This window comes from Poecilia mexicana, unplaced genomic scaffold (genome assembly GCF_051168715.1).
Source record: "Poecilia mexicana isolate PSO_F unplaced genomic scaffold, ASM5116871v1 scaffold_3, whole genome shotgun sequence".
NCBI lineage: Eukaryota > Metazoa > Chordata > Actinopteri > Cyprinodontiformes > Poeciliidae > Poecilia > Poecilia mexicana.
The window spans coordinates 569,974-642,062 of record NW_028263372.1 but is presented as its reverse complement, the minus strand read 5'-3'; the positions used below and the strand labels follow the sequence as shown (position 1 = coordinate 642,062).

The 72,089-nt window shown below is 38.8% G+C and overlaps 3 protein-coding genes across 3 annotated transcripts in view; all 3 read right to left on the bottom strand.

The window, feature by feature from the left end:
• The window catches only part of LOC148160066 (uncharacterized), a 7,733-nt gene extending 5,013 nt beyond the window's left edge, over positions 1–2,720 (bottom strand). The window contains exons 1-4 of the mRNA XM_088004008.1: positions 2,547–2,720; positions 2,193–2,329; positions 249–301; positions 1–160 (exon numbers count right to left, since the gene is read on the bottom strand). The exon at positions 1–160 is cut by the window's left edge and continues 224 nt beyond it. Of these exons, the coding sequence (XP_087860134.1) occupies positions 1–160; positions 249–288 (200 nt within the window). The 5' untranslated portion in view covers positions 289–301; positions 2,193–2,329; positions 2,547–2,720. The remainder of the gene's footprint in view (positions 161–248; positions 302–2,192; positions 2,330–2,546) is intronic.
• A 12,097-nt stretch (positions 2,721–14,817) lies between these two features.
• Positions 14,818–17,550, bottom strand: LOC106930666 (cytochrome b-c1 complex subunit Rieske, mitochondrial-like). Its single transcript, XM_015008350.2, has 2 exons — positions 17,286–17,550; positions 14,818–15,736 (listed from the first exon to the last, which is right to left on the bottom strand). The coding sequence occupies exons 1-2, from the start codon at positions 17,533–17,535 to the stop codon at positions 15,126–15,128; spliced, it is 861 nt and encodes a 286-aa protein (XP_014863836.1). The 5' UTR covers positions 17,536–17,550; the 3' UTR covers positions 14,818–15,125.
• Positions 17,551–41,180: 23,630 nt separating this feature from the next.
• On the bottom strand, positions 41,181–62,664 carry LOC106909536 (V-set and transmembrane domain-containing protein 2B). Its single transcript, XM_014975921.2, has 5 exons — positions 62,201–62,664; positions 61,738–61,910; positions 60,486–60,515; positions 59,661–60,096; positions 41,181–41,824 (listed from the first exon to the last, which is right to left on the bottom strand). The coding sequence occupies exons 1-5, from the start codon at positions 62,271–62,273 to the stop codon at positions 41,736–41,738; spliced, it is 801 nt and encodes a 266-aa protein (XP_014831407.1). The 5' UTR covers positions 62,274–62,664; the 3' UTR covers positions 41,181–41,735.
• Between the last annotated feature and the right edge of the window lie 9,425 nt (positions 62,665–72,089).

Genomic DNA, 72,089 nt, shown 5'->3' with positions numbered 1-72,089 from the left:
CTGGAGGATCCGACACACATCAGCATGCCCTGGTTGATCCAGAGCCACTGCTGAGCCTGAGAGTCCAGGTCACACTGTTTCAGGAGAACGTGACCTGTGCCAGCCGACTCCTCCAGACACAGGCCATACTGCGTGTTATGGATCATAAACATCCGCCCCCCTGCAGAGGTCAAAAGGTTGACTTTATTAAAAGCATAGATGCTAACTCAGTGTCAGTGTCTACTTAGTTTTACAAAGTGATCATTTACCTGGGACAAGGAGAAGCAGGAATACCCAAGAGTCAAGCATTTCTGATAAAGAACTGTAAGAACACACAGAAATGAAGGAACTTTTTCTACCATCTTTTACAGTTTTGGATTTATGTAGTCACATTTAAAGAATAGCCAAAGCAGCTGCAGTTCTAACAGAGATGGTAATCTGTATCTCCATCTCATCTAAGAATTTATGGTGGTATGATCTTTATCATAGTTGGTGGTCATATGACTTTTCACTGAATGAGGATCAATAAAGATACTGATCTACTCTCTCTGCATATTCAGCCTGCCTGGCAATGCTAAGGTCACTGTTTTCTTCCCTGTTTTATTGTGAAATAAAATATCTAAAAGAGAGTCAAATATTTACTAGATATGACATAGACCTTTGATTGTATAAACTGTAAAATCTTACGGATTCAACTTCTCATCAGGTGCCAAAAATTAATAGAAACTTATTTATCTAATTGATCATAATCTGTTAAAATCAGTAGCTGCACACATCCCCTTTATTTGTCCACAGGTGTCCCACTAGAATGTATTTTGGGACCATTACTCCTTTCCCTTTGCATAAATTATCTTTCACCTCAGTGTCCTAATAACTACTGCATATCCTAATAACAAAACATGTGCAGATGATAGAGTATTTTCCATACGTTTACAATAAGACACAAGTTGTGGAAAGACTAACATCACATAGAATTATTAGATTAAGGTTGTTAACGCTTCATGTAACAAAAACAGAAAATTTGTTTTTAAACCAGATCCAGCATAACTGGAATCAGTCAGAATATCTGCATGATTGGACTGAAATGACTATTTTCTCTAAGTCGATATTTTCTGAATTGGTGCAATATAAATAAACTGAACTGAATCCAATGTTGAGTGGGATGTTTCAGAATCATTGGGTTTAGATTGAATCTTAATGAATTTTTAAATCCCAGGTAAAAAGTCCACAGTCTAGTCAGACTGTGGACATTATATTATTTTCACAAAATAATTTGTGAAAATAATCACAAATTATTTTCACCTGGTCACATTTATCAATGCAGGCAGCCAAATTATGCAAGAATGGACAGTTCACATTTCAGTTACTTGGCAATAAAGTGTCTAGAAGTACCTGACAGTATCACCACTGCAACATTACGAAACTGTAACCTACTGAGCTATGAGACTGCCAGAATATACAATTACAAATTTGTTCATGGTGTGCCATCTCCTGCCCTTATTTTGTTAATATTAGCACTAACTCGTATTGAAAAAACAAAACTGTATTGTTTGTCATTGTTTGTAATCTATCACAGCAGGGAAAATTAGTGCTAACCTGACTGTTGTTTATGATGGATTTTCAAAAGAAATGCCATATCTTCTCATGGCTGCCAATTTTTATTGGACTTACAATTTTACCAAGTGGTTCAATTTAATTCAGTTTATTTAAATAATGCCGATTCACAGTAAATGACGTCTCAAGGCACTTCACAAAAAACAGAAACAGTGGAGAGGAAAAACTCCTCTTTAACAAGAAGAAACCTCCAGCAGAACCAGAACTGGGCTCAGTACAAGCGGCTATCTGCCATGACTGACTGGAGGTTTGAGAAGAAAGAGCAGAGACACAAGAAGAAACAGATGAACTGATGTAGGATGGTTTTCAATGTTCAATCCTTCCAACCATTTCCTCCTGCATTATGAAAAGCAAAACCCACTACACTGTTAGTGTAAATACCCTGTTAGTATAAACCAGAAATTATATTCACAGTTAATAAGCAGCAGTTTAAAACTGGAGCTGGATCAACTCTGCCTCTCTGGATGAATCCTACACTGAACAGATGGACAAAAACATCCCCTAATACACAGAAAGTAGCAAATATTTCCTTCCCCGGAGCTCTGATCTGCTTGAAATTTACATGTTTTTTTTTTTGTTTGTTTTTTTTTAGTACTCACTGTGGATTGACTTCTGCTGCGTCTGTGGCTGAGATGAGGAGGAGGGAACATGTAACTCAGCAGGTACTCAACAGAATTAACAACTTTGGAAGATTTTCCAAAGGTCACGGGGAGGAGTCTGCACTCTGCTTGTTTTCCTGATGAGGGAGTGAAGATTCAGAAACGCAGAAGGAAGCTACATTTATTTAGCTCCAAAAAGTCTTCTCTGTTAACTAAGCTACTCAAAGATGTTTACTGTCTCAACTTTTACATTTTTGTCTAACAAGCTCATAGATCACTACATGTTTGCTTTACCAATTCAGTTCTCCTTGTCATATTGAGAATATCTACACGTGATATGAAACATAAACTCACCCTAACAAATGTGTTCCTGCAGAGCCTGTAAAACAAAGTTCAGTGAGATCCTTCAGGTCTTTGACCTTGTTATATGGCTACTGCTTGCACAGCCTCATAGTAGCCTTGGTTCCTGTGTGTGTGAAGGTAAATGACTCATCGGTCAAATCCCTTCCTGCAGAGCACAAAACATACAATTAACTGCTAAGGGATTTGATTTTTATGCCATTGAGGTTGGGCTGCGGCTTTAGTCTGTGCTGTTAAAAATTAATCTGAAACCTTCATTTTAAATTAAACTAATAGTTGTATGAATGAAAAGATGTGAATATTATACTGTTATGTATTTTAACAGAAAGCAACAAAACATGTCTTACTGCTTATGCAGCATTTCTTTACCAACAGAAATGTTACAGAGTTAAAGTGGACCGTACGATTAGGGCTGTGATGTCACTGTTGCTCTGTTGAGCTGATTTTGTTTCTCAGGGTAATTATTGGTGTTCCACCCAAAAATGTTAATTTCTCACCTTTTCGAACCACCAAACAACATTTATAAATGAATGAATAACATGGTTATAATATGTTTTCTCTAAATAAACCAAAACAGCTGTTAACGTTACGAAAGGACCCAATATATGCAGAATCCAATGCAGAATGAAAGGAAAGGATTTATTCACAAATAACCAAGACTGTAGAAAGTGATGGTAGGTTCAGCTCTCTGGGTTCAGTGGGGAGAACTATCAAAGGGTGTGGATATGGAGGTGAAAGTTGGAAGGAAGTGAACTGAGGAGGCTTACTGCTTAGAGTGGAGATTCAGTATGGAGGAGGGAGTGTGATGGCTGCAGTTACAGCCACACAAATGTGGTAACATTCATTTTCACCACACGCAACAGGTTCACATTCACTTTTACTACAAACAGGTTCACCCCACTTATATTTGGGTTTCTTTATGTCTAGGATTTAATTTACAGAGTAATTGGTTTTGTTTAGAAGGCAACACATCACATTGTATTCTAGAACAAGTGCGCACATTTTAGTTTACATTGTTGTGTTTTGCTTGATGTAACCTTTGTTTGGTTTTTGAGTTTCCTCAGTGCTGGCTGCTCCAATCCTTCAGGAGAGCAGAGAGGTGGAGAAGGGGTGGAGCAAGCCAGCTGAGACTGCAAATTGGTTCATACCACTACTCATCATCCAGAGGGGGAGGGGGGATGGGATTTTTCTATGTTAGTTCAGTTAGGTTTTTGTGTATTTTCCCCTTGGTGTTTTGTATGTGGCCTGATCAGCCAGTATTTAAGTTTCCCCTTTTTTTGTTTGTTAGGTCTGTTTATTTGAGTTGGTCTGAGTTGATGTCTGTTACTTTGACCTCTTTTATGGGCCCATTTTTTGTCATTTTTTCTATTATTTACCCAAGTTTTGTTTTGGGTTAAATAAAAAACAACTATTTTTGACTTTAAACCGGTGCCTGGCTGTTCCTTAACTGCTCGGTCCATCACAGGGAGGATGATCCTGGTCAGATCAGAGTAGCTGCTGTGAGGTGTTGAAGTGTGAGGCCTGAACCAGAGGGGAGCTGCAGGGTGGCCAGGAAGTGGAAGTGGGGATTCAATCTGTTTCTTCTTGTGTTTCTGCTCTGTCTTCTCAAACCTCCAGTCAGTCATGGCAGATGGCCACTTGTACTGAACCAGGTTCTTGTTCTGCTTTAAGTTTCTTCCTGTTAGAGGTGAGTGTTTCCTCTCCACTGTCACTACATGCATGCTCTATATGAGGCATGGCTGTGCTGATTGTTGCTGTGTGTTGGTCCAGAAGGAGTAGATGCTGCAGGTTACTGACTCAATACAATTTTCTGGGTTTCCTTAAATAGAAACTTTTTAACTCATGTGAATAATAAACTGAACTTAATGTACTGTTAACTAGGATCAACTGGAATGTGTGGGTGATTGGATTACATCAGACACAGAGTTAGAATTATCTCAGCCTCCAGGGTGAGCAGCATCAGCTGTGTAGCATCATTACTTGAACCATCTGCCTTAACATACAGAACATAAACTACACCAAAAACATTTGCTAGACCCTTTTTGATTTTGATGGATGTAATTCTCCTTAAAAAATACTAACAATAATAAAAATCGCTGTTCTGTTGCTTCTTCTTCTTTTTTTTTTTCGCAAGGTGCTGTAACCTTCAATGGCCACAAGAAGGCGCTGCAGATATAACACGTGCACCCACAAAGACATGCCCACTGTCCTGCACAGCAGACAGTGGATGAAACAATCTATGGTGTTAACAGAAAAGACCCTGACAAATAAAGAGCTGAAAAACCAAAATAAAACCAGAAGTCACTCATTTCCATGACAACAATGTTTGAGATTTACTGTGGCTTTTGACAATAGCAAATACGCCTTATGTGCATCAATGTGTTGCAAAAACAGAAAAACAGGTTGTGTGTTAGGTGGTGACCTAACAGACCAAAGCAGCAGACAGACCTTCATCTGTTAGCCACTGAGCTGTTAGCTTTATTCTATTGAGTCATTCATTCACTTGTTTGTTTGGGATGTGAAGCTTCATATGTACTAATCGGGCTGAGGAGGGTGAAGGACACTATGAAGCTGCTGAAATGACTCCACACTACACTGAGTGTTTAATGCATAATTCATGGAAAGCTTTCACATTAAACACACTGAGGCTGGCTGTTTAACACAAAACAACCAACCAGCCAGGGTTCTTGTTGCTCCTTCGAAACCTTGGCAGAGAACTTCATTTCTAGAGGAAATGAAGTATATTTGGTCAAAACTAAATGTTTTATATTCTTACATTTTGTTTATGTTTACAACCCAATGACAGCGAGACCACAGTAGAAAGGCCTTGAAGGGTTTAAACCCTTTCACAGCAGCTAGCCTGGCATCTCAGCAGTTCAGGCTAGCTGCTGTGAAAGATGGATCCCAGCTGATGTACTCACTCATCATCAGATAGACTGATGAGCTACATTCAGTAAGCGTACCACACATCTTGATAAGACCTGACTAACCGGTCTGTTTCACTGTACTTGTGGAGTCTGCAGCAGGACAGTCTTGTTTCATTTCCCATGTCAGAGACTCAACTGTCCTCTAGCTCTCCCAGCTTCCACCTTTTCAGAACATTATGCTGTTTTCTTAAACTTCCCAGATTACAGTTTGAATATTTATTAATATTTGAGATTTTGTTGCTCTAAGAGTGTACAGTGTTTAGTAAGGGTCAGGGCAGAGAGAGGTTGGAGGTCACAGCCAGGATGACTGGCTCAGGGATACTCAGTTTCTGTGGATCACCTGGTCTGCAGCTGCGCATCGCTGCACAGAGATAGTAATTATCCTCCATGTGTTTTGCTGCATTCATTTTACTTTCTGCATCATTTAACCAAAAGCAGGGGTGTCGCATGGGCCAAAATGATCGAGTCAAATGGACTGTAGGGCCAAAATTAAAAAAGTTTTTTACCCACTCAACAATAAACTAAATATGCTATACTTAAATTAAACAAATAAAGTAGTCAGATTTGTTGCTGGAAAAGGATGTAATTATTCTAGATCCAAAACTTAAAAAGAGTTCTGCAGATTTACCTTATTAAGAATTATTTCAACTAGAAAAAATAGAACACAATTTAATCAATCCCTATGAATAAAATCAAGAATTATGTATGTCACTCTTTCTTTGAAAATGCTTGCTGTATTTACCAAGTTTATTCAATTAATTAAATGCAGATTTGGGTGAAGCAAAGTTTGCTTTTGAGTAAAAGTCACTGGTTTTTCAAAAGAATGCAAAAAGCAAAAATATTATTTAAAGACAAATCTTTGTGTTATAGCCAATATTTTCTATTCTAAGAAGATTTTACTTGTTTGTGATAATCTTGTCCTAATTAAAGACAGAAAGTCTCTACTTATATAAAATTCTTGTACTAGGTGCCCAAATTTGCATCTTGGACTTTGGACACTTTGGACACTCCTGATCTAAAGAGTGAAAAAAGAGTGGAGAAGCAGAACATCTGACACAAAATAAGAAAACTGAATTTTATTTGTGGCTGTAAATCATTTTAAAAGCAGCTTCACATGCAACTTCATTGAGTAAGTAAGATTTTTTTTTAAATGTGTCCAGAGGAATTCATGAAATAAAATAAAAATGAAAGCAGGAAGCAAAAGTTGAATTGATGGGAAACAGGATACTTAAGAGAGCTGCATGCCAACAGGGCGGCTCAGCCGTTGGGAACCTCCTGGCATAACCCACTCACCTTTAACAGTGGCGCTCCGTCCTGAAAGCCGTGACAAGTGAAAAGATCTGTAGTGGAGCAGAGATGACAAGAGATGTCAGAGAAGCAGAAGAATCCCAGAGAAAAAGGAGTTGGGTCATACTGCACGGCTCTCTGCCCTGGAGCAAAGCTGTCACTGTGGATTCAAGTATGAAGCTTCCACTCTGCTCTTCCTCAAGTGATGGGAGAGATTACCCCCTTCCCCTTCCACAGTCACACCTGACTGCTTTCTAAAGCTCTAAGGGCAGTCATGAGGAAAGGCAGCGCTACAGCACTCTGCTACAGCAGACAGAAACACATCCATCCATCCATCCATCCATCCATCCATCCATCCATCCATCCATCCATCCATCCATCCATCCATCCATCCATCCATCCATCCATCCATCCATCCATCCATCCATCCATCCATCCATCCATCCTTTGTCTGTTCAAAGCTGACCTTAAGACATTTATTTAGAATGGGTTTTAGTACATTGAAGTAGTTTGTCATTTCTGTTTCTACTAATGTTATTTTATTTATTTATTTATTTATTTATTTATTTTGGTTTCTTTTCTCATTTTCATCCCTGAACTACTGGAAAAGCACTTTGGTGCATTTCTCACTGTTATAAAATGCAACATAAATAAAATGTGATATACTGAAGATCCTCTCAAATTGATGTAATCTGGAACAATGCAGGAAAAAAACTGCTTTGATTTGATTGATAAAATAATGTTTAGGCACACAACTTTTTTTTAAAGATTCTTTATATATGTACCTTGTAGATTTCATATTGAACCTGGAGTCAGTTTTCTGCAGCCCATCCATCATGGCTTCTTTCACTTCTTACTAGTGGAATATTTTTCCATGGAGATTTCTTCATGCCAGATTCAATATTCTCTTTATTGAGATCAATGGAATCAATGATGTCTGAAATTTTAAAAAGGAAACCATGGACCAGCTGAGCTGCATTATGAAGGATCAAGGTAGAGTTAACGTGATTGGAGGTCATAGTTGAGCTTTCCCTAAACATTTTGTTTATCTCTATGACTGAGTGAGTCGATGAAAATTACACTTTCAAAGATGACAGAAAAATGGTCAGACAGAGCGACATCGATTACAGAGACCGTGGAAATATTTACACCCTTACTAATAATCAAGTGTGTCCTCGGTTGTGTGTTGGGTGTCCAAAATGGAGAGTTAAACCAAAGTTTTGCAGTACATCAGACAGTTTAGCTATTCTTCTGTGTTTCTAGCTCTGTGCCTTGGGCTGTTTTCTCTGGCAGCTGAAGGAGGATCAGCTTATCCTGCTCTCTCTTGTCCTTACTGATAACTTTGCCTGTGAATTATTTTTAAAGTCACAATTTTTATAATTATATTTACATTATAGACATCATAACTGGATTACTCCAAACCTAAGGACTGGGAGATTTTCTCAATTTTATTTTTACCTTACTTTTCTTCACCTCCAACTTGAACTAGGGCAAAATGCCCCCGTCCGACCCCAAGAACATTAGCAGCATTCTACAAAGACTTCAGTTTTTAGAAATGAAGATTCAACGGCTGGAGGTGAACTTTGAGATCAACGCTACCTGTGGGAATGAAACAACTCTTCCTCAAATGAGCAGAGAGGTCATACACCCCGCACAAAGCAGCTCGCCCTGGATCGCTCAGGGCGCCAAGCCAAAACAAAAGTCTCACACTGCGGATCCCATGAGACGACTAATGGGGAGAACCCCTCACCTGGACGAATCAGCGTGGACGGCTCTGAGCCGAAACCCACCTTCAATGTCAACTCCTCCTCCGCCAAAGAATAGCAAACAAGCAGCTGGAACCAAAGCGCCTCCACCGACCCCGCTCCCAAGGACAAAGCGACCAGCCCAAGCCTCAAAACATTCCGACTCTGTGGGAATCCCACTGAAAAACATATTTTCTGCACTCCAGCCTGAGCCTCGGAGTGAAAACCCACCTTCAAACATCAACAATGAGGCTAGACCAACACATCCACCCCCCAAAGCGCCGAAGGACAAAGTGACCACCAGGAAAACGAAAGGTATGCCAAGAGTGCTTCTTGTTGGAGATGAGACAGTAAATGGAATCAGTCATGTTTGCAACCCCAAGAAAACAAGAGTGGTTTCTTTTCTTCTTGGTGACACTGTATCTGATTTGACTCGCAAAGTGCTCTCTCTAACCACTGATCAGCCAAACATTGAGACTTTAGTTGTGCATGTTGGAGCCAACGATCTGGCAAAGCAAAAATCGGAGATTCTGAAACAGGAGATGAAAAACATTCTAGGTTGGACATGATAAACAAATGGCTGATTAAAACCTGCTCTGCCAGCTCAGTGACCTTCATTGATAACCTCTGGATCTATTGGCAGTGCTTTCACCTCTTTGGAAGAGGCGGACGCAAACTTAACAAACATGGGATAAAGCTGCTCACTGCAAACATTTTTCATTTTGTCAACAAGAACAACAATGTGATCATCACTTCAGAAGAACAGGCTCAAGGATGTCTGACTAGGATGGAACCCTCCGCTTATCAGAAGCAAAGTGTCCCAAAACAAACTGATAAACATCGACTGGGGACAGAATGACTGGTTCTCCTCCTCCTTCCCCCATCCCTCTCTGCTCCTACACTCACTCACAAGATACCTTTGAAGAAATGTCTTCCGGACCAGAGTTTCTCAAATTTACGGATTGAATGGATCAACAGGTTCGCCTCGGCACGACTCTCCTTAGCGCTAACATAGCAGACCTCACTTCATCTAAGCCACCTGCCTCTGACTTCCCAGAGGATCCAGCACTCTGGGTTTCTGAGGTCTGAGACCAGGGTCCAGATATTATCTTCCTCCAGAATTTGTCTGGCCCCCCGGCACCACATACCAGGACATTACATGTCCGGATTACTACAAGAAAAGTTTTGTAACTTTTCTTGTTTATGTCTGTTTTTTGTAAAACAGACATACAAAAAACAGCAGTCTTAATTCAAACCTCAGACTGATCCCTTGCCTAAAGGAACCACAGACTGAAGAACTTTCAGCCTCCAAGTCACTTAAACTGGCTCTTTTAAATACCAGATCTCTCTGTGCTAAAGCTCTATTAATTAGTGATTTCATCACCGAGCATAATATTGATGTTTTATTTCTGACAGAAACATGGTTGAATGACAATAATGAAGCAATCGTACTAATTGAATCAGCGCCTCCTACATACAATTTTTTAAGTGAGAATAGAAAACACAAAAAATATTGAAAACACAATATTTAAGAATACCATGAACTGCAGTAAAATCTCTTTCGGTAATTTTATGTCTTTTGAGTATCTTGGAATTGAGGTAAAAGGCCACAAACGAACTTTGACACTAACTTTATACAAAACTCCAACATATGTGGAAAATTTCTTTATGGACTTGAATGAACTTCTATCTCTCATATGCATTGATTATGATTGTTTAATAATTGTCGGTGATTTCAACATTCATGTTGACAACCCCCAAGACCGAGGGGCAAAAAAGCTCTGTAATATATTAGAGAGTTTTGGTTTAACACAACATGTCAAACAAGCAACACACTCATGGACACACACTGGACCTGGTTATCAGTAAGGGTGTGAATATTTCCAATGTTTCTGCACGGCTGTCATTCTGATGTCGCCCTGTCGGATCACTTTGCTGTTATCTTTGATAGTTCTTTATCCGTTAACCCACTTGGACAAAAACCTTCTATCACAAAACGTACTTTCACAGAAAACACAGCAGAAACATTTAATCAAATCTACTCTTCTTCCTCGCCCTTAAGCTATAATGACATAGATAAGTTGGTAGATGATTTTCAGTGCAAACTTTCAGATATCATTGATTACATTGCCCCCATTAAAGTGAAAGTTGTGACTGGTAGGAAGAAATCTCCATGGAGAAATGCACAAACAGTTCAATCTGCAAGACAACTCTGCCGCAGGGCTGAACGGAAATGGCGTAAAACTCAACTGCATGTTTATTATGACATCTACAAAGAAAGACTACGTAACTATCACACAACACTAAAACATGCAAGAGAGGCTTTCTTTGCAGATGTCATAAACAAAATGCTCGAGCTTTATTTTCTACTGTTGACAGGCTCACAAACCCTCCTGTGACGTTACCACCTGAATTTCAATCTAATGCCGCCTGCAACAAGTTTTCCAGTTTTTTTTTTCAGAGAAAATTCAAAAGATCAGAGGACTAATCTGCACATCCACTCCAAAGCCAGTACCAATGCTGTGCCCAAACAAAACAAATGCAGGAACAATGACCCAATTTCAACTACTAAATTATAAAACCCTAGAAGAAATTATAAGTCAATTAAGCTCCAGTTCCTGCTGTCTGGCTGTTCTACCCACACATTTCTTTAAGAAAGTCCTGCCTGTCGTTGCTAATGATCTGCTCCAAATAGTAAACTCATCGCTGTCTTCAGGTGTTTTCCCCCAGGCTTTGAAAACAGCAGTTATCAAACCACTGATAAAAAAGAACAATCTAGACAAATCACTACTGCAGAATTACAGGCCGATCTCCAACCTCCCATTCATGAGCAAAATTCTTGAAAAAGCAGTTTTTAAACAATTAAATAACTTCCTAACAATAATGAATCGCTTTGACTCCTTCCAGTCTGGTTTTCGTGCTCACCACAGCACGGAGACGGCCCTTGTAAAAGTGTTCAATGATATCCATATAAATACAGACTGTGGGAGAACCACAGTGCTGGTTCTGTGCAGCCTTCGACACTGTTGACCATGATATTTTACTGAATTGACTGGAGAGTTGGGTCGGACTCTCTGGTCCAGTGCTCAACTGGTTTGAATCTTACATAAAGAACAGGGATTTCTTTGTTTCAATCGGAAACTTCTCATCAGAGAGGTCAAAGGTCACATGTGGGGTACTCTAAGGTTCAATCCTATCCTAGGACCCCTCTTATTCAATATTTATATGCTCCCACTGGCTCAGGTTATAACAGGAAATAAGATCAGCTAACATAACTATGCGGATGATGCACAGCTTTACATCACGATGTCATCAGCTGACTCTGAACCCATCCAATCACTAGATCAGATAAATGTGTGGATGTGCCAAAACTTTCTCCAGCTGAACAGAAACAAAATTGAATTTATTATCTTTGGACCTAAAGAGGTGTGAACTAGAATCAATGCACAGCTTCAGTTATTACAACTGAAAACCAGCGATCAGCCCGAAACCTGGGAGTAGTGATGGACTCTGACCTGAACCTTCAGAGCCACATTAAGACTGTCACAAAGTCGGCCTTCTATCACCTGAAGAACATCTCCAGGATTTAGAGGACTTATGTCTCAGCACGTTCTAGAGAAACTCATCCATGCGTTTACCTTTAGCCGCATTGATTACTGTAACATCGTCTTCACAGGTCTGACTAATAAATCAATCAAACAAATGCAGCTGATCCGGAACGCTGCTGCTCGTGTTCTCACTAAAACCAGGAAGATAGAGCACATAACACCAGTTTTAAAGTCCCTACACTGGTTCCCTGTAGCTCAAAGAATAGACTTTAAAATACTGTTGTTAGTTTATAAATCACTAAACGGTTTAGCACCACAATACATTAAAGATCTGTTATTGTTGTACCAACCGTCTAGACCCCTGAGATCTTCTGGTTCTGGTCTACTCTGCATCCCCAGAACCAGAACAAAACGAGGAGAAGCAGCATTCAGTTTCTATGCACCACAAATTTGGAACAAACTTCCAGAAAACTGTAAAACAGCTGAAACACTGGGTGCCTTTAAATCTCAACTTAAAACCCACCTGTTTAGAGTTGCTTATGGCTAAATTAGGGTTAGAGTGTGGGTTTTGATGTCTTCGATGTTTTTAATGTTTTTATCTTTATTTTTTATCTATTTATTAATTTCTTTTTATTTCTCTTTCTCACTGTCTATGTTTTAATGATGTAAAGCCCCCCTGGAAAATGTCCCAGTTAAATGATGTTTAACTAAAGTCCTAAGGGGTTTAGAGTCCCAGTTGACGACGTTTCAACTAACACGATAATCACAGAAACCTAAATGAATTTTACCATAACGACAGAAACGTAAGTGAATTTTAAAATTGCTAAAGTTCTAGAGGTTAGAGTCCTTGTCAAATGGCGTTTTGAGTAAAGTCCGAGAGCTTAGAATCCTTGTCAAACAACATTTTGACTAAAGTCCGAAAAACCTAGAGGTTGGAGTCCTTGTCAAATGGTGTGTTTGACTAAATTCCTAGAGGGTTAGAGTCCCAGTTAAACAAGGTTTAACTGACGTCCTAAAAAGGGGGTGGGTTTAATGTTTTTATCTTTCTTAATCTTTTTGTTTTTTGTTTTAAATTTCTTCCTCTTTCTCACTGTTTATTCAATGTCACATGCTGTTTTTATTTTAATTATGTAAAGCACTTTGAAATGCCTTGCTGCTGAAATGTGCTATACAAATAAAATTTGATTGATTGATTGATTGATCTTATTGGAAGACCCATAAGCAAGCTTTCTGACACTAGACAGCAGATTTCTCTCCGGAATGCCTTGATAGTGTCGAGATAGAGTGGATGAATGGGATGTAACTGTAAAAGTTATAGGAGAATAAAAGCTGCACAGAGAGGAATATTACAGAGAACTCAGTTGACTGAAGGAAACCCAACCACCTCCTTCTGGGTCCAACATTTTCTAGCCTTCAAGCTTGTCATGCAACACAGACATGTCACACAACATGTCCTGTTTTTCATCTTGCACATGATTAAACTAAGGTTATGTTCCAATCACAGCAACTTTTGGTCAGGATAGATAACGTCTCTTTAGTGTGTTCTGTAAGTACTTTTATAGGATAAGAATTTTTTTTTTCTGTCACCATGAGGCCAGAGGCATCAGAGGCGTGAATGAACATGATTAAAAAGTGATTTCACATTGAGAAATACGGTGAATCTGTCATGCTTCCAGGCTGCAGTGTGTGCAGGGGAATGATCAGTGGTTCTGACTGGCAGCATGAATGAGACTGCTGGAGCTTTGCACGCCATCAGCTGCTGCTTGTGTGAGAATGAAAAGGCTGTAACCATAGAGAGCCATCGTCAGATAACTGCTCCCAGAACAGAACCCTGGATTCTTCTCCCACTCAACTCCATCCTCAGTAAGACTTGAAACTCCATCTGAACTCCAGCTGTCACCCTGAAAAAGATTGTCAGTTTCTGCTTCTTCCACAGCAAAGAGCTTTAATGGAGGAACTCTCTGCTACAGGCTTAGGCTGCTGGAGGACAAACTCACCACTTTTCCTCACTTTCTCATATTTTTTTTGTAATTTCAACTGTTGACTTTGTTTTCTCTTCATTCTTTTTTTTTATCTCCATAGAAGCTACACCTGGTCTGGCATTCTATTTGCCTGACGTGGCTTCAATTAGAAGTCTCCAACATTGCAAACACACCTTGTTTTTAATTTTTTTGGTCACCTGAAGGGGAAGTATTATGTTTTCCAGCCACATAGCGTAATTCTATAGAACTATCAAGAAGCTATGTTACATCAGTTGTGATACAAATGCTGTCAAATATGACTTAGACATTTGACTTTTCAATCTAATGTGTTGAAATTGGGCTTCTGTCTCTTTAAAAACTCCAGCTCTTTCTGAATCTCCGCCTTCAGGAAGTTATCGCGTCTTTCTTCTATTAACCCTCAATGTTTTAACTAGCGTTGCACCGAGAAGTAGAATATATGATGAATATATGATGAGCTCAGCAGACCAGTTCCACCAAGTGTTTGCCAATTGCTGCTGACTAGTCTGAAGGAGCCAAGTAGGGTAACCATGAGAGATTAAAGGATTTCTCAAGAAAGCATGAAAAAAAGAAAATGAAGACAACAATCCAGGTTACGTTTTTGATGAGGGAATAACTTTATAACTTCATATAAAGTTCAAAATCGTGGATTTTACATAACACTGGCCTTTAAACTCGTGGTGTGTGAACAGAACCATGCGGCTCTGAAGCAGCTGAAGTTTCTCTTTTCTGAAGAAGGCTCAGCAGACTCTCAGAGGTCAAATAAAATAGAAATCTTTATTGAGCACACTTGAGCACAACAGGAGATGGAGCAAGACATGTGATAAGCTATGGTTTAATTTACATTTACATCATATTCAACCAATGAGAAGAAGCAAACAGGATGGCATCTTCCAAGTGTCCAGCTGCATAACCAGAGCTAAGGTCAGAGCAGCTTCAGCCTCCACATCTTAGCATAACTGGAGATGATTTATAGTTATGAAATTAAAGACAAATATTGCCATGGAGAACTGAAGTCTTGTTGCTCCCAGTTGGGTTAGCTCAGCCTTTCTCCGACTGGGAACGTTTATCCCACAATCACCGTGTTGTCATCTGGAAACTCGTAGTATGGGACCTCCAAGTTGAGAGGGGCGGGGCCTTTCCTGATGCGGCCGGAGGCGTCGTAGTGCGAGCCGTGGCAGGGGCAGTAGTAACCTCCAAAATCTCCAGCGTTGGCGATGGGCACGCAGCCCAGGTGTGTGCATACGCCGATGACGATCACCCACTTGGGCTTGACCACCCGGTCCTTGTCGAGCTCTGGGTGCCGCAGCTCCGAGAGGTTGACAGCGGCTTCGGTTTCGATCTCCTTCTCGGTGCGGTGGCGGACGAACAGCGGCTTGCCTCGCCACTTGAAGGTCATGTTCTTCCCTTCAGGGATGTCACCCAGCTTGATCTCGATCTTGGACATGGCCAGAACGTCGGCGGAGGCGCTCATGGAGGAGACGAACTGAGTCACCACGGTCTTTGCGGCGTAGACGCCGACCACAGCAGTGACCCCGGTGAACAGGTAGGAGAAGGTCCTCCGGGACTCGCTGCTCTCCTGGGATGACTTGTAGGGGTCCAGCACCTCTTGACGTCTGTAGTCAGAGAAGTCTGGGACTTTGATGTCAGTGTGGGCGAACCGGACTCCGGCACATCCTGCAAAAACAGTCTGTCATTAGTTCAGCAGGCCAGCACACCCAGCATCCTTACTTCAGCTGCAGATTCAATGTCCTCTGTTTAGGAACACTTAAAAAATAAAAACTAATGGAATAACTTTCCACAACAAGAGATCAACATGAATTATTTTCTAGTGCATTTCTGTGAGACTAGGGCTGCATCAACTGTAGTTTTCTGGCCAATCACTGATTACATATGAAATATATGTGTGTGAAAGTGGCAGTATGTTTAATGCAATCTTTCTCAAACTGTGGTCCGCGAGGTACTGCATTTAAACGACCATTTATTTGACGTGACGTGAGCACAAAGTGCAACGTTACAGCTAGCATACCAAAAGATTGTGTTTAAAAATAATGACGGAGAACTGGCTTATAACCGGGTCACTCAAAAGAAAAGCTTCAGATACCGGGAAAAAAAAACAACTCCAGGACTACTTGGTAATAGGAAGCTGAGTTATAGCTGCTGATCGTTGATGTGTCGTTCACTAGCAACTGGATTCCTTTGAACGACTCCATGCGGTGAGGCTAGGACTCATCTCAGTTATTCAGAACTGTTCTTTGTTTTTATGACTTTGTTTGGTAGTGAATGGTGCTCTGCTTATATGTCTACAGCTACTGTTATTTTTATTTAATTAAATGATTAAATAAATTAAATACAATTTATAAATACAACTGATATAAATGGGTGGGTTATTTTTATATTTAATGATGCAGAAAATGATTTTTGTTTCTGTTAAAGCAACTCTAGTCTATTTTTCTTTAACTGTGATTCTAAATCACAAATAACCCTAAATGTTATTAATGCACATAACACTTGGTAGTAAAGAACAACTTATTTTTTTTTTTATTTCCACGTGTTTTACATCATTGGAAAGCTTAGACTCCATACTTTCAGAATCTGTAAATAACTCAAAATACCCAAGAAGACCTGTTCATGGCTTTGTTGTGGCCTGTCACATTTACCAGCACCACTCTTCTCAGTGGGATGAACAAAGAAAACAGCAATATGTGAGTTAAGAAGCTAATATTTTTATTTCAGGTTGCATCATATATTAAGATGTGTTATCGCTGGGAAATTTTAGGTTAGGTGGTTCGTGACTGTTTGTTAAATGGGTTAAGTGGTCGTCGGCCTGAAAATGCTTGAGAAACACTGGGCTAATGTGTACTATTGACATGTAGAATTCACTGGAATGCATCTAGAATATCCACAGAAACAACTTATTTAATAACTATTAATGTGTTACTATTACAGAGAGGAAAGAACATCGGGTCACATCAAGCTAAACTGGTATAGCCTAACTGAAGTGAAGACTAACCTAGAAGTGAAGCTGCTCAGAGCGCTGACGCTAACCGGTGGCTAGCTACAAACACAGCAAAGCCAGCTTTCAACTTGAAATAAAGCCAATCAATAATTGGTTGTTATCAACTGATTATGATATCACTTAATCTTTTTCTCATACAACACACACCTGAATTTGCCTTTTAAACAACTGTGAGCCAGCTAAGCTAAAGCCAATGATAGCACTCACCGTTGATGCTAACAGTTACAGCAGGGCCTGTCTTTGGGCTTTGACCGCTCAGCGTCTCTCGGCACAGGAACGGCTTCTTTGGGTCCATCAGAAACTTCTCTGCTTTTACAAAAACACCCGGGACCAGAGGCTTCAGAGGCCCGGCCACAGCAAAAGCTGTAGCCTGCATATAAGGGGAAAATGCCCCCGATCGGGCAGCTAGGGACATCATGCTTACGCTACTGCTGAGACGACCTTGTGCACCGCGCATGCGCACTCTGCTAGCTAACGTGACCAAATACGTAACACTGAGCAAAAAGAAGTCCACTGGATGACTTTTAATTTATTTTTTTGGTCTGTAAGCAAATTGTTATTACTGAGGGAAGCATATTTGGAAGAACAACAACCGGAGCTGAGATAAACTACTGCTTCATAAACACATCTGTTCTCACCGGCTTTAATACAACTTGAGTTTCTGTTTGTCTCACACTTGATTTCTCTTTCCTTTTTTTCCTGTTTAATACAGATGTGCTATATTTTTATTGTTTTAATTTTTGCTTATGTTGTGATGGTTGGTGTAAACTGTGGAGCACTTTGGTCAACTAGGGTTGTTTTAAATGTGCTATACAAATAACATTGACATTGTTTGCTCTACTTCATGATAAAGCCAGTCTCATAAAATCATATACAGGTAAGATACATGTAAGCTCAGTGGTTGGTACTTTTTCAGTGTTACCCCAGTCCTCAAATTTCAGGTAATCTAGTTTAATGTGAAGAGAATAGTAACTACTGTATTTGTTTGTATTTACTTTTAACTAATGTAAAGCACTTTGAATTGCCTTGTTGCTGGAAATGTGCTATATAAATAGAATTACCTTACCTTACCTTACTAGGGCTGGGTAAATCGATGACTTGATGGAATCTGCTGGGCTTCCTTAGATTAAATAAATTAATTAACCTATCTGAATAATAAACAGAACTTGAGTGCATTGATTGATAATCAGGAAATTTTGTACTTGATTTGGAATCTGTTTGAAACTGAAGTTATTAAATTTGCGATTTGATTCAATTCCAACTCACATGATTCCACACTTCTGGGACATAATGTGGTAGAATTCTGGGTAACACTTTATTTGAAGGGGTGTGCATAAGACTGACATCACACTGTCATAAATGACATAACACCTGTCATGAACATAAAGAAGTCTTTATGAATGTTTATGACTGTTGTAATGAAGTGTCATTCGGTAAATAATGACACTTTTAATGCAAAGTTGCTCTAAAAGTTGCATTAAAAGTTCATTAACAGTGCCAACTTTGCATGATTTTGTAAATTATGATAACTTATTGCAAAGTTGGCACTTTTAATGGACTTTCAATGCAACTTTTAGAGCAACTTTGCATTAAAAGTGTCATTATTTACCGAATGACACTTCATGACAACTGTCATAAAAATTTATAAAGACTTCTTTATGTTCATGACAGATGTTATGTCGTGTTTATGACAGTGTCATGTCAGTCTTATGCACACCCCTTCAAATAAAGTGTTACCGAATTCTGTTTGCAAGTAGTAGTAACTACATGAAGTGACTTCTTCTGTTTAACTCAGATTCTAACTGTCTGTTTTTGTTATTTTATCAGTGGTTTTGTTGTTCTGTACCATCTATTGGCTGACTTTAGGTGAATAAAAGTATTGTCATAGATGTTTAATTCCATGTGTCAATTTTTTGCTTTTCTTTATTATTTACTGTCATTTTGACAGACTATAGTAAATTCTCCCACAATTCAAGCACCATTAACGAGGCAGTGGTTCATTAATGGTTCATCCAAGTCCAGCAGATGTTCAACGATGACGTGTTTGATGGAGCTTATTCCATTTAAACTTAACGTTCCATGTAACAATGGCTGCTGTGTGCTTCATGCACGAACCAATGCTGTTTTTTGATTAGTGACTGTTGCATATTCGACTCCAAATTTTATCCTCATTTGCTTGACGAAACACACACACACACACACACACACACACGCACACACACACACACACACACACACTTGCTTTCCTCTGCTGTCCCCAGGCAATACATCCATATCAATTTAATGCAAGCTGACTTTCTAATTACACTAATGGCCTGAGCCAGAGCCACGAGAAATTTATTATACAGACAAAATGTATTTTTCAACATTTCCTAAAGTGACTGATTATCTCCTGAGAATGGCTGATAGTTTTTTTTAAATCACTTGCAACAGTCTTATTTGATTTTAAAGCAGTTGCTGATACGACCTATGACTTGACAAGCTTACTTTAGTGCATGTTTTATTGTACTTATGCTCAGTTTCAGAAAATACAGGTCTTCTTTATTGTTTTATTTAAATGTAAAAATTTGAAACAGAAAAAAATTAGATTTCCCTCTGGGATTAATAAAGTATTTTTGAATTTGAATTGAAATTTGAATTGAAGTCACTTTTCAATATGTTCCAGTATTAGTTTTTCCTTTCGCCTTCTAAAGATGTGTAAAGCTTTAAAATGTACTTTCTAGATGAAATGGTCAGGACGTACTTGTTGAACAGTTTAGCATCAGCCAATCATACAGCTGCAATCAGGGGCGCCGCCAGGAATTGTGGGCCCCCTGACAAAAAATTTGTTTAGGCCCCCCGCGCAGCTGCTGTTACAATTTTTTGAGTCTATTTAACCCATAAAAAGCGTCACAATTTTAAAGGCTTGCATCTGCCTTGCTTGTTCAATACTGATAATTAGCACAATATTTACTGCTCATGACTTTAACATCCAACAGTCCACATCCAGTATGCAAGTAGGTTGCTTAACTTTTTCTTAGTTTTAGATTACTGAAATGTCTCTCCCCACGAGCAACAATCAAAAGCAATGTGCAGCTGCACATAAAGCAATCCAGACTTCTCGAAAATGCTATGTAGTTGTATTTTATTCAAGCTGCAGTACATAACTTTAATAAAAAAATATGTTTTCTCCATATTTGTTAAAGCTGTCACAATGTCGTAGCAGTTTGTTATGAGACAGATAATCTGTGAAAACAATCAATCTCCTCCAGCTCCTTCCTGAATTACTATTACTGGTTAAAGTAATGCACCGTTCTGACCAAAAACAACCAATCAGAACTACTAGGATGCTCTTATCACTGTCAATTAGCCTCATTCACTCACTGCTAAATGTGCTGATGGTGGAGAAACAACTTATCATTACAAGAACCGTTTATCTGCCGTCATTGGTAGCTATGCTAGCTAAACTGAGCATTCACAATTTCAATCTGCACAGCTCTGTGCTATGCTAGCTGCAGCACTGCGCAAATCGAGGGGGAGGAAGGATGAGCAGCACCACATGAGATAGTGATTGACAGCACTAAAACTCTCCTGTTACTTACTGTTTTTTTCTAGCACTGGGAGAAGGCAGATGAAATAGATTTTTCACAGATTACCTCTCACACCATACTGTCACAACATAATGACAGTTTTAAAAAATATGTGAAAAATATATTTACATAAAAGTGACAAACTGCAGCTTTAATTTCACTCAGGAGAGGACGGGTCAGGAGGGACGTGGGTTAGAGCTGTGGCTGACTGACTCATATGTTGTTAAGTGGTAAAAGGTACAAGTTAAATATATGAATATGTTTGTAATTCTTTCCTTAATTCATTAAATGCTAGTGAAATGGAGGCAAACAGTAGTCTGTAGCTAAGCTAATTATGCTAAATGGTTGATAATCTCACAGTCTACTCACCTCTCTTGGAGAAAAACTGGGTTATAAATTAACACTCTTGCCTTTTTCTCTCTCTCCCTCTCTTTGTTTTGAAAACCTGATTTTAGAACTTTTCTTAGCAGCATAGTAACTGCCATAATTGTTCGTGTCTTCCACTGACGTCACTCTCAACCGCTCCAAGCAGGAACTAACCATTTAACGCAGATAGGGGGTGTTCAGGGCAAATAAGGATGTGTGTTATTTGATCTGGGAGGGGGGACAATACATTTTTACTGCTAAAAACAATCTTTGAAAATACAGTATGATTAATTTTGTAATTGACAGGGCCCCGGTGTTTTTTTTATTTTTATTTCTATGAACAAAAAATAAATTGTGGAGGGCCCCCTGTTTGTCAGGGCCCCTAGACGAAGCAAAACACAAGGATCACAATGTATAAGAAAACAGTTCATATATGTATTTCACAAACTCCAAGATGATTTATTGCGATTTTCATGCACAATCATTCTATTGAGTTTACAAAGAATGTTAAAATTAAAAGGAAATATGCAGCAAACAGGAAGTTGTATGGACAGAAATACTTTCTTAATATCAGGGATATGAAGAGATGAAATGGCAAAAGTAGCTTCTGTCACTGTTGTCACTATGACTGTTGTCATTACGTGGTTTGACATGAGGGGCCTTACATGTCCCTCATGCCAAGCCATGAGGGACATGGTTTGACATATCCCTCATGGTTTGAGGGACACTTTCAGACACACATATTTCATCACATTCACATTCTTCTCTCATATACATATATTCTTCCATATACACACATACATTCTCCACAAATTAAATCTGCAATATGTGAGATATAAAATATATGTATATGTGAACGGCAGTATGTTTTATGACTGTACTATTAAAATCATATTTTGGCAAACATGACATATTTGGCAAACATGACATAATAAACATTAACATTATCTAGCTAACAAGCTAATTTGTACAGCTGAGGATTAGATCTTTGTTTTAGGATTTTAAAGAAGTGTAAATCCACTATTCCACAAATATTTCATGTGAGAGATGGAAGTTGACCATATGGCATGTTTCTATCTCTCTCTTACTGAACACACTGTTCTGTATTTTTTTCCACTCTCTGGTTTTAAAGACATAATCATCTCTGCAGACTGCAGAAACAGTGAAGCGGCTATGATTAGAGGCTGTTGTGGCTCTTTTCCGCCTCTGTGAGCCGGGGCAACGGGAGGAGAGCTGGCAGGAACCTTGGCTGACTGAATGGGGTCACAATGAAGGGCCACAGGTAGAGTCCCATGGCAAGTGAGATCAATGACGTCAGGTAACTGCAGACTCTGAAGCAGAGGGAAACGTGCTAATGAGGCACCTATAACTACAACCAACTAAAAACCAAGGAAGACTGTTTTATTTGATCAAATACATTTAGCAGGAGATTTTCAGACACCTTTGAATACTGATTGAACTGTATGGAAGTAAATATTCTTTTTATATCTTCTATACATTGTAAGAACAAGAACACATAACAGTGCTAGTTTACAGGTAACAGGCAGGGAAGTTATTTTATTGTTATGTCCTTTTTATTGTTGTACTGCAGTTTTTGGCCCCTTCTTCCATGATAAATTTCTCCTATGGGAGACTAATAAATTATCTAAGTTAAGAATCAAAATTAAAATTAAGACAAAAATTCAAGTAATATTACTAATTACCTATTTATTTAACTTGCAAGTTAAATAAACAATAAGATAATTATTGTATCCTTTTAATATTTTAAGGCAAATATAAACTGCACTCGGTCTTACAGTAATATCTCCCCACCATTATGCCTTAATCCTTCTTTTCAACCTGGGCTTATGGATAATGTCTTAGCTGGTCTGGAAAGTGTTTGTCAACCTGAGGATTTTTACATCCTTACAGGTTTTACATCCAACTGTGATCCATATACCAACTAAATGTTGATATGTGCCAGGAATAAACTTTCTGCTCTCTCCACAGTTTTGTGACATGCATACCGCCGTCCGTTTATGAGTTTCTTATCAATCCTGCTTCAAAACCTTTAGGGTCTAAATTTTCAAATCTGTCTCAGCACCCTGTGTTCATCCTTCACACTAGATTCATGTATGTATGTGTCCTTTATGTAAAAGTTCTTTTCCAAGAGTGACTGGACTATGACAACAGGAATGTTCCTATTTTTAAAGCAAACACAGCCTGTATTGATAGCATAAGGCAGAGGCAGGACTTTAGACATTGGTGCTCCTCTCAATTCCAGTCAGATCCAGGGAGGGTCTGGAAGCCCAGGACACCTCAGCATCTCCAGTCCTGAATGCTTCAATCATTTCCCCTCTGCAGATAGCTAACCTTTGCAGTCAGCCAATTCTTCTAGTTCTGGTGGATTATCACTCTGCTGGTGGTGACATCATCAACATATCTGCTAATGTAACTTTTGACATAAACTCACAGTCTGCTCCTTCATATGATGCTGCACTGTAAAAAACAACAACATAGATTTTACGGTAAAATCTTCCATTCTCCCTTTAAGGAAAAACATGTTTTTGTTTACAAATTTTTACTTTTTGATCTCTCATTCAAGATAGATGGCATGAGACAAACTAAAAGCAGAAAGATTCTGGCCTAATACCAATGTCCAAAAATATCAGAAAAAATCCCAGAAAATTCAAAAACAAAAGAGCAGATTATTTAAAAAGCGAACAGCCCTTATTTAGTGTGCACATCACCATCAATTGTTAGATTTGAGATTTATATCTTGTTATATTTCCATGTTCATGATGAGTCATTTCCTCATCAAAACATGTTTGCGACATCCTTGGATCTCCATGGCAGCCAAGTGACACAATAATTTGAAGATTGAACAAGTAGTTTTAAGAATTTAAATTCTGTTCTGATAAATGCACTCAAACTGAGAAAAGTTGTAAAATATTTAATATTTAAATTTTCTTATCTTAAAACCCATTAACTGTCATGGACCCAGTGACTTTAATGTAAGTATTTTGGAGGTGACAGTCAAGAGGTTAAAGAAAAATATGAAACATTATTACCTCTGATGCCAAGCTTTATACAAGCTTCACAGTTTTAACTTGCATGCATGAACATTTTGCACTCGAAGTAATTAAAATGAATCACTGAACCAAACTTTCAAAAAAGTTACTTCTGCCATTAAGAATAACTTAAAGCATATGCAGTCTAAGTAGACCTGAAATAATATTTGAAGCATCTAAATATATCCATACAGAAACATTAAAGTGTTGTGTCTGGGAAAATTAAATGTTCCATACAGCAAAAATGTCTAGATGCAGTGCATGTACATAAACAGTGTGGCTCAGAAATTACAGAAAAACATTTCTTTATTCAGTTGGTTAAAGTTAGCTAACTTCAGTTAAAACCATTGTTAATCCACAGTACTCAGCCACGCCCCTAACTCCTCCTAACCTTCAGCGGACTGACTATTGACCAGCTCTCCATCTCACAGGTCCGAAAAGCTTCTAATTCCTGGGTATTACCGCAAATAAGAATATAGAGAACTTTTGTTTAAGCTGGGAGCGAGAAAGATTCGTCTAAGCTCTAATTACCTTCATCCAAGACGTTATGACCCGCTTCAGTCTATGATTCAGACATCGGAGTAGCGCCGCCGGTGTCCGAGCTCATAAACCACATCTGTTCACGGTAGCTCTTTCCCTGTCATTAACGTGCACTTCTTACCGGCTTAGATAATTTTAGCGACTAGGAATAAGTCCCAGGGTCATTATTTATCTGAACTAAAAAATATGAGGGGCCGTTTAGGACAAAATTTACGTTTTGTCTCTCACACACTACCAAAAAGTCTCGCATACTCCAAAAAAGTAGCCTCGCATACTCAAAAAAATTACGTTTCGTCTCTCACACACTACCAAAAAGTCTCGCATACTCCAAAAAAGTAGCCTCGCATACTCAAAAAAATTACGTTTCGTCTCTCACACACTACCAGAAACTCTCGCACACTCCAAAAATTACGTTTTGTCTCTCACACACTACCAGAAACTCTCGCACACTCCAAAAAAGTAGCCTCGCATACTCAAAAAAATTACGTTTTGTCTCTCACACACTACCAGAAACTCTCGCACACTCCAAAAAAATAGCCACGCACACTCGAAAAATACTAAAATGTCACACACACACAAACGTTAACTTTCTCGCACACATACACTACTAACAGCTCGCATATTCACAAACGTTAACTGTCTCGCTCACATACACTACTAACAGCTCGCTCACATACACTGTACTAACAGCTCGCACATTCACAAACGTTAACTGTCTCGCTCACATACACTGCTACCAGCTCGCACACACACACAGACGTTTATCTCTCACATACACTACTAACAGCTCGCTCACATACACTGTACTAACAGCTCGCACATTCACAAACGTTAACTGTCTCGCTCACATACACTACTAACAGCTCGCATATTCACAAACGTTAACTGTCTCGCTCACATACACTACTAACAGCTCGCTCACATACACTGTACTAACAGCTCGCATATTCACAAACGTTAACTGTCTCGCTCACATACACTACTAACAGCTCGCATATTCACAAACGTTAACTGTCTCGCTCACATACACTACTAACAGCTCGCTCACATACACTGTACTAACAGCTCGCACATTCACAAACGTTAACTGTCTCGCTCACATACACTACTAACAGCTCGCACATACACTACTAACAGCTCGCACATTCACAAACGTTAACTGTCTCGCACACATACACTACTAACAGCTCGCTCACATACACTGTACTAACAGCTCGCACATTCACAAACGTTAACTGTCTCGCTCACATACACTGCTACCAGCTCGCGCACACACACACAGACGTTTATCTCTCACATACACAAGACTAAAGTTGAACACACACACACAGTACTAAGACTCGTTTTTTGAATGTGTGAGAGCGAGACTTTTTTTGAATGTGTGAGAGCGAGACTTTTTGAATGTGTGAGAGCGAGACTTTTTTTGAATGTGTGAGAGTTGTCACGGAAGAGGCGGGGCATAATTTTTGGATCAAACTGCGCATGCGTAGATCCTAAACTATAAGTTTCCATTTTTGACTCACTGTATGTTGTATTACTTAGTATATTTGTGCTTTTAAATATATATAAATATATTGAAACTATCTTTCAATAGCTACCTTATATTAAACTATGTTAAGGACAAATGTCAAACATAGTGCAAATATTTTGAAAACAAAGTAAAAGATCTTGCAGGTATATTAATCTCCTTCCTCCTTCATCAGAAATGAAAAATTATAAATGCACACTATGTGTTGGGAACCTGTGTTTGTTGACTGACTTATTTGTCAGGCTTACGAGACAAAAGTTGAAAAAAGATCGATTTTCTTCGCTTTCAAAATAACACAAAACAGCGAAAAAAGACCTCCACACCAGACCTCGTTTATTTATGTATGTATTTTTATTTTGATAGCTGCCGATTAAACTGAAAGTTACACATTGATATGATCATATGAGTAGTTTTTACCGAGAAATCGATCAGAAGCGCCGTGAAAATGGTCAGATTCACCGGATCCACGTCTCTGGCTGCAATGCGCTCTCCCGTCACAGGGGGAACAGATTTTCACGGGGGAACAGAATTTCTCACAAGACCTCTTAATAATTCCTGTAATGCTGGCACCCAGTGGACAGCTATTTTTAATCAATCAATCAAATTCATTTATTTCTATAGCACATTTAATCTACAAGAAAGTTAAACGTTCTATATATATTTAAAATATATATAGCACAAATATACTAAGTAATAGAACATACAGTGAGTCAACAATCGAAACTTATGGTTTAGGATCTACGCATGCGCAGTTTGATCCAAAAATTATGCCCCGCCTCTTCCGTGACAACTCTCACACATTCAAAAAGAGTCTCGCTCTCACACATTCAAAAAACGAGTCTTAGTACTGTGTGTGTGTGTTCAACTTTAGTCTTGTGTATGTGAGAGATAAACGTCTGTGTGTGTGTGCGAGCTGTTAGTAGTGTATGTGTGCGAGACAGTTAACGTTTGTGAATGTGCGAGCTGTTAGTAGTGTATGTGTGCGAGAAAGTTAACGTTTGTGAATGTGCGAGCTGTTAGTAGTGTATGTGTGCGAGAAAGTTAACGTTTGTGTGTGTGACATTTTAGTATTTTTTGAGTGTGCGTGGCTATTTTTTTTGGAGTGTGCGAGAGTTTCTGGTAGTGTGTGAGAGACAAAACGTAATTTTTGGAGTGTGCGAGAGTTTCTGGTAGTGTGTGAGAGACGAAACGTAATTTTTTTGAGTATGCGAGGCTACTTTTTTGGAGTATGCGAGACTTTTTGGTAGTGTGTGAGAGACGAAACGTAATTTTTTTGAGTATGCGAGGCTACTTTTTTGGAGTATGCGAGACTTTTTGGTAGTGTGTGAGAGACAAAACGTAAATTTTGTCCTAAACGGCCCCTCATAAAAAAACGTACAAAGCCACCCTAATTTACTAAGACCATTAACATTGATTTTACATTAATCAGAAGAATTAAATCTAGTTGACTCAATTAATTTAACTGTCCACAACATCAAATTAGACTTTAGTATTTTATTAGCAAGCTTTAGCTTTTTTATCAATAAAAATTAAGAAATTAATACTTTTAAGAATTTTTAGAAATTGCTCCTACTTCTAACCCCACACTGTGTCTTAATCTAAACAGAGGCTTTGGGGGAGGCAGTATTACTCGAACCCAGATGCAGAGACGATCTTGGCAGCAGATAACTTTAACGTCCATGGATGGAGTCCTGTCTTTGTCTTGGCAGAATCCTTTTAGAATAGATCCAAAGTTGAACTGGTGAGAATCCTCAACGAACTCAGTTCTTTATCCATAACAGATCTTTGTCTATTCCCCATGTCCACTGCAGCATCGTTGGAATCTTTTGGGTTGAGCGTGGCCGCAGTCGAATCAGAATCCCGGGTTGTGGGTAAACGGATCTTGTTCCTTTCTTGTGCAGCGCGTAGTCGTCCCGGGGTATCATCACGCAGCCCTCCGTTGATTCTGCATCTCGATGTGTGCTCGACTCGAACGCCGCGGAACAAAGAACCTCGAATCTGCGTTTGCATATATTTTTATACTGCATACTGCACGTCCGGTGCGTACTTTCCTTGACGTCAAGTGCCTTCAGTTAGCCTTAACCTTTCTTCCACTCAACTTTTAACCTTCCCTTTTGTTTAAAACTCAAAGATCAACAACTCAAAACCTCTGGTGCAGATATAGTCTCAAAATCTCACTTCCTCTTTCCTCCGTTCTTTCACCCCTGCAGTCTATATTTGTGACACAGTATCAGACTCTTTTTACTCTTTACTCTTCAACCTCATACAGTAGTTAAAGAAATTATTATATGTATTTTACTAATCTTTAAAACATAATAAATTCATTTTGCATTTAAAAACAAAGATTACATGTTTTTCAATCAACATTAAGTCATAATACAAGATTACTAGTAGCTAAAGCTTTTGTGACCAGTTTTCTGTGTGTTCTGGAAAGATCTCAACTAGTTCCAGCCAGGTTTCACGACACCATGAAAGGGGCTCACCTGTGATGCAGAAATGTGTCCTTCTCCTCCTGAACGTGCAAAAATAGCAGAAACTTGATTTGAAAGACTACCTGCATCCTGATAAGGACCAGGCCTACAAGGCTCTCAGCACCATTGCAAGCACCTGCTAGTTAACAGCCTTAGCTAGTGCAGTGGGACTATACTGTGGTGAGTTCAGGACACCACAGTATCCTGAGCCACGCTCAACTACAGTAATAGAGTTAAAAGTGTCTTGCTACTGATGCTGTAGGATCAAGCAGAAATACAAACTAGACAATTCTTTGTTTACATGACAAATAACAGTAACTCAATTAACTGTAAACCCTGCTATTTAACACAGTAATAAAATGAAAAACTCTCCAGATTATTCTCAATTAAGAACATAATATTTAAAACCAAATGTGTGATTTGTGAAACTTCAATTAAAGTTGATATCATAATTTTTATGCTTTTGGGTAACACTAGAATTGTTCTTTATTGAAGTTTCACAAATCAGATAAACCCCACACTTGGTTTTAAATATTCTGCTCTATGAGTTGAGAATAATCCAGTCCAGGTTTGAAGAGTCTAGGTGTTGTAGTTTTTAGCTAGAGTAAATTAAAGATGCTGACGGTAGTGAAAAATTAGGTAGAATCGCCCTTTAGCCATTTCCCGAATTGGAACCACTTCGTCTTCGTCCAAGCAACAGGGCCTAACATACAGTTCTCTATATGACAAATCTATGGTCGACATAAAATTAAATAACCCCAAATACATAATTTAATCAAACCCTCTCATAAATGATGGTGGCGTCGGTAGGCCTGTCACGATAACAAATTTTGCTGGACGATTAATTGTCTAAACAATTATTGCGATAAACGATAATATTGTTTCAAGACCTTTTGACACTGATTTAATGGAAATGACTAATAATGCATGCGATTTCCTGCCATAGAACACTTTATTTTGTTATATATACATTTTATTTTCAAAAGAACACATAACACTGGAACTGATAAAGTAAATTAGTTCCAGTGTTAATGGATTCTTAGTCTCCATTAACAAAAAACGTACTTGAATGAAATAACTAAACAACATAAAGCCAAAGTAGAAATAAATACTGCATTCAACAAAAAATATTGCAGATTATGAAGTCTGTATACTATATTGCCCTTCAGTAATCACTAGATTTAAATAAAGAAGACGGGCACATCTGACTACCTAATGCAGTACTACATGATTTTTTGCCCGTTTTCCCCTTACGATAATCTTAGATCGTTGGCCGATCTAAGATTGTTGCTGGTGATTTCGTAACTGATCGTCTTGCAGTGTGTGGTGTGTTATGGTAGATAGTCGTGGCCGCTCCGATCTAAGGGGTTTTACCTGACTGGGAGCTTAACGCAGCCTGCTGAATGTGATAGGTAGCCAATCAGAAAGAGCGGACTCTTCTCCGTGCTTTCTGAGGGGAAATAAGGAGGGGAATCCCAAACAGCTGACACGGTGCAACCCAAAATCCAGCGGACATTGGAGATGATATGTGGAAACATTAATATTTATTCAACATTTCGTGCAAAGAATATAGAAATGACGAGGAGAGAAGTTGGAGCCAAATTGCTACGTCAGTTGATAAACCCTGTAACTTTTCAGCTGTTCTTCGTTAACGTGACATAAATAGGTTACAATGATTTTCATTCACTCAGGACTTTACGCTGACTCTAGCCACATGCATCACAGGTAGATTCTAGTAAAGCATTGATTAATGCCTGACTTTAAAATGATTAAAGTCAGGCATTATTTTGTGCCCATGTGGCTGGACTCCACACGGCACGATCGAACCCGATTAAACTGTTATACCTAGGATTTCTGTCGGCTGATGTGTGGTCTCTCAGGTTTTGAAAATGGGCCGACAATCGGCCGACAACTTGTGTAGTGTGCGCTGGACATTACACAAAGGAAAGGAGGAAGGGAGGGTCAGTGGAGAGCACCGGAGTTGAGCCTTTTTTCAATCAGTGTCATCAACAGAAAGAAAAAAGGCAGGAAGAGACGATAAAGCCAATAATTAAAATGAGGTCGATAGGTTTAATTTATCATGCGATTAATTGATTTATCGTTTTTCGCGACAGGCCTAGGCGTCGGCTGTAGGAATTTGCCTTGTAATAGGGTATATGCCACGGACTTCCGTTTTAGCACTTCCGCGTTTTTTTTCCACATAGCCTGCTTCCGGTGCACAGGTCACTCTGTGTTAGAGATGGAGTTTTTCACTTGGTCCTTGCTGGATTTGCCCACAGTAACCGTTAACAATTTTAAAAACAAAAAGCAGCAGGAGGATGTAACTTCATAACCTCATTTTCTAAGCAGAATCTCAGAGAGAAAAAAGATAAATTACATTGTGTAACGCAAGAACAGATTATAGCAGTCAAGTGGAAAAATTCACTCTAACGTGGATAATAATTATGAAACAGCAAAGGTAGATAATCATATATTCGGGATTCGGGAAATACGTGATTTGCACTATTTGTTCTGTGGGTTTTTTATGTGGGTCGGTGCCACTTAAACGGCTGTAAAGCGAAGGTTTTGGACCTTAATCTGACTGACTTCTTGTGTGGTTTGGAGCATTGCTGCTCTCGGCTGTATTTAAATTACCGTGCTCGGTATCGCTCCGACTGCATGTTAAATGTATTTTATATAATTGTCACATAAACAAAAACTAAGGATTTGCCTAAAAATAATTTCATACTCCATATAACATAAACGCACATCAACACACACGTATTGACTTACCTTGTGCCGAATCACTGCCTCTGTTCTCAGCCTGTTCCCGTTGCAGTGGATTTCCTCCGGCATTATTTTCCTCCAACAAATTATTCCACTAAATGAACCACGTACAACTCCCTTTATATCCCCCATCTTCCCATTTCTGACGCTGGATCTTCAATATCCTCAAGCTTTGAAATAGCAGGCAGCTACAAACCGCGTGTTAGCTGTAGTGGCTAAGTTTTGGCTACAGTCCGCTGTCGCCTTGATATCAGCTGGAAAATGAAAAAACTAAGCACTGGATGGTACCGACTAATTACTGGAAACAACGGCACACCACAAAACTCAGTCGTTGTACCAGCAGCTCACAGATATTTTAAGCTTTGCGTCTTTTTCATGGTACAGATCTTGCAGCTTCGGCCAAGAACAATAGGAGCAAGCAGGACCCGGAACCAACCTATGTGGAATAAATTCAAACGGAAATACGTCACCACCTCTCGTGGCATATACCCCATTGGTGGGTCGCCCGTTCAATCCCTGGTCTACCTTTGAGATTTCAGTTTGATATATGAAAGGCATTATAAATTTAATTATTAAAAAACAAAAGAAACCAAAATATCACACCAGCTTTCTATTCTGGTGTAAAATATTTTTGTTTATGGTTTTACATCATACATATAAACAAAAGCAAATTTTTTTATTTTGCTGAATTTTTTATTTTGGTCGATGCTATAAACAGAAAAATTGTTAAAACTTTGAGCTCGTTGTATTCTCTTCTCCCCAAGTCCAAGGTGCCATGTGCGTAAAAGTGAAAGCACACAGAGATAACAGTCAGCGCTCCACGTCACACATTTTCAGAGTTTATTCAGACAATCAAAAGCATAAAATCACATAAACAGCACGATTTCAATAGGCCTTCGCAGCGCTTAGCTGCTCGGGCCTAAAGATAGAAGAAAACGGCAAAAAAGCGTTTTTGGAGATTACTGTGCAGCTGCAATAGCAAATCTAACTTGTTGCTCTGGTGGAGACGCTTTATCAAAAGGGGTGTTCTTGTTTTTTAACATATGCGGTGTGTTCTCTCCTATAGCTGCAAAAAGTTTCAAATTACTAAAATGGGTTGTTTGAAGTAAATTTTATTATCTTCTGAGACCTGTTTGATCTCAGAACGGCGTTTCATTCTCTAGACAAGGGAGATCAAAGTTAATTTTAGACAGGATTTTCTCTTGTCAGTTTGAAACCTAGTCTCTCTCACAGTTCCTCGGTTTGAACAAAGATTATTTTTATTTACAGAGTTCAACCAAAAGTTATCTTATCACAGACCTAATTTTATTTCCCTGCCGAGCAATTCCTCCAAAGACAGATCTTTTGCCGTGAATTAAAAGTGACACAAAGACAAACAGAGCAGAGTGAGTCAGAATTCCTCTCCCGGTAGATCATTGGTTAATGTCAAGTTGTCGTAACAAAGACATTTTGAATAATGTCAACTTTGTATTAAAAGTGTCATAATTTACCGAATGACGCTTTATGACAACAGTCATAAATATTCATGAAGGCTTATTCATTGTTGTCGCCCTCTGTCTCCGTGCTGCCGCCAGCTCGCCACCAGGGGGTCCCCTCAGTCCCTCTCCTGACGCTCCACCTTGCGGGTGTGTCTGCACACACCTGCAGATCATCTGATCAGTTCCAGGACTATAAGAGGAGTCTCTAGCCAACACTTCAACGCCAGAGTGTTGACCCTTGTGGTAACTAAGAGCCATCTGAAAGCCTTGAGTTATAATAAGTTCCTGTTCTAACCTCTCGTTTCCTCGTCTCAGGTTTGATCGAGCCCTGGACCCGGGCAAGATCCGGACCCAGTCAAGCCCGCTGAAAGGGATCTGGATCTCCTCGCCCTGGAGGGCCCTGCACCACGACCAGCACCGAGTCGCTCTCCTCTCCCTCACTTCCCCTGAGCCGGAGTTCATTGGACCCCAAACTCAGCCCCGGCGTTTCCGACCTGTCTGCTGTTCAAGGCCACTCCAGCTCGAATCACCTTTTTTTTCGTTATTGAATAAAACCCTTAAACTTCAGTTTTCTCCTGAGTGCCTGCTGCATGTGGGTTCGGAATATTCCAAAGACCATGACATTCATGTTCATGACAGGTGTTATGACAGTGTCATGTCAGTCTTATTCAACCCCCTTCAAATAAAGTGTTACCGAAAATTGAAGCACGTGGGGTGAAGCGCGTCAAAATGCATCACAACTACGAATCTAATATGGCATAAAACAATGCCATACTTGACGGAGTTTGGCTACATCGAGGCTCATTGCAGTAAAAAAGACATATGGAGCGATCAGATAGCAGGTAAAGCAGCGCACAGCTACAAACACTCACCCGGATTAGCATGACGGTCAGAAAGCTAAACAAATAACCTGGAAAATTATTTAAGTCTTCGAGCTGCGATGTAAGACGCTGGTTCTGCTCTCACTGTTGAACCGCTGCTACGCGCTACAGGTAGTAATATTTCACAGACGGAGCTTCGCTTCTGCTCCACCTGGTAGTGACTCTCACACCGAACCTCTGCTTAAAGCTGCAGCACCTAACTTAAAAAAAAAAAATTACATACGTATTAAAACTTTCGCTGTCCTAACATCATACAAATAATCTCTGAAAAAATAATCAATCTCCTCCCTGATCTGCATAATCACTCCGCTCAGTCAGAAACAGCAAATCAGAACTAGCAGTAATCAGCTAGCCGCCATGCTATCAGGAAGTTTTCATTCAGTAACTCTGGATTGTTTATTGTAATGGAACCTGTTTTTGCCTTTGAATGTTAAGTTTTATACTTGAATGTTTTGGCAATGTTGAGAGGTTTTATTTGGACTTTTTGCATTATTTAGCCTCTTCAGAGCCTTCATATGTTATCAGTCTGTTAAAGATAGTATTATCAATAGCAGTACAATTTGCACAATGCCTGTTTTCTTTTGTTTTTTTCTTGGAAAAAGTTATTAAAAACAAATTTTTGTCTAAATTAAGGTGAATTCATGGTTCCTTTTTCCACGTAATGTAACCGGTAGTGCTTATGATTAAAAAAAATATTATTATGTGATCGGTATCGGTGATCGGTCGTGATCGGCCCTCATGGGTGATCGGAATCGGCAGGAAAAAACCTGATCGGCACATCTCTACTTAATACTATTGTGGTCACTATCTTCCAAATAAAATCAAATGGCTTTTCAACGTGATTTATTGATATATTTTAATTACTGTAATTGAAATATAAATAAGTGAGGTTATTTAGATAAATGTAATCAAATAAACATTAACTCCAGTTGACAAATTGATCACAGAAAGTGCGTTCAGGGAGGAAGGTCATTTAACTAAACAACTGAAAATTGTCTGATATCATGTGATGAAAGTAGAAACTAATGAAGCTTATGAGTCTTCCTTCAGATTTGATAGAGATTACGACTCTGCTCTTTCTTATGTTTCTGGGCTTTGTGTGTCTTTTTTTTAGATTAAGGCGGCAAGGAGATTAGAGTGTAGAGAACGATGGACATCTGCCCAGCTACTACAGCAGATGCAGCTAACAGTGTGCGAAACGCATCCAGTTAGCAACATCCTTACTGCTATGTCAGGTTGCCAGAGTTGTTTTCAAGACAATCTTTTTTATTTTTATTCATTATCTGTGTCCTGGAACTCTCTAAAAAGTTTAAAAAATGATTCATTTTGATTGTTCTTTTGGCATAAGATGTCTAATATTTATTACTTTATTGACGTGTTCTTTCTGTAATCTGAAGGGTCGGAGCTTGGTTTTATTTGAATAATGTTCTTGTTTTGTATAAAACTGTATCTTATGATAGTGTGTTAGGTTACGATGTCTTTCTCCTTTATTGCTGTATTTTCATGTTTTCTATTCAGTTTCACTGAATCTTGTTTTCTTATTTCCCTGCTCATCAACCAAGCTAAGCTAGTTTTGTTGCTTCAATTTTTACTATGCAACATAAATTTTATTGCTGCTTTCTCTGGAACTTTATTAGCATTTGAATCTCCATATCCAAATACTGGATATGCTTGAACTTTTTCAGCATTCAAAGGAAGATTCATGCTAGTTGGGCCAGGCCAACCCATTTGTTGATCAATAAGACAGATGTCTATCTGTAGATATTACAGATATAGATATAGTAGATATTTTCAGATGCCAGAAAATAGTTATACCCTCCTCAATAATCAACAGTCTCATATTTAGTCTATGATGTGTGACAATAATCTGGTTTGGTTAGGAATAATTCTTACTTAATGCCAAGATAAAATAAAATAATAGCAAAATTAGGGTTTTTAATCAAAGCTAACAAGTCGGGTCACTGCTTGATTATCAGAATTTAATAGACAAACAGCTCTCAGTTTGTAAGTTATTGTTCTGTGACAATCTGGTGACTTGTGTTATAGAACAATGGGATTTGCTCACTGGCGTTCTCAAACAGCAAACACTCCACACATATAGCCTATCAATGTCCAAAGTCAGTCATGAAGGACCCGCCAGGCCTGATAACACCATCTTTAGATTCAGGTGTGTTAAACCAGAGAAAACACTAAGACAACCTGACGCTGGACATCCTGTACCTGCAGAATAAACATCTCTCCAAATTATAAGACTTTATTAACAAAATACTTAAACTTCCAATTTAACATACATAATACTATGTTAATGTTTGTCTGAACCTACATGTTCTTTGTCAGACATGTAGGTTCAGACAAACATTAACCAGCAGCATGACAGAATACTGAGACATGTAGGTTCAGACAAAGATAAAGGTATATGGGTATATAAATAATAAATAAATATAACTGCAACATAAACAGCATGGGCAAAATTCCAACATAAAATACTGTGCAGTTATTGAAAATGGTGTACCCCAATCCACAGGAATGTGCAACTGAGTAACATTTTCAGTTGAACTACTCTTTGACTTGGCAACAAATAAGAAAAAACTAACTCCGAATACCTCCGAATAATACCAGTAAAAAGGACAAAAGGGACAAAGAAGAATAAAACTGAAAGAACGAACTAATGAAATAAAAATGCAGTTCAGCTTTGATATTTAGAATATCTGTCAGACAGGGATGGGGGAGAGGTTATGAGGAATTGTAAATAAGGCTAAATTAGCTATAAAGCCAACAAAGAACAGATTGTGGATTGGTTCAAATAACCAATTCACAATGCAAAATAAGATGGAGAGTACAACAGTATTTTCACAATAAATTATATTTCAAAAATCATTTGTTAAATTAGAACTCTAACAACCAAGATATATGACAAAACTGTGTTCAGGCTAGGAAGGCTGATGGACTGATGAAAGGCTGAAACTAGAGGCTCAGCAGTCGCATTGTCAGAAGTTTAGCGCTAGCAGCCGAGATAAACAAATAGTATCTCACCAGTTTCTAAGAACAATACTGCCTTTACCTTTTATCCTGGTTAGTGAGAGGGGAAAGCGAAGAAATACAAACATAACAGAGCAACCTCAGGCTATCAGACAACCAATACTCCAAGCACAGCCTAGGGTTAGCGATAGGCCTGTTATGGTCCGATTAAGGCAAGTATAAAAACTAGATGACTGGATGGATAAAAGGTTTAGAAGATCATTAACATTCATGCCATCAAAGTATAATGGAAATGTACTTGGTATAACATAGAATAATATATAACATGAAATTATGGACTATATAATTTTTCCTAGAAATAAACATTTTTTTTCACTTATTTTTCATATTTTACTTTTAAAAAGTGACCAAAATGAAATAGATCCTGCCGAAATTGTTGTGCTTTACTTATTTTCCTTAATTTCCTTAATTTATACAAAGATGTATTTTTCTCTCACCAATGGCAGAGCTTGTGGTAGAGATTACCTTGTTGTCTGTTGTAAGAAGACTGAGTATAATCTGGTCTTGGTGAAGTCAAAATCAAGAACAAGTGCAAATGGATCACATGTCCGCCTCATGGCACAGGACTGTTCTGACAGGCCACTGAAGGAAAGCCAGTGATGGAAGGAAACAGAAGTTTCACTGATGGTGCAAGCTTCACCAGTGGGAGGATTATACTGAAGGGTTCAAGTCAAACTACAATATTACCCCTCTTTTACATGAATCCACACAGAGGAATAACAATAACAACAATTATAATAATTGGATGATATAACTGTACATACATAAAAAAATAAACATACTTACCCACTTCAATTTCAGGGTCATAAATACAGCATAAATACTGAGTTGTATTGGAACTACTATTTAGGTGAAGGATCAGTCCACTTTATATATTGCTGGTGTGTTTGTGCATTTGCTGCAGCCTTCCACTCTGCTTTCCTTTCTGACCTTCTGTGACCTGGAATCCAATCAGATTAGTGCAAAGACCAGAGGCCCTGCCTGATATGTGAGCTGCAGCTCACCATGTGCTTGAGTGCCAGATGTTCACTGTGGCATCATCATTGTGCTTAAACTGTCCCACAGTTTCCTCTCTCTCTCTCTCTCTCTCTCTCTCTCTCTCTCTACATATATATATACATATATATATATATATATATATATATATATATATATATATATATATATAATTCCCTTCTCACCCTCTGTGGGTGGTCTCTCTCTCTCATCCTCTGAGCTCGGGTCCTCTACCAGAGGCCTAGGAGCTTGAGGGTTCTGCGCAGTATCTTGGCTGTGCCTAGAACTGCACCTTTCTGGACTGAGATGTCTGATGTTGTTCCTGGGATCTGTTTTAGCCACTGCTCCAGTTTGGAGGTGACTGCCCCGAGAGCCCCGATGACCACAGGCACCACTGTGGTCTTCACCTTCCAGGCCTTTGCCAGTTCCTCTCTGAGGCCCTGGTATTTCTCCAGTTTCTCGTTCTCCTTTTTCCTAATGTTGTAATCACTTGGTATTGCTACATCCACTACAACGGCTTTCCTCTGTTGTTTATCCACCATCACAATGTCCGGTTGGTTCGCCATTACCATCTTGTCTGTCTGGATCTGGAAGTCCCACAAGATTTTAGCTCGGTCATCCTCCACCATCTTTGGGGGTGTTCCCCACTTTGATCTCGGGGCTTCCAGTCCATATTCTGCACAAATGTTTCTGTACACTATGCCCGCCACTTGGTTATGTCGTTCCATGTACGCTTTCCCTGCCAAAATCTTGCACCCTGCTGTTATGTGCTGGACTGCCTCAGGGGCCTCCTTGCACAATCTACACCTTGGGTCTTGTCTGGTGTGGTAGATCTGAGCCTCTATTGCTCTGGTGTTTATCTCTCGAAATGGGCGATATATATATATATATATATATATATATATATATATATATATATATATATATATATACTTTTATTTTTTTTGCTATGCTATAATACAATAATAACAGGAATAAGACAAGAATAAGAACACCCTTGTCAAGTCTACAGTGAACCCTTGGCAGCTTAGATAGGGTTTTTTTTGTCAGAGGCTGGCTGCACATAACACACTGAAAGCTTTCTCAAGCACTGGTTATTGGATATGCTTGATGACATATCATTCTGGGTTATGTAAGATGCAAGTTAGTCATATTTTAACTGCTTGGCTCAGCTTCCATGAGATGAGATTAGTTCAGTGGTGAATCTGCAGCTTCTGACTCAGTCTGACATGATATTTGCTCTCTGGTCCTGTGGTAATCTGAAAAGCTGCATCTCAGGACATGCAAATTGAGTCACCTCCTGACAACCCTATCTGTCTTATTAAGTCTCCTAATCTCCCAACAAGGATGTTTAATGTCATTCTTTTAGCATATGCAGAACATACAATATTATGAACTGATTTTTTCCCCGCACAAAATCTTTGAAATTTAAAACTATTTGACATTGAGCGTTCAGCAAGGGCACAAACATTTAAAATAGCTACTTTGAAAACATATTGTTACCTTTGGTGATAACAGAAGATACATTAGCTGTTTAATCTTGACTCGGGTGTGTCTAATGTAACTCCGGTTAGCTGAAATGGGAAATAGAACTTCAGAGGAAATTGTCAACCCAATTTCAACCCAAACTGCTCAAATTTACACGCCACTTCATACTTTTACCCAAATTTTGCCAGTGGTACTAATTTCCCCCCCTGGTCCAGACACTCTGTAGGAACCAAAGCATTGAGCAAGGGTCTGGTTTTTACCAGGGTAGTAGTCCCCTAAGGTACATCAAGTATTCAGTAAACACAAAGCATACTAATGCTTTGTATGGATCCAAGTATGGATTAATTGCAATGTATGTGTGGATTGAAATTACGTCTTTGTGCCTTGAGACATTTGTTGTGAATTGGTGCCACATCAGTAAATTGAATTGAATTGTACTCTACTTACCACCTCACTGACTCTGCAGTTTACAGATCTCCTTCCAGAAGCCCAACTTCATTGCAGTTCCCTTTACAACCTGTCCAGATCAGTGGCATAGTCCATGGAAGATGACATCAGCAACTCTCTTGTTGCTTTATCATCTACCAGTCTTCATCTTTCTTGGATTCTTTTGAGGTTAAAACAGATGGTTCTCTTCACCCATACTTTGGGTTGGCACTCTGGGTATTTGAATGCTCGATCTACTCCACACTGAATTTGAAACATTGGCCCTCTGTGTATTGCAAAGTGTGGGTACACTAATGGTCCTAGACTGGCCCCCAGGTTGGTTAGGGTGTTGGACCCTCTCAGTTGTGACTCTGTGCAGATAATAATCATTGTAACCCCGTCATTGAGATACAGCAGATCTACACTGGTTTTGTTGGGAAACATTTGAGGAACTAGTCAGGCCACAGGAGGAGCATCACATCATGCAGGATGTCCAGCAATAATTTGGATGTTTCTGGAAAATCAGTTTCTGGCTAAGAAATTGTAACAAGAAATTGTCTTAGGAACGAGAAAGTGTGCAAGCACCTCCCGTTGGGACTATGACATGCACACATCCCATGATCTATGGTAATGCAAGATGAAATGTTATGAGTGATGCACCACTCATCAGTCCATGCCTCTGGATTATGGCATTACTCCAGATGATATTCTGATATTCTGTGAATCACAGTCAGTCCTTGAAACACTAAACCAAAGTTGCTGAAGACTTTGTGCAAGGAGACACAAAGTGTTGCAAATTGTTCAGTATCTATGCCTAAATGGCAGGCATAGATACTGATGATGCTTGGCACACAATCAAACAATCTTTGGGCAAACTGTGGTCTACTCATGCTGAGCAACTGGACAAAACGACTGAATGACATCATGACAAGAGCAACCTGTTCAAGCGCTAGTGAAGCTGTTTAATGTATCTATGAGACATCTGATATGTCTGCTGAAGTCAATTCATTGTTTTGAAGGGCTGTTTAATGCTTTTCATTCTAATTCTGGTGTTGTAACCTATCATTCCACTAGCCTTTCCACCCCTGGCAGCTCCTTGGAATACATGTTCAGTGGCATGCTTGTGTACCTAATTAAATCAAAACTGAACTTAACTCATTTCTGAGTGTCATAACAATGCCAGATGTTCACTGAAAACTGACGCATAATCACAAAGTTTCTCTCATATAAAATGTTTACTGCATAGAAGTACTGAGGTAAAGGCAACACCAAAGAAAGGACGGCCGACATCTCATCTTGTGATACAAGGAAAGACATTAACTTAACATGTTTGTAATCTTTTATTATATTAACCTTCATCTAAATAGCTGGTGCAAGTTGTCAATAGATCTGTGTCAAAGAGATGAAATGTGTCACTGATCACCATAAATTCAACAACAATAGACATTGTAGGAAGTATTTGATAATAACAATACTAAGGTGCATTTTGCTGAAAATATAGTATCACAAATTTGTTTTCATAATGGAACAGAGTAATGGGAAGACTAGTGCAAATGTATTTGTGGAGAAATGGGTGGACGTTAAACTGAAACACATTTTGAACAGTAGGAGGTGTGATGAAGCTGCGGAGAAATAGACATCGGAAATGATATGCCATGCTAATTAAACTTCTGTCTTTAAAGAAAATAAGAACAAAGAATGTTGGAAGTCTCTTGTCCCTGAAACAACAAAAGTGAGCATCCCCTTACAGATGAAGAGCTGGCTTTCAGTCCTCTGATGGTCACACAGTGGAGAGGCTAACAAAAACATGAGAAAGTGTGAAGCAGAACTCATCCATTCTGCTGCTCTGGCTTCTTGGGGAACAGTACTGATGCTTATATTCTCTAAGCTAGTTTCTCTTGTCCACATTCTTAACAGTCACTGGTCCTGCTGCTACACGTCCACGGCAGATCTGTCTCCCATCTGTGAGCTGCATGGCTCCCACAGCTGGATTTTTGCTTGGTTTCAGTTTGGTTTTGAAAGTGAAAACCTGCAAGCCCAACTGCATTCTATAGTTTCTTCAATGGCCCAACAGTATAAATATGAGTTTATGCAAGAAAAGAAGAGTAATGAAGCAGAGAGGGTCCATAGTGCTCATCATGCTGCAGGCTGAATGAAAGACAGAGAGTGGGGAAAAGCATTAGAACACATTGGAATGATGTCAACTTTACACTGTACACAGTAAAAATGCCAGTGTTGAATTAACACCCAAAAGTGTGTATATGTGTTTAAATCACCTGATGTTAAAGTAACACTTTTGAAAGTGTTAAAAGAATGACACACATTTTTTTGTTGTTAAATTAACACCGGACACTGTTAATATTCAACAATACCGAGTGTCATAATAACATTACAGCGGTGTTGGTGTTAAAATATAATGTTAAAAGTAACATCAGTGTAGTGTTGATCACAAAACATAAGTGTCAATATCAACCAAATCCAGTGGAAAAATATTCAAAATAATACACAGAAATGGAAAGTTTAATTTTTATTAAACCCATTGTCCGATGTTAATTTAACAAAAAAAAAAAAAAAAAAAGGGTGTCGACGATCTTTTAACACTTTCAAAAATTTTACTTTGACACCAGCTGACTTGGACACATATACACACTTTTAGGTGTTAATTCAACACTGGCATTTTTACTGTGTATCTACATTTATGACAAATAAACACTGTGATAGGATCCTGGGTTGTTTTGAAGTTTATTATTCTTTGTTCCTTAGTCTCTTTCTTTCTATGCTCCTACTTCTGTTTTACTTTAGTTCTGTCCTTTGTGATTCATGTTTATGTCTTGTGTGTAGTTATATTTTGTTACTGTAGTTTAATTTATGTCTAGTTATTCTTTACTTTTAGATTTATTTCTTGTTCGCTGTGTACTCTCCCTCCTGTGGTACTCTCTCTGTCTCTTCCTTGTCTCTCTCTCCTCGGCCTGCCTTCTACTCTCTCCCTTCACACCTGGAACTCGTTTCTAATCAGTCATCTGTTCCTTCTTCAGTAATCAACCTCCCCAGCAGGGGTGTGGTATAGGGAAGTGATGACAATTCTAGGGGCTCTGACCTACAGGGGGCCCTCCACAATTTAATTATTTATTTTTTGTTCATAGAAATAAATAAAAAAAATCGGGGTCCTGTCAATTACAAAATTAATTATATTGTATTTTCAAAGATTGTTTTTAGCAGTAAAAATTTAATGTTCCCACTCCCAGATCAAAAAACACACATCCATATTTGCCCTGAACCCCGCTATCTGCGTTAAGTGGTTTGTTCCTGCTTGGAGCGCTTGAGAGTGACGTCGGTGGAAGACATGAACGATTGTGGCAGTTATTATGCTGCTAAGAAAAGTTATAAAGTCAGGTTTTCAAAAAAAAAACCCCCAAAAAACAGAGGGAGAGAGAGAAAAAGGCAAGAGTGTTAATTTATAACCCAGTTTTTCTCCAAGAGAAATGAGTAGACTGTGTGAGATTATCAACCATTCAGCATAATTAGCTTAGCAACAGACTACTGTTTGCCTCAATTTCACTAGCATTTAATGAATTAAGGTAAAAATTACCAACATATTCATATACACTGCTCAAAAAAATAAAGGGAACACTCAAATAACACATCCTAGATCTGAATGAATGAAATATTCTCATTGAATACTTTGTTCTGTACAAAGTTGAATGTGCTGACAACAAAATCACACAAAAATCATCAATGGAAATCTAATTTATTAACCAATGGAGGCCTGGATTTGGAGCCACACACAAAATTAAAGTGAAATGTTCCCTTTATTTTTTTGAGCAGTATATTTAACTTGTACCTTTTACCACTTAACAAACAGATGAGTCAGTCAGCCACAGCTCTAACCCACGTCCCTCCTGACCCGTCCTCTCCTGAGTGAAATTAAAGCTGCAGTTTGTCACTTTTATGTAAATATATTTTTCACATATTTTTTAAAACTGTCATTATGTTGTGACAGTATGGTATGAGAGGTAATATGTGAAAAATCTATTTCATCTGCCTTCTCCCAGTGCTAGAAACAACCAGTCAGTGACAGGAGAGTTTTAGTGCTGTCAATCACAATCTCATGTGGTGCTGCTCTTCCTTTCTCCCCCTCGATTTGTGCTGCCGTGCTGCAGCTAGCATAGCACAGAGCTGTGCAGATTGAAACTGTGAATGCTCAGTTTAGTTAGAATAGCTACCAATTGTAACCCACATAAAATGTGGATGCCTCTTTAAGAAACGGAGGTTAGGGAAGCTAGGTGGTCTACCTAGCCAATAGGAAGTTTAGTTTCCAGTGAGTTTAAACCAATCAGAATTCGGACTGCTGCTGCAGGACCCGCCCTTCCGCAGCATTGCGTGTGTAAGCGAGAGAGATCCGGAAACGATTAAGCTGGGCAGCGTGAGAGTCTCTGTTTTAAAACAGTTATACAACTCTAAACAAACGCTTTCCCAGATCATCCGACTTCTAAGATGGACGCGTGAAGTGAAAAAAAGAAAAGGAAAGACAAGTTCACTTTTTCTGCTGAACTCTCAACCCTGGTCCTCACCACCCCCCTGCTCTGCATGTTTTAGATCTGCCTCTATTCCAGAACAGCTGATTCAAATGATTGCATGACCATCAAGTACTGCAGAAGCCTGTTAATCACCCAGAGATACAATTCAGGTGTGTAGCAGAAGGGAAAAACCTAAAACATGCAGGACAGGGGGGCGGTGAGGACCAGGGTTGAGAAACACTGTGCTACGACATCATGACAACTTTAACAAATATGGAGAAAACATATTTTTTATTAAAGTTATGTACTGCAGTTTGAATAAAATGCAACTACATAGCATTTTTTGAGAAGTCTGGATTGCTTTATGTGCAGTTGCACGTTGCTTTTGACTGTTGCTCATGGGGAGAGACATTTCAGTAATCTAAAACTAAGAAAAAATTTAAGGAACCTACTTGCATACTGGATGTGGACTGTTGGATGTTAAATTCATGAGCAGTAAATATTGTGCCAGTATCAGTATTGAACCAAAGAAAGCAAGGCAGATGCAAGCCTTTAAAATTGTGACGCTTTTTATGGGTCAAATAGACTCAAAAAATTGTAACAGCAGCTGTGCGGAGGGGGGGGCAAACAAATTTTTTGTCAAGGGGCCCACGATTCCTGGTTGGACCCCTGCTCCCGAGTATATGTAAAGCTCATTCTCAGTTCCTCCTTGCTGGTTCTTCCTATCAAACCTTGTTAAATCATGTCCAATCCTATTACCTTCTTGTTGTTCCTTTTATTTTTGTTCTACTCTGGCTCCCTGGCTCCTTCATGGTTTTTTGTTCTAAATTTTTGTATGTTCTTTCTTTATTTAATATTCAAAATTAGCTCAAAGTCTCAGTCTGCTGCATTTGGGTCCAAAACCAACACACATCATGACACACAGTCATAAAATAAGTCTTAACGTGTTAAATAACGTAAACCTGCAGTGTGTAACTTTTGTAAAAAAAAAATACTTTTTTTTTTTTACATATTTGTTAAAACTGTCACCCTGTGGTGACAGCATGAAACAGATAATATCTGAAAAATTTTTGTTCTGCCTTCTCTCTGTGCTCTTACTATCATTTACAGAACTACATAAATCAGTTAGAACCAACCAATCAGAGCCAGGAGGAGGGTGTTAGCACTGTCAATCACTCTCATGTTGGAGGAAGAACTTCCTCCAAGTTCTTCCTCCAACAGGAAGTTCTTCTTCCTTGTCTGTAGTTAAATAGAGCAGTGAAAAGGCACTGACTCCCTTGAACAAAATGCCTTATCCTACAGGCTGTGATTTTAATCTACAAAAATCAATTTTCTCGATTCCTAAGTTCCAACCTGTGTTTTAAAGAACATCAATAAACATTCTTTAAATCATTTAACTCAAGTCATATGAATTAACCGAAAGGATGTAATAATGTTTTAAATGTCAATGACTTAATAAAAATAACTCACATTTATGAAATCTTAATTAAAAAAAATGTTTCATATTAATAAATAGGAAACAATACAGGCATAATGTTTTCTTCTAATTTGCAGTCAAATGATTGTGTTCAGGAGCTGTTGTGTTTTTTAGGACATAACTTGTGCATTTAAAAGCTGCAGTTATGTTTGAACACTCCTCTCAAACACGCTTATTATAATTACTGCCCAATTTCTGTATTTATTTATCCAATATTCATATTGATCAGTCTTAAATTTGAGGGATGCTATAATGTTCACCTAATGTTAATAAGGAAAAAGGGAGAGAGAACAAATAGAACTGCAAAATTATCTGTGGGTCGTTCTAAATTTAAAACATGTTTATTATTTTAGATTATCTAAATACTATGTAGTCAAATGTATGCAGAATACATTTGTGTAGACTGTGTTTAATAATTTCATTGTCTAATGAAATGCTTACTTTAATGTCTCCTATGAATCTATTAAAAATATTGCATCATTGTATTCTCTCTTTTTAATTTATTTTTTACAGTTCAGCATCATGGATTTATTTAGAAAAACTTTTCTGATGGAGTTCATCAGATATTGATATTGATCATAAAGTCTGTGCAGGTGAGTTTCGTGTCATCTGCTTTGTAAAAAGAAGCCGCTTCAATTCAATTCAAAAATACTTTATGAATCCTAGAGGGAAATTAAATGTTGTTAGAACTCATGTTATCCAGCTTTCTTCAAAATGTTGTTGTGGATGCTGATGACTTTGGGCCGGGATGGTGTCAGGAAAAAGAGCAAAATCTCCATTACTTGTTTTGTCAGTGAAGCGTGATCTGCCAGTTTCTACTAAATAATGACAAGCCTCCTGATTAAAATAGCAGACAGATTTAAACTTGTCTGCTACAATGAATAATTGACAATTTATTAATTATTACTTAATTATTAATTAGGAAATTATTAATTCTTTATAAACTAGGAAAATGAGAAAAAAACTAGAATAAAGTATCTTTCTGGAATGAGTTAATTCTCATGAGGAACATTGACTATTAACAGCATGGTTCACAATCAACAATCTAAATGGGCAGTCTGGGTTCATCACAGGGCAACTTAAAAATGCAGTACAGCAAACCTGCAGGCACATAGCCATACCTAGTAGCAAATTAGACTGGCTACTTGAGCTAAAATGCAGAGTCCTGAATGTGTCACGATCTGTGTTTGTGTTTTTGAGTTTCTGTGTAGTCCTGTTCCCTGTGAGTCTGTCTCTGTGTCTTCCCCGTTGATTGTTTCCCAGGTGTGTCTCATTCCCTTAATTACCCCTTGTGTATTTAAAACCACCTGTTGTCTGTGTTCCTGGTCGGGTCCTTGTCTAACTGTGTCTTACGAATGTCTAGTTGTTTGTCTAATGTAGTCCGCACTCTCCAGTAGAACTGCCAAGTCCTGGTTTTTGCTTGCTCCCGTTCAGTCCGTATAGTCTGTTGCTACCGGCGTTTAGCTGCGTGCTTGTTTCTGCCGTGCTGCCTTTCCTGGACTGTGTACCGAGCATTATCATCTTTAAACTCTTCTCACTCATCATCTTACCTGGGCCTCGGCGTCATCTCCTCACCACCAACCACACGCTTCATGACAGAATGATGGGGAAGCTAGAGTCCCTGGCAGAAACCACACATGCATGCAGAGACGGCCCTGGCTGGGATCTTCTTGTTACCAGGCAACTGGTCAAATATCTGCATTATCAGAGGAATTCTTCATTCTTGTCTAAGTTTAGCAAAGGAAAAGCTGTGTTTTGGAAAGAGAATTGGCATAGTTTGAACTTTGGCTGACAAAGTCCAGCAGATATTCAGGTACTACTACACATGACAGAATGGAGGTTGGCTGGTATGAAATGAAGGGAAATTTCAAGATTTCACACTCCTAAAATATTACTAGAAAAATTTGATACAACAAATCCGTACTTTGAAAAGTAAGATTTTGTAATGAGTGGGAGCTTAATAAACCTATGTGCTTAACTAAGATGGATGACAGAAGTGGATGTGTCAGGAATGTCATCCAAATTTGAGGGATGCTATAATGTTCACCTAATGTTAATAAGGAAAAAGGGAAAGAGAACAATTAGAACTGCAAAATTATCTGTGGGTCATTCTAAATTTAAAACATGTTTATTATTTTAGATTATCTAAATACTATGTAGTAAAATGTATGCAGACACATACCTGACACATTAGGGAGTGTCAGGAATGTCATCCAGACACTCCCTGACTCATCCATGTATTGTATAAAACGCATGACTTGATCATAATTCCTCTTATGTTTCAGATGAAGTGTCCCAGAGAGCACATCAAAGCATTGCCCTATCATTTCAGACAGACAGTTAAGGTAAATGTTTCTCCCTCATCCATAGACACACACACACACACACACACACACACACACACACACACACACACAGAGAGGACTGAAGCAGCTGCCAAGTGAGATTCAACACAGCAACTAAACACAGCGTGGCTGCTGTCAGTCTGATTGTGTCCCTCTGTGCAACATTTGTCCCCTTCCAAGACTATAAAACCTTCACTAACGCATTATGGTAAAAGTTTTTTTTAAATGATATTCATAGATCCAGTGTCTAACTATAATAATGCTATAAAAACACTCATCAAGGTCTTTTAATTACAATGAATTTAAATGATAACCTTCTTTGATATTAAAGTTTTAATTTTGATTGTGTTAAAATAAAAAAAAGAAGTATTTTTTGAAAAAAATAAATAAAAGGAAAATACCCTGTTACTTGATTGGTTTTAAACAAAATTATTCTCGAAAGTACATATTTGGTCGTGCTGATTTTGTTCAAATTGAAAGTAGCAAATGCACAATTCTTGAACATTGCAATGTGACTTTCTGTTAATTAAATAATGCTTAACAGGCTGAGTTATTGAGCTGATGTATTAAAATCTGCTTTTTTTCATGTCTCTGATCATTCATTTTGTGTTGTAGTTATAAATTATAGATATTTCTGAAATAATCTACATTTCGGTGTTCCTTAGGGGTCTATTTTGGGGCCCTTATTATGGTTTACATGCTCCCTGTTCAACACATTCTGAGCACATTTAAATATGCTCCTCACTATGCAGATGATATTCATTTATGCATTTCTTTTAAGCCTCATGAAGTATTGAAACTGTGGGGCTGCATGTGCTTAGACTGTGTAAAGAGCTGAATGGCATACTTTTTCTCCAACTTAATAAAAAATATTTTTTTCTTTTTGTTTCAAATTACTTACACCTTTAATAATGGGACTGTGGTTTTGCTTTATTGTCATGTTCAGTCTCTGGTTCCAGGCACAAAACATCTGCATTTTAATGACATATCTGAGTGGTGAAATGAACACTTCGGCTTTTCTCATTCACTTTTGACAATTTGATCAGATTTGAATATTATTGGTCCTAAGATGCATTAAGTTGTTTTTTACACAATCAAATTTCCCTGAGCAGAAAACATTGAGCTGATCAAATCAAAACCTACAGTGAGGCAGACATCTTTACATGTTTTTCTGCTGTTAAGATGAGAACTAAACTAAGGTCAAAGTTAGGGATGAATCATTAGTCACAGGCACGTGCGGGGGGGGGGGGGGGGGGGTTCTTGAGCACCTGCCCCTTTTGCTCCTTGCCCCAAGTGCCCTTTTGGTCATTTTTTTTTTTTTTTTTGGTATTTCCTAAGCCCTCTTCTGACACATAAGGACATGTACTAAAATTATTAGTTTTTTTTTTTTTTGTACAACATAATAAGCCGGTCACCTTGTTACCTTTGACCTTTTTTACCTTTGACCTTTTGCCCGTGACGCATGACGCAATTGCCTCTCGCACAGTGAGATAAAGCGGCTAACTGGAGCTCAACGTAGCAAATGTTCCAGATTACAGAACAGTTTTTGGTGAATTAAAAAAAAAACATTTTTGATTTATAAAGTGGAGTAGACTTGCTACTTGTCAGATGACGGAAAACGTTGAAGTATAGTTTCTGCTTCAGCATGGAGTCGCGGTTTAATCAGAGAGGTAATGAAATACAACAGACACTGACAGGCCTCTGCGTCTGCCTTTCTCTGAAGAACTACTGAGCGGGAGGAGACAGCCAGGTGAGGAAAAACTGTTATCTATCGATTCAGTATTCTTATCATACAGACATTAGGCTGCTGTTGTTGTGCTATTATCTTGCGGCTAGCTAACAACTTTGCTAGCAAAGCAAGATAACTAAAAAGCTTCTTCCCTGTATCGTTAATGATAGCAGTCATTCTTCAGTATTGCTTATGCAATAAGGGGCACATCAATCAATCAATCAATCAAATTTTATTTGTATAGCACATTTCAGCAGCAAGGCATTTCAAAATGCTTTACATAATTAAAATAAAAACAGCATGTGACATTGAATAAACAGTGAGAAAGAGAAAGATTTTGAAAAAAAAAAAGATTAAAAAAGATAAAAACATTAAAACCCGCGCCCCCTTTAGGACTTCAGTTAAACGTCGTTTAACTGGGACTCTAATCCTCTGGGAATTTAGTCAAAGACACTGTTTGACAAGGACTCCAACCTCTAGGTTTTTTGGACTTTAGTCAAAACGCCGTTTGACAAGGACTCCAACCTCTAGGTTTTTTGGACTTTAGTCAAAACGCCGTTTGACAAGGACTCTAACCTCTAGGTTTTTCGGACTTTAGTCAGAACGCCGTTTGACAAGGACTCTAACCTCTAGAACTTTAGCAATTTTAAAATTCATTTACGTTGCTGTCGTTATCATGTTAGTTGAAATGCCGTCAACTGGGATTCTAAACCCGTAGGACTTTAGATAAACGTCGTTTAACTGGGATGTTTTCTGGGGGGGCTCTACATCATTAAAACGTAGACAGTGAGAAAGAGAAATAAAAAGAAATTAATAAATAGATAAAAAATAAAGATAAAAAACATTAACCCTAACCCTAATTTAGCCATAAGCAACTCTAAACAGGTGGGTTTTAAGTTGAGATTTACAGGCACCAGTGTTTCAGCTGTTTTACAGTTTTCTGGAAGTTTGTTCCAAATTTGTGGTGCATAAAAACTGAATGCTGCTTCTCCTCATTTTGTTCTGGTTCTGGGGATGCAGAGCAGACCAGAACCAGAAGATCTGAGGGGTCTAGACGGTTGGTACAACAATAACAGATTTTTAATGTATTGTGGTGCTAAACCGTTTAGTGATTTATAAACTAACAACAGTATTTTAAAGTCTATTCTTTGAGCTACAGGGAACCAGTGTAGGGACTTTAAAACTGGTGTTATGTGCTCTATCTTCCTGGTTTTAGTGAGAACACGAGCAGCAGCGTTCCGGATCAGCTGCATTTGTTTGATTGATTTATTAGTCAGACCTGTGAAGACGCTGTTGCAGTAATCAATGCGGCTAAAGGTAAACGCATGGATGAGTTTCTCTAGAATGTGCTGAGACATAAGTCCTCTAATCCTGGAGATGTTATTCAGGTGATAGAAGGCCGACTTTGTGACTGTCTTAAAAGTGGCTTTGAAGACTCAAGTCAGAGTCCATCACTACTCCCAGGTTTCGGGCTGATCGCTGTTTTTCAGTTGTAATAACTGAAGCTGTGCATTGATTCTAGTTCACACCTCTTTAGGTCCAAAGATAATAACTTCAATTTTGTTTCTGTTCAGCTGGAGAAAGTTTTGGCACATCCACACATTTATCTGATCTAGTGATTGGATGGGTTCAGAGTCAGCTGATGACATCGTGATGTAAAGCTGTGCATCATCCGCATAGTTATGTTAGCTGATCTTATTTCCTGTTATAACCTGAGCCAGTGGGAGCATATAAATATTGAATAAGAGGGGTTTTGGACATCGCCCGTCCAAAACCTATCATCTCCATAATTGATATATGTGTTCTAATTTCCTTTGCTGCATAATTTACATTGTATTTATTCTAGCATTAGATAAATGTATCTTGAAGGAGAATAGCACTTAAATAATAGTCCAACAAAGATATTCATTTAGACTTAAAAATAACTCACCCTGAATTACCATGATAAATATAATGTATGTAATAAAAGCGTGTCATTAATGAAGGGGAAAAAACTCAACCCAGACTTTAAGTTTAGGGTCTGGTTCGCAGAGTATGTAGTTAAATTTTTTTCCCCAATTATTCAATGGAAAATAAAACTGTAATAAAAACTTTTGGAATTGTAATAATTCCTTTTTTAAAAACAAAACGTTTTGTTTTGAAAACTTTTTTTTAATTAAATAACTCATTTTTGTCTCGTGAACTTAAAAAGTTATTTGCCAAACATAAACTTTTATTTGCACACATCAGAAATCTTTTCTTGCGATTTTAGGCCCTGCCAACGATGTCATGTGAGAATCACAAGCAAAACTTTGAGTCACAAACAAAAACTTTGAAAAGAAAAAAAAATCACTTCATGAGACAAAAATGTGTGATTTTAATTTAAAAAAAAGTTTTTTAAGCAAAACTCAGTAGGCTTTTCTCATGGTGACCTGCATTAACAATTAAATATTTGCTTTTGTTTTTTTCTTTTTTCTGCAGTTCCACGTTATGCAGCTCTGCTTTCCTGAATGGACCATCTTCATCTCCACTGCAAGTGTAGCAACCAGGCAGCTCTTTTCATAGATTACAGTCCACTAAAAGGTTGCATTGTGCCCCTTGTTTATATTTTTAATAGTGTAATTCTGTAAAGGCAAAATATGTCTGGTGGTCTAGCTCTGATTTACATATCTTACTAAATTGTAGGTTTGAATATTGCAATACTTTCCTATAACAAAATAGACCTGCAGAAAGAAATTACTAATAAAATATCTTACATATGCATAGTTGTATGCTCTGTATAGAGATTTACCTTAGCTTTGATTGTATATCTCACATTTTCTAATTTATCATTGTTTATTAAACTGTGAAAGCTGAGAGGCTTTGTTAATATTCTGTCCTAGAATGTAGTTAGATGTGCCCTTTTTTTTTGAGTACCTGCCCCTTTAGTGGTCTCTGCACGACCCTGATTAGTCATGCCTTCAGGTGTGTTACCTACAGGAACACTGTTAGGGAAAATGATGTTTGGAGCTATTCTTATATATTTCCAAATACTTCATTTCCTATTGAGCAATTCAACTGAAGGGAATGTTCAATGCAGTTTGATGGGTTTCTTAAACTACTGATTAGAATCAATACAGGTAAATGTTCCTGAAATAGTAATTAGTTGTGTTTGCAGTCTGGTTTTGTCATTTATCTTATTTGTCCAAATAGTTGAATCTTAATATATTTATTATCAGTTTTCCAGCATGTCTGGTTTTTTGGGATAAAATAAAACAAAAGAAACATCCTCTTTCTACATCTTGACTTTTACAGCCAATTCAAAGTCTGCAAGAACACAGAAATGTGTTCTCTCCTCCAGGAATGTAAATCTCTTTCTGTTTTTGCATTCTGATTGGGAGTTGTTGAAGCTATTTCCTGACACAACATCTAAGCCCAAACCTTTTTTTCTTGAGTGCCTTCAGACAACTTTTATATATAAATACTGCAGTTGGATGGCTCTATGAGAATGTGATGTGTTCTACATTTGAGTTCTTCTGAAGCATGAAACATCATGGACAGAACAAACTTTCTTCTTGCCGCCTCAGTAAAAGAACAAACTTTTCTGTTGGAGCAGAAAATTGTCCTGTTCATTAAATTAGAAAATATTTATTTCAGCTAATAAATGACACATGATTCTAGTGACTAGATATGTACATCCACAACACCACATCAGAATTGAATGTTGAGTATAGTTAACTTGACATAACAGTAGTTACTTAATCATGAAAGTTGACATTAAGAATGAAGAAATTAAAAGTAAGCGATGAAAATAGCAGTCCAAAGAAGGCTGGTATTTTACCTCAGAAGTAGGTCAGCTGTCAGGAACAAACACTCATATGTAATGACATTCATCTGTACAACTATTGCCACTTAAAGTACAGTGAAATGGGGATGATAGATGGCAAAGGCTATTGGGCTAACATCAGCATGCTGAAACTGAGAAAATGTTGAGTTCAGCTTGATCAGACAGTGAGCAGACTGTCCTATATGTTTCCACCAGATCATTTTGTTAATCTGTCAACTAAAACCTCTGAATCAGGACCTCTGGGACTCTGTCAGTGAAGCTAATGCTAATGTTAGCATAAAACGTGCTCTAGTCTTGTGGAGAATGTGTCATTTGAGCCTGCAAGTCCACTCAGTGCTTTTTATTCAGCCTTAGCATTGTAGTCAGTCAGCAGTTATTTCTAAATTCACTTGAGCCTTTGCGTTCTTAAAATACCAGGACTAGTTGACAACTTAGGTGAAGCTATTCATTTTTACAGAGATAAATGATTCACCATGTTACCCTGACTGACGTGGATCTTCATGGAGACAGACAACTTGCTCTCCAGATGTTTGGCAGCGGTAGCAGCGGCTCACTAAACAGAGCAGGGTACAATGATAATGGATTAAAGAGGAGAGATAAAAATGTGAGAGGTACTTTGAAGCACACAGCAGCCCATCTCTCCTGCACTGTATCCGACCCAGCACTTTTGTGACAATCAGATGACGTTGCAGAAAAGTAACAGTTCCTGTATTTTTTGAGCAGAATCTTCCATGATTGCTCACTGTGTCAGAGGTTATTTTCAGGGGACCTGCGAGCTGAAATAACCCTTCAGTTTTGCTAGTTGATCTGATGACAAATGCTTCCAAATCACCATTCAGAGGAAAAACTACTGAAGACACTCCTCCTGACCAATCAAAACAGTCACAGAGGAAGTTTTCATTCAGGTTGTCCTACTGGCTGTCCTCATGAAGCGTGTTGGAGAGCGGTGGTAATAACAAAAAGATGAAGCTTAAAATCACTATGCTGGAGGCATAAAAGTAATAAGAGTACATTTCAATGTGGAACAACTCCACAATAAAAACATTTAAATATCTCTAAAAATAACTCTCTAAACAGCTGTATTTAACTCTCATCCATCCACATGCTTTCCATCTTAACTCCAATCTTACATGACATTTTGGAAATAAGTGATATTACTGACCTGACCAAACATTGTACGTTAAGGGGCGCTCATTATAATATATTACAATGTTAATGCGCCCTTCTATACGGTACGGTACGGAGCCCTTCTTTTCATTTGTTTTATCTTCAACATCCATGTGGATCTGTGATGTTTTTTATTAATGTTCGGTTTTGTATAAGTACCATAATTTGAACTTTAGTGTCGGTGTTTTGTGTTTTGGTTTAATTGCATAAATATTGTCAGCAGTCTGGCTGCATTAATCTGCCCCACTCAATTTGTGGAACATGCAGCAGAAGAATATCATCTGCACCAGCTTTTCCTTTTCTGGGCTTTACAGACATGCTGCAGAGCATCAGAACATAACGGTGTGTTGGTGCACTGGAATCACTCAGTAATTATGCAACTCAAAATATGCACTGCTGTAGGATATTTTTAATCTGTATTTTAGTATGTTTACTTTATAGTCTCTAAATGTTAGAAATATTTGCCTTCTATAACTGTATTTATGCCTTTCATTTTTATGCATTTGCGTCCCAGTTTGCACCTGTTTTTCAAACATTCTCAATGTAGATGCAAAACAGCAACGCAATCTGGTTAGGTTTAATAAATTGTGGATGGTAAGTCATTATATTTGCACCCCCCTCTCCCAGTGTTTTGAGCGTTTTGCTTTATTGTGCCTATTCTCTTTAGTTTGTTGATGCAGTCCTTTATGCGTATTGATCAGGTTTGCACCTGTTTTTGTACACGTAAACCTTCTGAAAAATAAAAAGAGTTAGAGTTCTAGCAGAGTCTCAATACCACACGGCTGCTTCTGTATGCTGTGAGCTAACAGCTCTCTACAGCTCCAAGGAAACTTCAGTGGAAAGACCCACATTAAAAAAATTAAACATCAACATTCACATGCAGATGAGTTGTTCTCTGGTTGTGATTAATGGATGCTGATAGAGGAGCAATTCAGTTCATTAAATAAGAATACAAATCATGACAAGGAAGCCTAATGATGTCTTCTGATCCATAAACAGAGAAAAATGGATTTCTTATCCATAATAATCTGCAATTAGTGGCAAAGCCAACAAGTGAACTCCCATGTTCTTTCAGCACATCGTAAAACAGTAAAAGAAGAGAAGTGGGGGAGGAAACTACTGATTCATAAGCCACAATAATTCATATGGATCAAAGAGGGCAGCTCAGGATCATCTGGATAAGGATTAAAGCAAAAACCATGATCAGCCATTTTGGTTCAGTTGCCTACAAAGCTGTGCTCCAAGTTATACTAGGTCACTTCTGTATTGACCGATATTTGCCAGAATATACAGTATGCATACAAATGTTAGAGATGCAGCTGCCAGGAAACAAAGAGGAGATGTGGATGAAGTCAGAGGAGAAGCCAGAGTTAGATGGAGGAGGATGACTCACTGTGGTGATCCCTGAAATTTGCTGCTATGTTTTCTCTATTGTTGACCAATCACTTTATCATAGATTGTAATATTTTTAAAGATGCATAATAGCCACTAATTTAATATTTTTTACGATGTTTGACCAGTATCACCTAGGAGGGGGGCAAGTATTGGAAATCAGCCTTCGCCTGTACTTGGATGCATTTTATCCCTGCATACTGTCCATCTTTAGCTAATTAAATTAAACAAATACATTTTGCAAATACATTACATCCCATCATTCTTCATAGCAGACTAAATGAATACACATTGATGAGGCAGTAAAGGTTCTATCACTGTTGTCAATCCTGAAACGTAAGGCCACAACTGTTGGGGCTGTGAGTGTTTATGTACCGCTTCAGTAATCATCCAGAGCACAAATAACAGATGCAGGTTACATAAATGAACAGAGATCACATGGAATTATAGCTGTAGTCTTATTTTGGCAAAGTGTTCACCATAGAGTTCAAATGTACACAAGATGATTTTTGTTCTGAGAAAAAAACCTTAGTATTTATTTCTGAAGATTAAAATTAATCATTTAGATTTAAATCAAATTTTACTCCCAACGAAGGGGGAGGCTTGATTGTTGGAGACCAATCTGATGAATTGAAAACACAAGTATTTAACAATAAGGTATTCTCCATTTGCTGACCGAAACAGAGAATACCTGCAACAAGTACAGCGGCCTAGTTCCAGGTTACACAAAACACCAATATCTAAAAGTGCCTGCATAAATAGATATTGCTAAGTATAGATATTGGCTGGTAGGATCCTAGCTGAATAAACATATTAACTATAAACACATCAAACATTATTTCACAAAATTGTGTTCTTAAATATCAGACAATTTGTATTTATAGTTGCTTTGATGTTAATACAAAGACTGAGAGGGACATGAGAGAACACAGATGAGTGTTAACATTCCGTTTAAATTTTGTCCTGTTTCAAGCTGTCATGCAATTATCATGCTTTTTATTAGGCAAAGGCATTTATAAAAATCAAAGATTAATTTTCATTCTTCATTCAGAAGTAATGACATAAATTTAAAGAGTGTCTGCTGAGATATTAAATATATGTATTTATATTATATATTGAAAGGGAAAACACTGATCTTTGTTAGATGACCATCACTATGCCTTATTATGGTATCATTGATGGCTTTTTACCAGCACTAATGCAGCCTGGTGCCAGTTCCAGATTCCAGTTCCTTACAGATTGAGTTCAGTTTATACTTGGATGTTAAACTTTTTTGTCAGAATTGATCAAATGTGCAGAGTATGGAAAGAAAGATTAGTATACTTTCAACCCCATTCCTCACCTTTGCAATAAAATATTTCCCCCAGAGCTGTTTCTAGTGCTTCTTCTGAGTAGCAACAGAAGCAGTATTTTATAACTATTCCTGGTTACCGATAGCAACCCGCTGTACAGCATACTCCAACAATAAACAAAGTGAACCACGAGTGCAGTCTGCTGAAAACTGGACAAGCTAACATCAGTCCCAGTAACATCTAACAATAGCTTGCTTGCATCAAGGGGTGATAGAACTTTCCAGTTTAACAGTGCTAGTGCTAACAGTACAGTTGAAGTAACAGCAGGAGGTGATTGAACTGCAGATCTGTGTAAAGCGTCTTTTCTGGAATGAAGTCAAATGGAGGCAGATGCTAATATTTTTCAAAATAAAAATAGATTTTTAAAAATAAAACTCTCCACAAACTGTAGTTAAAATGAGAACTAGTTGTGTCAGTGAGAGCTGCCACTCCTGCTCTGACCCTTGGAAGGGCTTCAGCACACAGGGCAACACCTTTCAATGGCCTCAGTCATCCAGCAACACACACAGACAAGATGGACGCATGAACACCTGAGTGTGTCAAAGCTGGATCCATCATGACAACTTACAGCAGTGGTGCACAAACCTTTTGTCCCTGGGGCCACAACTGGCAAATTCCAGCACCTCACAGGTCACACAATTCACTTAATCAAAACTGCAAAAATTAGTTTATTGTAATTTTTCTTTGTTTGTTTTGCTTTACCTGCTCGATAATAACATTTTATTGAAACCTATAAATTGTTAAAGATCCAAATCATATAAAAGGCTTTGGGCTGTGTCCTTATTAAAAGAAAAACAGACAATATCAACAATTGTGGGGGTTATTAGTTATCTTCTACTTTGTTGGCTACATTTTTAATGTTCTTGACTTGTGGCTTGAGGGACTGATCAAAATCATTTCTAGGGCCACAAATGGCCCCTGGGCCACACTTTGGACACTCCTGACCTACAGTATTTAAATGTCTGTTTGATTTTTCTACCAGACTGGTGGCTCTTTGCCTCAGCAGCCTGCTGGACAAAAATCTACAATCCTGCTTAGAGTTTTAATTATTTGTGAGCATGCTTCAACAAACAGAAGTAGGGCAGGAGAAAGCAATGAGGTGGTAGATTACAACCCTCATTCTCATACCATCTGCTTTGCTGCTGGCACAGGTGGATAGAAATATGTTGCAAACATCTATATACGAGTGAACTAGAGCTTTCCTCCTTAACCAAAAGGTTTGAAGTGTGACAGAGTTCTGGAAAAGGTCTGGAAAAAGAAAGATTCATGCAGATTTAACGCTGTGTTTCACAACAACTCAAAGCTAACAAGCTCTTGTCAGGATAACAAAGGCACACATTAAGTTTTATTTTCTACAACAGAACAAGAGCAGACAGAGCAACGTAACCACACTATTTGTTGAGTTGAGTGTGTGTGTGGCCTTGAATTTGATACATTGCAAGGACCATTTTTCCAACAAATGTGACATTGTGGGGACCACAAGCCCGTCATGGGGCCCAAAGCCTGGGCCCCAAGGACTAAGGTGTGAATTGAGTTTAGGTTAGGTCTTGGGTTAGGCATGTACTGGTAATGGATGGGCCCCCCAAAGAGCAGTAGCATCTGGCCTAGGACCCCCTTTACAAACGCACAGACAATGCTTCAAAATATGTAATGAAACATCAACTTTTAGATTTTTTTTCTCACTTTTAATAACTATTCAATAATTATTACATTTGTTTAGCAGATGCTGCCTCAGACCTTACTTATCAAGCTATGCTAGCTTGATAAGTAAAGCAGCTGGATAAATTTGCCAATCAGAAAATGAGAATGGCAAATAATATTTGAATAAATTATCTTAACTCATATTTTATAATGATTGAAAAACAGATGAGTTTATGATTTAAAAAAGAGGATTAAAAAAATATGATTAAAATTGATTAGATTACATTTCTTTCCATATCTTTCTTTATACTTTAAAGGCCTCCTCATGGCCCCCAAAGGGTCCGAGGCACCTACTTTGGAAAAAACCAATTGTGTGTAAGGCTCATGGTTTGGTTTTAGAAATTAATGAAAGATGAATGAGAGCCAACACAAAGTCCTTGTGAAAATAGAGAGATGAATGTGTGCGTGTGCGTGTGTGTGTTTCTGGTTATCCAGATATCTGGTGATACTCTTGGTACTGCGGCTCTGTTTCAGGCCCAGTCGACCTTCCAGTACTCACCAGCTCTGTGCCAGAGGACTGCTGCGCTCCCCGGCAGCTGCGAGGCGGCGGACTTGGCCACTGAGGTAGTAGTGGTGGATGACATAGAGGGCAGGAGGTCAGACTGGGCCAGCTGAGGAACCCGCTGTTTCTCCTGCCCTTCCCTGGATCCTCCTGTCAGTAGTTGGCTGGGTTTGGAAGTGCCTCCTCCCAGTTGGCCCCCTCCCAGAGCTGTGTTGGCATTCCTTAGCGACCAGCGGTTCTGAATGTGTGACACAGCCTCCTCTGCCACCATGCCGCCTCCCGCAGTGATGGTCAGTGTAGCATGAGCTGTAAAGTCCTGATCCTCTTCAGCCCACAGATCAGACACACGGCACTCATACACCCCCCCATCCTCCTTCTTCACTTTAGACAGGCTAAGGCGGTGGGAGATGGCGTTCCCCTGAACACGCACAGTCTGAAAGCCCAAGGCAGAGACATGTGGAAGTATTACAAAACTGGCTAACGTTTGGATAACAGCTGGTTTTAGGAGCCATTAATCATCGGCTTAATGAGGCTGGCTTGGGGGCGAGGGAAGCTACAGCTCCAGCACCAAATCATGATACTTTGTTGACCGTCAGTCAGTCTTACAAAACTTCAATGAACCTTTTCCTTGACTAAAATGTGACAACTGAACCTGAGTAAGTCTAAAAGTAGAAGGAGAAAAGTTATGTTAGCAGAAATGAGTAAATAAAGAATGAAATGAGGCACTGATGCCAATGCTCAAACTCATCTCTTTAATAAACATAGTTACTGTTTGCTTGGAGCTGTATTTTTCTAGCTTGTTTTGTAAAAGTGGTCACTTACACTTATTTTTGTAGCTTCTCTTAAGCTGCCCTGAAACGACAGAAGCATATTGAGTTAAACAGACACAGTACGTACATAAATAAAAACAAACAAACAAAAACCTAAACGTTTTATTGAAGGAATTTCAAACAGGATTTGCATTTTGTTCACTGGAAACAGCAACAGAAGAAATGCTGCAGATGTGACTGTATCAATGAGTTTATTTGTCATGGTGCAGGGAAGAGTATCTTGCTGCAGCACCTCCGTCAAGTGGAGGGTCTAAATGTGATGGTTACTGATACAAGAGCCCTTCCTGCAGTCAGGATGGTATTGCCCTGGTACTGACTTGTCTCAGTTCAAACAGATGCAGCAACAGTGGAACATATGACAATGTTATTATGGAGATAAAATGGAAAGGATGTTGTCTTGGAACAACTGCTTATTATGTATTTTCCAGGGTCATAGTGCCATCTTATAGCACAATCGAATAACTAAGTTACCTTCAGTTAGCATAAAAATGTTTTATCAAATATGACTTAAAAGAAATTTGACGTTATAATTTCATGCCCTGATATCGGACCTTTATCTTTTTCAAAACTCCTGCACTTTCTGAAACTCCACCATCAGGAAGTCATCACAACATGGCTGCTCTATTAACTCTTTAACAATGTTTTTCCCAGCATTGCTCTGAGAAGCAGCTCATATAATGAGATCAGCAGATACGCAGTTCCATCAGGTGTTTGATAATAGATGCTGGCTAGAAGGAGCTGAATGGGAGAGTCGCAAAGGCGGGGTGGCCTATGAGGCAGAAGCTCAGTAGCTTGGAAATGTTTTGCACTACTGAATGGTTGCCATGGAGATTAAAGGATTTCTCAAACATGCATGAAAGAATTAAAGCAACACTCCAGGTATGTTTATAATGAGGGAATAACATTATAACATAACATAAAGTGAAAAAAAATCAATCTTACACAATCCTGTCCATTTAAATAGGTTAAAGCTTCAAACACTAAAAACTGCATGGAATTTCTTAATGGACAGAGACACTGTATATTTTGTGGTAGGGGGCATGCTGTTGCTGAAGATATGTTTAAAAATATCTAAATGTTCCATAGTTATGAAAGCTAAAACTGGTAGCTATTTGGTCTATTTTCCATATTTTTAGAAGTTTGTCAGAACTCTAAAACTAGACCTGTTATTGGGGAACATATTTCTTGGGACATGTCTGACATGTCTTAGAAATGTCTGACAGACCAGGCGGGGCTGCAGGTACCTTGGCCCTGTACTGCAGCTCATCAGGTCCTTCTTTGGGGCCGTCCAGCTTGATGTACCACCACTGAATTTCCAAAGACATGGGAGCAGAGCTGAGGGCTTTGAAGGCACAGGGCATCTCCACATTCTCTCCTTCCCCAACACTCGTATCCTTCGGGACTTCAGTGAACGCGGCTTCGGTTCCATGCATGAAGAGGAAAACAGTAGATTTATAAATGACTTTTAACTGCAACTGGATCTATTTACTTTCTGAAAATCCAACAATATAACCCCACTTCTCCTGACTTTGCTATTCTTAAGCTTCATTATCACAATAAATTTGACTCTATCAAATCAAGTCATTAGAACAAAAGCAATTTGATGTGCTTTGATGCTCCAGCAGGCTGTACTGGCTAAGTTTTATCATTAGAAAGAGAAGCGCTGGCTGGTGCAGGTTGTTCTACTGTCTGCTTCAGGCTACTCACCATCTGCATATATCACCAAGGCGGAATTGAGAATGAAGTAGCAGAAGAGTCTATAGAGTCTGGACTTTTCCATGTCACAGGGAGGCTGGCACTTTCACGGCAGACATGAAAAGCTCATGGTTTGTACCCGGAAGCGATGGGACCAGTCAGCTCCAATAAGTGGGAATGCAGACTGAAGCCCAGGAGCAACATACAGCTGCTCCGACACCCAGAGCTGGACACTGAGTCTGCCCACACTTCAGCCCGGCAGCAGAGGGGCAGGAAGTAGCAGTGCAGGGAGGCGGCTTTAATCTCCTGCTGATCCAGTGGCTGAGTTATTCCCCACCAAGCCTCTGGGAGGACACAGACAAGTTCCTTGCGGTCAGCGGCGCTCCATCATCAGCCCGACATCCAGCTGTAGGAAACCTCTACTGGGCTGGGCTCAGATCCAAACCCCATCACATCCCTGGCTCCAGATAGAGCAGGGAGAGGCGGCAGCGTGGGGCTGCAGCAGGCTGAGACCGGGGAGGAGAACTTCACCCTGGTGATAATCTGAGTGTGTCCTCACTGCTGCTGTCACGGCACTGGAGTCCTCCCACTGCACTGAGCTGAGCTCTCTCTCCTCTGCAGGCAGACTGTGGTCTAAGCACACTGCTCTCCTCCTCCTGACTTAACTGGGACTCTAGCACTTCTGACGACATCTGATCACTCACAGCTCATGCCAACAAATAAGGATATTTCAGATGATGTACACTATTTGAAAAGCTGCATTTTTTAGGGACAATTATGAAACAACTCTAGAGTTCTCAGCCAATGAAAAATGTTAATAAACCTCAGACTTGACATGTATTCTATGACATGTTAATTTATTTTTAACATGTTCCGTTAATGTTTGGGTCAATAAGACAAATTATCTTCCCACAATCGAGTTGTGACTTTCATAATAAATCTAATGCAGCATTGTTGTTGCTATTTCCGTCTTTGAACTAGGAAAAAAGTAAGATTATAGCTTTCCTGTCTTTCCCTAACTATCCTTTACATGAGACCAGTGTTGTGGTACTCGAAGTTGGTCTTGGTCTTAAGACCGGTCTTAAGACCATTTTTTGATGGTCTCGGTCTCGTCTCGGACTCGACCGCATTTGGTCTCGGTCTTGTCTCGGTCTCGGGCGCTGAGGACTCGGCATTTTATTTCAAGACCAGTCAAGACCGCAACTGTGAAAATATCACTAAACGTACAGCATTCTGTCCACTTTATTTGTTAACATCTTTGTTTTCAGTGGATGCAAAATGCACCGATTAAAATCCAAGCAACTACGTGTTTCTGTTACTCCCCCCACCCTCCCCACCTTTCACCCTCCCTCCTCCACCCCTCCCCACCTTTCACTCGCGCGCGGCGCTCCATGACATGCGCAGTGGTTTCCTCTCAGCGGCAGAAAATGTTTGTCTAATCGTCAGTAATATAGTAGCGCTGCATAAATAGTAAGAAATCCGATGGCCACAGCTAACTCAGCAGCGCTTCGCTTTCACAGACGGTGGGGACAACGTCTAACTTTTTTTGTCACTTAGAAAAGTAGCTCAAAGAAGGTAAGCTCCGTTAACGTGATGTTAGCAAAGCTAGCTGTACAGAGACACGTAAGCATTGTGATGAAAAATGTTATCACTCACTGTGCTGAATTATTGTGCGGAGGTGTAGACTGACTTGTCGCATATATGGGACAACGCTATGTCCAAAAGTCTGCAATATAGTGAGGTGACATTCAGAAACAGTCGATTCTTCTCCACGGCTCTTTACTTATTAGATAGGACTGGAGTGTCACTCACTGAGAGCCGTTGTTCTATCAGATAGCCATACGCTGTCAGGATAGCATACATGCATTAAGCATTAAGAAATCCGACCGTCAGAGGAGTTGTCAGTTCACCATACACAGCAAGTTATGATGAACATAAGTCATTAAATTGTTTTCAATGATAACTATATAGATATACATGTGTTGTCATGGTTTCAAAGTGTATTTAAAGCAGGGTCTGGCTGCAGCTGGAGTCAGCTACAACACGCGCCCGTGTAAAACTCACTTAACCGCTAAGTCAGGATGCCATACAACTGTTAATAACAAAGTGTATGACGATCTACGTCATGATTCTATGTTGTTGATTAAATGAAATCTTATGGTAATGACGTGTCTGACAGATATAGCCGGTGTTCTATCACATAGCCATACGCTGTCAGAATAGCATACATGCAGTGAGTACCATGCCAGCGCATGCGCATTAAGTCCGACCGTCAGTGGAGTTGTCAGCATACGCAACAAGTTATGACAAAAATAAGTAATTAAATTGTCATAATATGACATAATATGATAACTAGATAGATATACATGCGTTGTCGTGGTTTCAAAGTGTGTTTAAAGCAGGTCTGGCTGCAGCTGGATGCCATACAACTGTTAATAACTGTTAATAATGATCTACGTCTTGATTCTATGTTGCTGATTAAATAAAATCATATGGTAATGACAGCGTATGCATGTCTGAGCTAAGCGTACGACTATCTGACAACGTAGGCTGATCTGACAGAAAACCGTGAGTTTGTGCTAAGCGTATGACGATCTGACCTGACAGAACACCCGTTCTTTGTTCTTGTAATGCTCTGTGTACACACTGCATCATTATTTTATTTTATTATGTACGTTAATATTTAAATTAACAAATAACTAAAACACAAGAACCAAAGAGCACGCAGAGCATGCACATTGCTCTTTGATTGTTTTTGTTCAAAGTGGCAGCTGTAATGTCTGCCATGGTGTCAGACTACCTGGCTTCATGTACTGGGATAGAGAGTGAAAACAGTCACAATGAGCGCCTTCTGTTTGGTTACTTCTTGCTTGTTGCTCCTTGGTCAGTGTTCGTAGTTGAGCGTTATTTACCATCAGGGCATTGCCTCAATTGCTATGTTTAATGGTGCAACAGTGGTGGCTTCTTATATGAGCAATATGGGCAAATGCCCAGGGCGTTATGTTTTTAGGGATGGCACGAGACCACACTTTTTAGCACATAAATGGAATATTTAATATTGGTAAAATGTATTAAGTATTTAATATCTAGGTGTTTTATGGTAATATGGATCTTTCAGATTATTTTGAGAAGCAATTTCGATCATATTTTACATTTTATTGTGTCATGTAGCGCGGGCCGCTGGTCTTGGTCTTGACTCGGTCTCGACTCCCCTCGGTCTTGGTCTTGACTTGGTCTCAGACCCCAAAAGTCTTGGTCTTGTCTCGGTCTCGATACACTCTGGTCTTGGTCTTGTCTTGGTCTCGGGTTGGGTGGTCTTGAACACAACACTGCATGAGACTGTCTTAAAAAAACAGAGGGTCTTCAGTGAGTGTCGTCTGGGTTTTCTCAGATTCATCAGGTAGAATTTCAACCAAGCCAATTAGTGAACAGAAAGAGAACTAGTAAATAATGACATTGATTTTCTATGTAGTTTTAGAATTGTAGTCTGCCTATAGTTTGAGCAATGGCAGCAGAGCAAGTGAATGAAGCCATCCAATCCGTACTGGTCACACTTCCAAACATTAACAGCCATCTGGTTCGGATCGGCACTCCTCTCTCTGACAGTGGAGGTTGGTTGTTTACATCACAGGCAGTGTCCTATAAGCGTCATAACAATGAACTGGAGCTTTTCCCATATCACCAACAAATATTAGCGGTTGGGTAATATTTAAAACTTCAACACAGTCTACACCTCCAGGAAGTGACTAGTTCAAGGAGCTGGTTTCTACCAGGCTAAGGTCAGGGCAGAGTTTCTGGAAGAAAACTAAAACCTGCCTTGCATTGTTTCTTTACTTTGAAATACTCCGAATAAATTATTGTGGAGAATTGATGAGGTTGCCTGGCAATGTGATGTTAAATTTTACTCAAATGTTACATACAGAGCTAAAAGATTCTTAAATGCTTCTAAATTATTTTTCTTATACAGTGAGCCAAAGGGCTACATGAGTAAAACTACATTAGCATTAATAATCAAGTCCACAAGATGTCCAGTCCATGTGGGAGTATCACTTATCCGGTGACAGCGACAGAAAAGTGGCACGCATCGAGACTTTTCTACACCTTTAACTCAGCTTTGACGCAAGGGGAATCAGTTCATGACAAACAAGTATAAATTATATGGCAAGAATTCATGCCACAAGATTTGAAGAAAATACTATAACTATTACTATAACAGACCAGACTGGATTAATTAAAAATCAGAATGCTATAAGTGGATCCAACCGTGTTTTGGGTACGATGTCTTTCTTTTGCATTAGTCCTCCTGTTTCTATCTGCCCTCATCTTTTGGTGAACAGTTGTGAACATGATTTAAGGGGACTCTCTCATTCTGTAGAATCATTGCCTTTTTATGAGATTTTACTTCAGATCTTCAAAGCCCCAGATCTCATCTGCAGCCATGCAACTTTCTCTGAGACAAATGTATTATTAACATGATAAAAGCGGCGTGGCCTTTCACTGCCCTGCCATCATTAGCATTTATATAGACCTTGGACAACAGGGGAGACTGATGTACTGTACAATTCAGTCCAGCATGCTACAACAGGAACATTAGTATAGCATTATGTATTCATATCTGGTGGATATGCAGTCCAAGAACTTCTTTACTTTCAGCTCCAGGAATGATACAGGAGCTGACTGCATAGGAAGTTAATCCTGCTAAAATCAATGGAGCTTCTTAATGACAGTTGTGATACATTATGGCAGGTGGTACAAACACAGCGCACAGTAAAATCAGTCCTAGGTTCAGAATAGTTCAACTTGAATGTCTAAATGTTGCCGTTTACTTCACATGACTTCTTTAAGCATGCCCAGTGTTTTTTTCATTCATTCTGTGGCAGTGTTACAGCGCCACTGATTGGCCCACCATACCATCTACAGCCTTTTCTGTGGTGATGAATTGGACAAATTTTTTCTTAATTGTTCACAAAAATTTACTGTTTGTCTCTGGGAGTTCCAATAACTCTAGAAACCATGAATCCATGTTTCCACATTCAGTTCATCATTGATACGTGTGTGAAAAAAGGTGTTAAATACATTTTATAGTTCATCCCCTTAATACATGAGACTCCAGGGTTCTTTATTTTCTCCATCTCTGAGCATTATAAGCTTAATTTATGTAGTCTTGTAGTTTGTTTTTTCAGTTCCTTCACCAGAAACATGTGTTTGTCCTACAGATATTTGCAAGTCCAACAATTTGCTCACACTGTAAATGAGGATACAAAGATTTCAACTGAGATGGCAGTGCTGTCAGCGCTATGCATGTTCAAAATGAACGTAGTTTAAATGAACAGGACAAACCCAGGTTTTTCTGCTAGAACGTATAATGTTTTGATTCTTTGAGATTGGAAAAAACGACTAAATAAAAACATTTATTTGACAGAAATAAAATAAAAATCTGTGTATGCCAGTGTGACCTGAATGCTCACGCTCCACTGTCACCTCAAAGCAGCGAATAAATTTCAGTGTCAGATCAGAAAGACTGCAGCGTCACACAGAATAACGTCAATGTCCCATGCAGCAGATGCATCTGAAGCTGAGAAGCTGCCGAGAAAGTTTATTTACATTCCTTAATTGATATGATGAGATATTTATTTTGAGCTTTTGTTGACAAATTCAGAATTTTCTTTATTAAGGTGGTATGGTGACACTGACAACTGTAGTAGGAGTTCATCCTGTAACAGTTGGGTTGCTGGTTCAAATCCCTGCTCTGTGTTTCTCTGTCTTGGTCAAACATCAGGCCTCCCAGGCTTTAGCTCAAAATGTTTGTCTGCTGTTCAGATTCAGCTTAAAAAATGATGAAATTGTATGCAGATTTTTCTGTAGCTTCTTGAGAGACATTTTTTTCTGTCAACAACCGCATAGCATCCTTGCTAGTACTCACATTGATAAAATCAGACACTAACACTATGTAAAGCTGTTTACGTAAGTTACCAAGTCATTGTAAACATTTGACTTCAACATTTATATTTTATGTTTAAATATTTTTTGACAATTTATTCTAAAACCTAGAAGAGCTCAATTTCAACCACTTATAAACAAAATGAAAAGCAAAGAATAACAATTAAATCTTAATAGCTACTTTAAATGTACTAATTGTAAGATAGAGAACTTTAGAAAACAGTCATGTTTAAATCATTTGCATTTGATTTAAATTGTGCACAACAGCTGAAAGCAAACTCCAGGCAACCTTTCTCCCAAGTCCTTTAACTGAAAATAAACTGAATTAATCATACAGTGTGAGTCAGTTTGGGAATTCTCAATTATTTACTTAAGCTTTAATTAGCTGCTGTTTAAACACATATAAACACACGCGCATCCACATGCACATGAACAGACACACGCAACAAAGGTTTAATGGGTGAGTTCTTTAGTTTTGTACTGTTTCCATTGTACTTTTTTCCCAAACAGAAAAAAATTCCTTAGTCGTTCCCTTGACACTTTAACACAAAAGTCACAGATCACGTCTCTAATTCCATTTGCTTTAGAGATATTCCCCTTTTCAAAAGCTTTCCTCCATTCTCTCTGAATGGAGGAAAACTTGTTGAAGACAAATGTGTTTATTTTAAAACACTGCTTATTTTTGACAGTATTCTTGACCTGGGTATGCGTTACCTTGTCCTCATTTCAGATTGGCACAACAAAAAGCATCTAATAAAACGGGACAAACAGATTAAGATTTGAAATGCAGTTTCCAACTTGTTTTCAAAATATGCTAGTCAAAATAAACTGGCATCGCAGGACCAGCTTTGTCCTGTGATGCTTCACAGATAAAGAGCAGAGATGGGAGAGAGCCGAACTGTAGCTCCTCTAATATCAGTCCTGGAGAAAATCTGCTACTTGAAAATGTCCTCAGCTTCAGGGGCTGTTTATACAATACATCCACCACTGATTTAACAGTTGGTGTATGTATGAATTCTGCACAAAAAGAAAAAACACAATTTGTACAGTACACTTTATTATTATTTGCAATATTAGTAGTAGTAGTGTAATTACTGTCATAACAGTAATTCTATTCCTGCGTAAAGCTAATTTTCACCACTAGATGGTGACACAGACCTCCACATAATTTTTCTCTCAAAGCTGAAGTCACAGTTTTGTTATAAGCAATGTAATCCCTCATCATAGCTCCCAAAAAACAATCAGATATGACTTTCAGTGTTCTGGACTTAATGTCAGGGAACACTGTATTCAAATATTAAAACTCATATTGTACAACTGAATATAGACAAAACCCTAAGGTTGATATAAAAACAAACAAACACAAACACAAAGCTTCCCCTGTGCCTTTGGATGTCCTATCAATATTCTTGGTATTCTCTGGTTAAAAGCTGGGAAACCTGAGTTTATAGCAGTTCAGAAATATACAGATGGTGGATTAAAAGCCAGAGAAACATTTGACACCATAGAGATTAGCATAATCTGCTTCTTTTTCTGCAGCACACAGATGATTTCACAACATGTGTCTTTACATCCAGACAAATGTTTGTACAGACTTTTGGACTCATATCTTGAACTTATCTAGCTATGACAAAGCAAGAGTCTTTGATTTAACCTTTAAGCATATGATATAATGATGATTATACGAACATGTTGTTGTGTTGCTGTAATACTGTAGTATTCCACTATTGATTAGATCGGGCACAGACATTTATCCATCTTTTACATTTTTCTAGACTCCAGTTTTCGAAATGGAATAAACAACAGAGCCACCAGATTGACTAACGGGTGCCATCATGTCAACTGAACACATGTGCCCGACATTCAAGGTGCATAACAGAGGTGACAGAGCACTGTTATGGACCCACCCCCAACTCAAAAATGAATCCGGCACGGCTGCTCTAGTGATTGCTTTAAGAACTTTCTGTGTGAACCTTTATCTTTGACGCTGTTGCTACACGTGAATTTCCCCTTTGCAGGACAATAAGGGCTGTTTCTATTCTATTCTATTCTATTCTATTCTATTCTAATTGGTTTTGCAGCTAATATCCAGACATAGTAATGTACTCTAGTGTCATCACATCAAGCAATCAGTGAAAGGAATTTCTAGTTTCCTCTGGATAACACATGGGTATAAATTTTAAGCTACATTTAGATAATCTTTTCAGTTTGGGATTGATATGTTATCTACACCTATGGACGTCAACTCTATAGGGTGGCATGCAATAGAATGTGTGTTTTATATATGTGTGTTTCTCCTACCTTCATTACAGGGTAAGACTGGCAGGTATGGTCTCCAGCTGGGGCTCATCAAGAGCTTAAATATGAGAGCTTAAATAGGGATGGAACCCCTGAGGCAGTGGCGCAAAAAGTGGGTATGCAGACATGCAATGCATAGGGGCGCTGCACCAGAGGGGGCATCAAAACCACGTCTGGAGGGGGCGGCGCGCCAATGATGTCCTCGCATACACTTCAGAGCGCCCTTACGCTCCTTCACCTCGCTCACATAACGGGGTAAATGTAGCGAGTTTTACCTTTCACGTGTCTTCGTCTCGGGGGTAGTGCATATGCACTACCCCCTCAGTTCTCGGGGGTAGTGCATATGCACTACCCCCGAGATGAAGGAGCGTAGAAATACGTAGTTGCGACACTGCCCTGAGGCCGACACCAGATTGTTAACTCACTTCATGTGGCATTCAGGGTCTTCTTAGATTAGTGGTTGCTAGTTTCAAGTAATAGTACTTACCTTGCCACTCTTTTTCTTCCTTGCATTCCAGTGCGATGTGGATGTCTCACTCCTGGATATTCATGATTACCTTCCTTGTCGTCACTCTCAGTTCTGCGAATACTTAGAGCAAATTTATACATGGATGTGCCGTAGCTTTATCTGGGGTCCAGAAGACCCCAATGCACTTCACACTGCATTCAGTCATTCAACTATTCACACACACATTCACATATTGATGGTCTATGCATCTGCTCAGTTCCTGAATGCTTTTATAGTCACTTGGTGACATTGTAATACTGAGTTGTGAATAATCTGCACAGTTATATCTTAACACCTTACTTAAGAGCTGTGCCAAGATGGAGTCATGGAATCTCCTGCATATGATTTTTCTCAGCTCTGAGGTAAAGTTACCTGAAGACCCAAAGAAGTCCTTGTTCTATAGGTAAGACTTGAACCAATCAAGTACAGCACCACATAATCCAACCCAGCTCTCTAGTTGCTTCAATAATGTCATGGTCAACACTGTTAAATGCTGCACAGAGGTCCAAAAGTACCAGCACTGTGGTGTCATTGAGCACTTTGACAATGACGGTCTCAGTACCGTGGTGACTGGTGATACCGGACTGAAAGACATCGAAGCAAGTGGCCATCGCTAAGAAGCTGTTTAACACAACCAGGGATGACTTTACTGTTTACTGGAATCAGATCAGACATTGGTTTGGTAATGGGGTTGATATTGATTAACCCTCTAATTTTTCACAATTTTATCTGTAAATAAGCTAGCAAATTCATTGCAGAACATGCTAGAGTGGATTCAGATGCTACAGTCACAGGTGTTACGATCTGGGGTTGTTTGACTTTGGTTTTGGGTTGTTACTTTCGTTTGTTTCCCCAAGATTTTTTTTTTTTTGTTTTCTCTTGACTCCCTTTGGATTTTGTAAATTTCATTCTTTAATTTTTCATTAAAACATTCAACTATGTCTCTGCCACTCTGCATTTGGATCCTCATACCAACAAAACATAACAGGAGAATTTCTTAATCTGTCAACCATGACAAACAAGACAAGGGCATTGTTGATGAGCAAACAGACTCTTGAACTTAGGTGGTATTGTAGCTCTCATTTCTCTTGACATATGGAACTTGGATAAAGAACCAATAGCTCACCATATCATGTTCCAGTAACAAGTAAAAGC

Coding starts and splice junctions, on each gene's coding strand:
- LOC106930666 (XM_015008350.2), bottom strand. CDS start 17,535: ATGCGCGGTGCACAAGGTCGTCTCAGCAGTAGCGTAAGCATGATGTCC. Junction 15,737..17,285: donor TGTAACTGTTAGCATCAACG/GTGAGTGCTATC, acceptor CTGTTTTTGCAG/GATGTGCCGGAGTCCGGTTC.
- LOC106909536 (XM_014975921.2), bottom strand. CDS start 62,273: ATGGAAAAGTCCAGACTCTATAGACTCTTCTGCTACTTCATTCTCAAT. Junction 60,097..60,485: donor GAGAAGCTACAAAAATAAGT/GTAAGTGACCAC, acceptor TTGGGCTTTCAG/ACTGTGCGTGTTCAGGGGAA. Junction 41,825..59,660: donor AGTCCTCTGGCACAGAGCTG/GTGAGTACTGGA, acceptor TCTTTCATTCAG/CCTGCAGCATGATGAGCACT.